The following is a 72,089-nucleotide window of genomic DNA, read 5'->3' as shown; positions in this document are numbered from 1 at the left end:
GGTGCTGAGATCTCTTCATTTTTCAGTCACCCTAAACTAGCCTCATATGTAAGTTCCTTTGGTTATTAAGCCTGTCAATTACCAATCTGGAGTAGGCTGGGCAAGTCTCTCCCTGCCCACCACCATGTATGGGGGCCAGTTTCCAATTACACCTGGGAAGTTCCAGAGGAGCTTGTAAACCAACAATGCTAAAATTACAAATTCTCATCCCTATTAATCTTGTCACCTGGCTTTGTTTTAGATCATATCCTTATCAATCCTTGGCATTTTACTAAGTGTTTGTTTTTAAGTGGTTTACTGTCTGTATGTATTATTCAAGTAGGCTGGAACCTTGTCATGTTTTTTTTTTAATTTAATGGAAATATATAAGTCCTCATTGCCCAAAATAGTGCCTGGCTGACATATAATTGGCATTTGCTGAGTATTTTCTAAATGAAAGAGAACTGTTAACACCTGCATTTCTGAGCAGAAGTCAGTGTCTAGAATGGATCCCTTGGGCAGTTCTGTAAGATGCAAATGCCTTTCCTCTGGAAAGCCTAATCTTGAATGACATTGTGAGGGAACAGGAAAGTCTATTTCAGGCCTAGTGGCTTCTCAGACAGGCTTCTGCACAGGCACAGCATTATCTGGTTCTGGTGCCTCAGGTTAGAATTACACAAGTGGGTCTGGTTTGAAGGTCCTTGCCTGGATCCATGGATAGGTCTGTCAGGAAAAGGAGGCAGCCATAGAGTCCTGAGAAAGCCTGGAGAGGGTGAAATGGTGAGGGCTGCAGGATTGTGAAAGGTAACAAGGACATCCACGGATGTAAATGTAGTACAGAAGGATCCTTAGTACTATACACAAATTATTATTCTTTCCTAATATAAGTCAATTTCATGGCAAAGAATGGAAGAAACTTCTCCCCTTAAGAAAATATCAGAGAATTACAATTATGTTACATTTTTAAAAAAGATACTCTGTTTTTCACATTTGTGTTGTGTGACAATACACAGCTTTGCTTCTACTCAGGAATAGATTAAGGGAGCACACACTCTTCATGGTATTTTACCACTACAAATGCCAGAAGCTGGAGAGGCATCTATCCTAGAAGCTTCCAGAGAAACAGAGCATGGGGACTAACTAGCCTCCTAACCTTTCCATATGCTCAGAGTCAATACTAACATGCCTCCCTTACCTGTTTTCTCAGGAACCACTAAAGCTCAGGTCTTGTGGGTGCTGGATCATTAGTTCCTGATCCTCAATCCTCTCCTTGCTCTGTACATCCCTCATCTAATTCTTTATCCTTTTTTCCTTCCCTCTCAAACCTTTCAAGGTCATGTTCCTGCAGTGTGAGGCTGAGGTCCAGTGAAAACGAGGGTCAAAACTACTATTAGCTATCAGCTCATACCTGTTAAAATGGCTATTACCAAAAACAACAACAACAACAACAACAACAACAACAACAACAAACAAGAAATAACAAGTGCTGGCAAGGATGTAGAGAAAAGAGAACCCTTGTGCACTGTTGGTGGAAATGTAATTTGGTGTACCAATGTAAAAAAAGAGTATAGAGTTTCTTCACAAAAGTTAAAAATAAAACCATATGAGAGAGACTTGGGGAAGATGGTGGTGGATTAAAGAGACCCTAGGTTTGCCTCCATCCATGGACACAAATAGGTAACTATCAAATCATTCTCAATATCGCAGAAATCAACCTGAAGACAGACAAACTCCACAATTAAAGGGAGAGAAGAAGCCACATCAAAGAATATAGGAATTGTGGAGACCTGGTTCAAGGGAGAAATGGATCTTGGGGCTGCAGAAGGGAGGGAGACATGGTCACAGAGTAAAGTGAGAGAGAGGGGCAGGGGGGAACACACAGGGGAAGGCACAAGGAGAGCATTTCCCCAAAGCCATTGACTTAGAAACCAAGAGGAGCTGAATTTCATGAGTTCTTATAACCAGTGGAGCTTAAAGCCTGGAGTTTTAAAGGTGAGAGGGCTTAGCTGGAATACAGCCTGAAGATAGACCTGCTCTGGAGAGAATGCAGGCAAATAACTCAGGAGCAAACAGTGTGGAAACAGCAATCAGAAAAACACTTGGGCACAGAATGGGGAGACTATTCGCTCTTCTTGGAGCATGTATCTAAGAGGTAGTGTCCATGGAGACACCTCTCGAGGAAAAAAAAAAAAAGCTGGCTGGCTCCATTTCCCTCCCCAACCCCTCAGCATAAACACAGAGCCACCTGTTGAAAGCAGCACAGCATGGACACTGCCAAATTTGCCTACAGCAAACTCCACCCCCACCCTCCACTCTGGTGTGACTGCCTTTCTCAGTCAATCATGCCTCAGTCCCAGCACACTGGGCCTCTCCGCCAGAATACCAGCACAAACCTCTGCCCACACCATGTCTCTTGGCCATAGTGCTCTGCTTGGCCTCAGTTCTAGTGGAAGTGGTATCAGGTCTCATTTAAAGAGCACCATTTAGTTTAACTCTTAGTTTAACACTTAGTTAAAACTCACCACATATGGCCAGGGACCAAACACAGCCCTCTGCAGGGAAAGAGAACTTCTGCAGATGACCGGCCTAAAGGATTGAATATCCAAAGCACAAGAGCAGAGCACACCCAAAACACACAAGAGACACTCCCTGAAATGCCAGGCCCAGGGTACTACATAACCTCCTCTTCATAAGGCCATTACTTTCAGAAGCAGGAAACATAGCTGGCTTTCCTACCACAGAGAAGAAGGCAGAGACTTGTACAAAATACCAACATGGAGGAATTTATAAAAGGATAAGACCATGGTCAGAGATCTAAGTGAAACAGATATAAGTAACATGCCTGATGGAGAATTAAACAATCATAAGGATACTCACTGGGATTGAGAAAAGAATAGAAAACATCAGGGAGGTCTTATCACAGAGATAAAAGGATTAAAAAAGAATGAATCCGAGATGAAGAGTGCAGGCTTGATGCAATGAACAACAAGCTAAAAGAAGCAGGGGAACAAATTAGTGACACAGAAGACACAAGAATGGAAATTAATGAAGTTGAACACAAGAGAGAAAGATTTATGCAACACAAGAATAGATTTAGGGAACTCAGTGACTCCATCGAATGTAATAACATTCATGTTATAGGAATGCCAGAAGAAGAGAGAGAAAGGGGGCAGAAAATTTATTTGAAGAAATAATAGCTGAAAACTTCCCTAATCTGAAGAAGGAAATAGATATCCAGATCCAAAAGACACAGGGAACCCCCATCAAAATCAACAAAAGCAGGCCAACAACAAGACAAATAGTAATTAAATTTGCAAAACATAATGATCTTAAGAAAACATCTTTAAAGTAGCAAAAGAAGTCCTTAACTTACAAAGAAAAACTGATAAGGCTAGCTGGAGACTTCTCAACAGAAACTTGGCAAGTCAAAAGGGAATGACATGATATGTTCAAAGTGCTGAATGGGAAAAATTTATAGCCAAGAATACTCTATCCAACAAGGGTATCATTCAGAATAGAGGGAGACATAAAGAGTTTTCCATGCAGACAAAAATTAAAGGCGTTTGTGACCACTAAAACAGCCCTGCAAGAACCAAATGGCCATCAACTGATAGATGGATGAAGAAGATGTGATATGTACACACACACACACACACACACACACACACACACACACACACACTGGAATATTACTCAGCCATCAAAAAGAATGAAACCTTGCCTTTTTCAATGACATGGATGGAGTTAGAGTGCATTATGCTAAGTTAAATAAGTCAGTCTGAGAAAGACAAATGCCATATGAATTCACCCATTTGTGGTTTTTAAGAAACAAAACAAATGGGAGGCTGGGGTAGCTCAGTCAGTTAAGTGTCTGACTCTTGATTTCAGCTCAGGTCATGAGCTCACAGTTTGTGAGTTTGAGCCCCCAGTCAGGCTCTGTACTCTGACTCTCTCTCTCTCTGCCCTACCCTCACTCACTCTCTATCTCTCTCTTAAAATAAATAAAAATAAACTTTAAAATATTTTAATGTTTTGTTTTATTTTTGAGAGAGAGAGAAAGAGTATGAGTGGGGGAGGGGCAGAGAGTGAGGGAGACACAGAACATGAAGCAGGCTCCAGGTTCCATGCTATCAGCACAGAGCCCATTGTGGGGCTTGAACCCACTAACTGTGAGATCATGGTCTAAGCCAAAGTTGCGCTTAACTGACTAAGGCACCCAGGCGCCCCAATAAAAATAAACTTCGTGGGAAAAAAAACGGATGAACATAGGGGAAGGGGAAAAAAAGAGGGATGCAAACCACAAGAGACTCAACTATAGAGAACAAACCGAGGGTTGATAGAGGGGAGGTGGGTGTGGGATTTGTCAAATAGGTAATGGGTATTAAAAAGGACACTTGTGATGAGCACTGGGTATTATATGTAAATGATGAATCACTAAATTCTACTCCTAAAACCAATATTACACTATATGTTAACTAACTGGAATTTAAATAAAAACTTGATACCAAAAGATAAGACAGCCCTGCAAGAAATATTAAAGGAGACTCTGAGTGGAAAAGGGAGATGAAAAGAGACAAATACAAGAGAGGGTAAGAGAAAATCTCCAGTAACAATGACAAGACAAGCAATAAAATGGCACTAAATATCTATCTATCAATAATTAACTTGACTGTAAATGGACTAAACACTCCAATCAAAAGATAAATGTCAGGGGTGCCTGGGTGGCTCTGTTGGTTTAGCGTCCGACTTTGGCTCAGGTCATGATCTCACAGTTTGTGAGTTCAAGCCCCACGTCGGGCTCTGTGCTGACAGCTCGGAGCCTGGAGCCTGCTTCAGGTTCTGTGTCTCCCTCTCTCTCTGCCCCATCCCCACTCATGCTCTGTCTCTCTCTGTCTTAAAAATAAATAAAATATTTTTTTAAAAAAGATAAATGTCAGAATGGATAAAAACAAAAACAACAAGACTCACCTACATGCTGCCTAAAATAGAATCATTTTAGACTGAAATACACCTGGAGATTGAATGTGATGAGATGGAGAAATATTTATCACACAAATAGATGTCAAAAGGGAGCCAGAGTAGTGATACTTATAGTGGACAAACTGGATTTTAAACAAAGTCTGTATCAAGAGACAAAAAGTTGGCACTATAGCATAATAAAGGGGACAATCCAACAAAAGATCTAACAATTGTAGATATTTATGAACCCAACACGGAAGTACATAAATATTAACAGATATATTCAGAACATTTCAACCTAAAACAGCAGAATACACATTCTTTTAAAGTGAACATTGGGCATTCTCCAGAATAGAACACATATTAGGTCATTAAACATGTCTCAACAAATATAAAAATATTGATATCATACCATGCATATTTTCTGACCACAACACTGTGAAACTAGAAGTCAACCACAAGAAAAAGAATGGAAAGACCACAAACATAGAGGTGAAACAACATGCTACTAAACAAAGAATGATTCCATGAAGAACTCTAAGAAGAAATTTTAAAAATACATGGAAACAAATGAGAATGAAAACACGATGATGCAAAATGTTGGAATGTAGCAAAAGCAGTCCTATGAGGGGAGTAGATAGCAATACAGGTCTACCTCAAGAAGCAAGAAAAATCTCAAATACACAACCTAACCATGTACCTAAAGGAGCTTGAAAAAGAACAATAAATAAAACCTAAAGCCAGAAGGAGGAAGGAAGTAATAAAGATTGGAGCAGAAATAAATGATATAAAAACTAAAGCCATGATAGAACAGATCAATGAAACCAGAAGTTGGTTCTTTGAAAAAAATAATAAAATTGATAAACATCTACTCAGACTTATCAAAGAGAAGAGAAAGATCCAGACAAAAAAAATCACAAATGAACAGAAGATAAGTACCAACAAACACCACAGAAATACTAATAATTATCAGAGATTATGAAAAACTATATGTCAACAAATCAGACAACCGGGAAGAAATAAATACATTCCTAGAAACATATAAACTACCAAAACTGAAACAGGAAGAAATAGAAAATTTGAATAGAAAAATAACCAGCAAACTAATTGAATCAGTAATCAAAAAGCTCTCCAAAAACGAAAGGCCAGGGCCAGAGGGCTTCAAGATGAATTCTACAAAATAATTAAGAAGATTTAATACCTATTCTCAAATTATTCCAAAAAAAACAGGAAAAGAAAGAAAACTTCCAAATTCATTCTCTGAGACTAGCATTAGCCTGATACCAAAACCAGATAAAGAATCCACTAAAAAAGGAAACTACAGGCCAATATTCCTGATAAACATGGAAACAAAAATTCTCAATACAATGCTAACAAACCAAATCCACCAATAGATTTTTAAAAAACATTTACGAGAGGTGCCTGGGTGGTTCAGTTGGTTAAGTGTCCTACTTCGGCTCAGGTCATGATCTCACCATTCATGAGTTCAAGCCCCACGTTGGGATCTGAGCTGATGGCTCAGAGCCTGGAGCCTGCTTCAGATTCTGTGTCTCCCTCTCTATCTGCCCCTCCCCTGCTTGCTTTCTGTCTCTCTCTCTCACTCTCTCTCAAAAATAATAAACATTAATTTTTTTTAATGATAATAAAAATAAAAGTCATTCACCATGATCAAGTGGGATTTATTCTTGGGCTGGAAGGGTGGTTCAATATTTGCAAATCAATTAATGAATGTGATACACCACATGAATAAAAGAAAGGATAAGAGCCATATAATCCTTTCAATAGATGCAAAAAAAAAGCATTTGACAAAGTACAACATCAAGTGATGATAAAACCCTCAACAAAGTAGAGGTAGAGGAGACATTCCTAAACACAGTAAAGGCTGTATACAAAAAAATCCACAGCTAGTATCCTCCTCAATGGGGAAAAAATGAAAGATTTTGCCCTACAGTAAGGAACAAGATGGGGATATCCACTCTCACCACTGTTATTTAGCATAGTACTGGAAGTCCTTGCCACGGCACTCAAACAACAAAAAGAAATAAAAGGCATGCAAATTGGCAAGAAAGAAGTTGGAACTTTCACTACTTGCAAATGACTTGGTATTCTACATAGAAAACCCAAAAGACCCCACCAAAAAATTGCTAGAACTCATACACAAATTCAGTAAAGTTTCAGGATACAAAATCATGTACAGAAATCTGTTGCATTTCTAGACACCAATAATGAAGCAGCAGAAAGAGAAAGCAAGGAATCGATTTACCATGTACAATTGCACCCCAAACAATAAGATACCTAGAAATAAACCTAACCAAAGAGGTGAAAGACCTATACTCTGAAAGCCATAAAGCACTGATGAAAGAAATTGAAGATGACACCAAGAAATGGAAAGACATTCCATGTTCAAAGATAAGAAGAATAAATATTGAGAGGAGCCAAGATGGTGGAACAGCATGGAAGTTTTTTGTGTGTCTCGTGTACTGAAATACAGCCAGACCAACACTAAACCATCCTACACACCTAGAAAACTGATTAGAGGATTAACACAACAATCTGCACAACCTGAACCACAGAATTCAGCAGGTACACGGCATGGAGAGGTGAACTTGGGGAGTGAAAAGCTGCTGAGGGAAGGGAACCGCTTTTGTGGGCGGAGAGAAGACAGAGACTGGGGAGGAGGGGAGAATACGGGAAAAACACTCCTCCCCAAAAGCAGCTGGAGAGAAAGTGAAAAATTGGAAACAGCTGCAGGGACTAAACTAAAAAGGGAGAAAGGAGAAAGGAGAGGGTTTAAATTCCATTAAGACTGTAAAAAAGGGGAGCACAAAGTCTGCAACTCCACAGCTTGATACCTGGCAGTGCTCTGGTGGGATGGGTGAATCCCCAGGAGCAGAGTGAGGTCCAGGAGGTTCTCGGGTCACACGGGGAAAAGCGGTTCCACTGGGTAGAGACTGTTGAGGCCACCTGGTCCCAGCAGACCCCAGAGAATGGCCACATTCACTGGTGCTGGAACAAGGTCTTTAAGGGTGAAGCCTGGTGCCAGATATGTGGTGATTTTCCACAATCCCTGAAATGCTGCTGCTACACTGTCTCATGAATTTTTTCTGGGGTGGGCTGGTACTTGGCTGCAGTCTCTGGTTACCAGCAGCAGGGTCCAGCAAGCATTCCTGGGTGCAGCCGACATTTGGCCATTGCTCATTTGGCCATTGCTCGGTGAGACCCTTCCACAGAGGGGCGGAACAGGTCAAAACCACAGTCCTTCAGAAGTAAGGGGCTGGGTAAAACAGCTGCATCTGAGACAACTCTGGAGAGAGGTACTGCCTGGGGCTTGGTCACGGAGAGTGAAAAGGCAAGGAGTAGATGAAAGCTGAAGACAGAGGATGGGTGGGCAATTGCTGATCAGTGAGAACACACTGGGTCGCTGGGTGGCACCATTTTCACCACTCCCACGTATGTGCATAGGCATCTACGAGCCCAACAACAATCCACCCCAGGAGGCTAGCAGCGCCATCTAGTGGAGAGTGGAGCTGTTACACTGAGTCCCACCTAACTGGGCCAACTTCGCTCTTCAAGAACACAAGTCTCACTGTCGGCTTAGTTTATGGACTATAAAGCGCTTCATATTCTGACTTCTAGGGGAAAACAAAGTAATTTCAGTCCAACTTCAATCTGATAGCAGGTTCATCTATTCAATTTTCTTTCTTTTTTTCCTTTTCTCTTTTACAATTATCTTTTTCTTGAATACAGAAAGAGAAAAAATTCATTTTTATTTTCAATTTTTATTAAAAATATTTTTCTTTAGGGGCGCCTGGGTGGCGCAGTCGGTTAAGCGTCCGACTTCAGCCAGGTCACGATCTCGCGGTCCGTGAGTTCGAGCCCCGCGTCGGGCTCTGGGCTGATGGCTCGGAGCCTGGGGCCTGTTTCCGATTCTGTGTCTCCCTCTCTCTCTGCCCCTCCCCCGTTCATGCTCTGTCTCTCTCTGTCCCAAAAATAAATAAACGTTGAAAAAAATTAAAAAAAATTTTTTTCTTTAATTTTTTTACTATGTGTTTTACTTTTGTGTAAATATTTTCAAATTCTATTTTACTTCCATCATTTTATTTTGGTCTACTTCAGTGTATTCACCTTTTCAAATTTTCAAGCAATTTCCTTTTTCTTTCTTTCTTTTTTTCCTCTTTCTCATTTCTTTTCTTTTTCTTGAATGCAGAAGAGAAAAACTTCATTTTTACTTTCAGTTTCTATTACAAATATTTTTATTTAAATTTTTTACTATATTTTTGCTTTCATGTAAATTTTTCAAATTCTATTTTACTTCCATCATTTTATTTTAGTCTACTACAATGTATTCACTTTTTCAAATTTTCAAACGATTTCCTTTTTTCTTTATTTTTTAAATCTTTTTTCTCATTTTCATTTCTTTTATTTTTTCTCGAATACATAAAAAGAAAAAATTCATATTTATTTTTAACTTTTATTAAAAATATTTTTGTTTAATATTTTCTACTATAATCTTTACTTTTGTGTATATTTTTTCAAGTACTATTTTACCGTAATCATCTCATTTTAGTCTACTTCAGTGTATTCATTTTTTTCAAATTCTCAAATGATTTCTCCCCCCCCCCCCCCCGCTTTTTTTCTCTAATCTGTCAAACCACTTTCAACATCCAGACCAAAACACACTTAGGATCTAGCAACATCTATTTGGGGTGTGTGTGTGTGTGTGTGTGTGTGTGTGTGTGTGTGTGTGTGTTTAATTTTTAATTATAATATTTTTTATTTTAATTTTTTAAATTTCAACTTTTCTACCTCATTAATTCCTTTTCTCCCTTCAAAATGACAAAAACGAAGGAATTCACCCCAAAGGAAAAAGCATGAGGAAACAACAGCCAGGGACTTAACCAACACAGATACAAGCAAGATGTCTGAACCAGAATTTAGAATCACAATAATAAGAATATTAGCTGGAGTCAAAAATAAATCAGAATCCCTTTCTGCAGTGAAAAAGAAGTAAAAAATAGCCAGAATGAAATTAAAAATTCTATACTGAGCTGCAATCACGGATGGATGCAGCGGCAGCAGGATAGATGAGGCAAAACAGAGAATCAGTGATATAGAGGACAAACTTGTCGAGAATAATGAAGCAGAAGAAAAGAGGGAGATTAAAGCAAAAGAGCATGATTTAAGAATTAGAGAAATCAGTGACTCATTAAAAAGGAACAACATCAGAATCATAGGGGTCCCAGAAGAGGAAGAGAGAGAAATAGGGGGAGAAGGGTTATGTGAGCAAATCATAGCAGAAAACTTTCCTAACCTGGGGAAAGATACAGACATCAAAATCCAGGAAGCACAGAGGACACCCATTAGATTCAACAAAAACTGACCATCAACAAGGCATATCATAGTCAAATTCACAAAATACTCAGGCAAGAAGAGAATCATGAAAGCAGCAAGGGAAAAAAGTCCCTAACATACAAGGGAAGACAGATCAGGTTTGCAGCAGACCTATCCACAAAAACTTGGCAGGCCAGAAAGGAGTGGCAGGATATATTCAATGTGCTGAATCAGAAAAATGTGCAGCCAAGAATTCTTTATCCAGCAAGACTGTCATTCAAAATAGAAGGAGAGATAAAAATTTCCCAGACAAACAAAAATTAAAGGAGTTTGTGACCACTTCACCAACCCTGCAAGAAATTTTAAGGGGGACTTTCTGAGGGGAGAAAAGATGAATATACATACATACATACATACATACATACATACATACATACATACCAAAAGCAACAAAGATTAGAAATGACCAGAGAACACTACCAGAAACTCCAACTCTACAAGCAACATAATAGCAATAAATTCATATGTTTCAGTACTCACTCTAAACGTCAATGGACTCAATGCTCCAGTCAAAAGACATAGGGTAACAGAATGGATAAGAAAACAAGATCCATCGATATACTGTTTACGAGACCCACTTTAGACCTACAGACACCTTCAGATTGAAAGTAAGGGGATGGAGAACTATCTATCATGATAATGGTCAACAAAAGAAAGCCAGAGTAGCCATGCTTATGTCAGACAATCTAGACTTTAAAATAAAGACTGTATCAAGAGATGCAGAAGGGCATTATATCATAATTAAGGGGTCTATCCACTAAGAAGACCTATCAATTGTAACCATTCATACGTCAAATGTGGGAGCAACCAAATATATAAATCAATTAATCACAAACATAAATAAACTCATTGATAGTAATACCATAATAGTAGGGGACTTAAACACCCAACTAACAGCAACAGACAGATCTTCTAAGCATAAACTCAACAAGGAAAGATGGCTTTGAATGCCACACTGGACCAGATGGACTTAACAGATATATTCAGAACATTTCATCCTAAAGCAGCAGAATATACATTCTTCTCCAGTGCACATGGAACGTTCTCCAGAATAGACCACATACTGGGACAAAAATCAGCCTTCAGCAAGTACAAAAAGACTGAGATCATACTGTGCATATTTTCAGACCACAATGCTATGAAACTCAAAATCAGCCACAAGAAAAAAATTTGGAAAGGTAACAAATACTTGGAGACTGAAGAACATCCAACTAAAGAATGACTGGGCTAACCAAGAAGTTAAAGAGGAAATTAAAAAGTATGGGAAGCCAATGAAAATGATAACACCACAACCCAAAACCTCTGGGAAGCAGCAAAGGCGGTATTAAGAGGAAAGTATATAGCAATCCAGGCCTTCCTAAAGAAGGAAGAAAGATCTCAGATACACAACCTAACCTTATGCCTCAAAGAGCTGGAAAAAGAACTGCAAATGAAACCCAAAACTAGCAGAAGACAGGAAATAATAAAGATTAGAGCAGAAATTAATGCTATTGAAGCCAAAAAACAGAACAGATCAATGAAACCAGAAGACAGTTCTTTGAATGAATTAACAAAATTGATCAACAGCTAGCCAGTTTGATCAAAAACAAAAAGGAAAGGACCCAAATAAATAAAATCAAGAATGAAAGAGGACAGATCACAACCAACACACCAGAAATAAACATAATAAGAGAATATTATGAGCAATTATATGCCAATAAAATGGGCAATATGGAAGATATGGACAAATTCCTAGAAACATATACACTACCAAAACTGACACAAGAAGAAGTAGAAAATTTGAACAGACCCATAACCAGTAAGGAAGTCAAATTAGTAATCAAAAATCTCCCAAAAAACAAGAATCCTGGGCCAGATGGCTTTGCAGGCGAATTCTACCAAACATTTTTTTAATGTTTTTATTTATTTTTGAGACAGAGAGAGACAGAGCATGACCAGGGGAGGGGCAAAGAGAGACACAGAATCTGAAGTAGGATTCAGGCTCTGAGCTGTCAACGCAGAGCCCAACACGGGGCTCGAACTCACAGACAGTGAGATGATGACCTGAGCTGAAGTCGACGCTTAACCGACTGAGTCACCCAGGCACCCCATACCAAACATTAAAGAAGAGTTAACACCTATTCTCTTGAAGCTGTTCCAAAAGAGAGAAATGGAAGGAAAACTTCCAAACTCATTCTATAAAGCCAGCACTACCTTGATTCCAAACCCAGACAGAGACTCCACTAAAAGAACTATAGACCAATTTTCCTGATGAACACAGATGCAAAAATCCCCTACAAGATATTAGCCAACTGGATCCAACAATACATTAAAAAAATTATTCACCATGACTAAGTGGGATTTATACCTGGGATGCAGGGCTGGTTCAATATCCACAAAACAATTGACATGATTCATCACATCAATAAAAGAAAGGACAAGAACCATATGATCCTCTCAAGAGATGCAGAGAAAGCACTTGACAAAATACAGCATCCTTTCTTGATAAAAACCCTCAAGAAAGTAGGAATACAAGTATCATACCTCAAGATCATAAAAGCCATACATGAACAAACCAATGCTAAAACCATCCTCAATGGAAGAAAACTGACAGCTTTCCCCCTAAGGTCAGGATCAAGAGGGGATGTCCACTCTCGCCACTGTTATTCAACACAGTATTGGAAGTCTTAGTCTCTGCAATCAGACAACACAAAGAAATAAAAGGCATCCAAATTGTCCAGAAGGAGTTCAAACTTTCACTCTTTGCAGATGACATGATATTCTATATGGAAAACCCAGATGATTCCACCAAAAACCTGCTAGAACTGATTCATGAATTTAGCAAAGTTGCAGAATATAAAATCAATGCACAGAAATCGGTTGCATTCCTATACATCAACAATAAAGCAACAGAAAGAGAAGTCAAGGAATCAATCCCATTTACAATTGAACCAAAAACCATAAAATACCTTTGGTTAGGAGAAATCTAATCAAAGAGGTGAAAAATCTATACACTGAAAACTATAGAAACCTTATGAAAGAAATTGAAGAAGACACACAAAAAAGGAAAAAGATTCCATGCTCCTGGATAGGAAGAACAAATATTGTTAAAATGTCAATACTACATATTCAATGCAATCTACATATTCAATGTAATCCCTATCAAAACAACACCAGCATTTTTCACAGAGCTAGAACAAACAATCCTAAAACTTGTATGGAACCAGAAAAGACCCTGGATAGCAAAAGCAATCTTGAAAAAGAAAACCAAAACAGGAGGCACCACAATCCTGGACTTCAAGCTGTATTACAAAGCTGTAATCATCAAGACAGTATGGTACTGGCACAAGAACACTCAGATCAACAGAACAGAATAGAGAACCCAGAAATGGACCCACAAATATATGGCCAACTACTCTTTGACAAAGCAGGAAAGAATATCCATTGGAATAAAGACAGTCTCTTCAGCAAGTGGTGCTGGGAAAACTGGACAGCGACATGCAGAAAAATGAACCTGGACCACTTTCTTACACCATACACAAAAGTAAACTCAAAATGGATGAAAGTCCTCAATGTAAGATACGAAGCCATCAAAATCCTCGAGGAGAAAGCAGGTAAAAACTCTTTGATCTTGGCCACAGCAACTTCTTACTCAAGACATCTCCAGAGGCAAGGGAAACAAAAGCAAAAATAAACTACTGGGACCTCATCAAAATAAAAAGATTCTGCACAGTGAAGGAAAGTTAGTATCCAAAATCTATAAAGAACTTACCAAACTCAACACCCAAAAAACAAATGATCCAGTGAAGTAATGGGCAAAAGACACGAATAGACACTTCTCCAAAGAAGACATCCAGATGCCCAACAAACACATGAAAAATAAGATACCACCTCACACCTGTCAGAATGGCTAACATTAACAACTCAGGCAACAACAGATGTTGGCGAGGATGCAGAGAAAGAGGATCTCTTTTGCATTGTTGGTGGGAATGCAAACTGGTGCAGCCATTCTGGAAAACAGTATGGAGGTTCCTCAAAAAACTAAAAATAGAACTACCCTACAACCCAGCAATTGCACTACTAAGCATTTATCCAAGGGATACAGATGTGCTGTTTCAAAGAGACACATGCACCCCCATGTTTATAGCGGCACTATCAACAATAGCCAAAATATGGAAAGAGCTCAAATGCATCGATGGATGAATGGATAAAGAAGATGTGATATATATATCACATGTATACACACACACACACACACACACACACACACACACACACACACAATGGAGTATTACTTGGCAATCAAAAAGAATGAAATCTTACCATTTGCGACTACGTGGATGGAACTGGAGGGTATTATGCTAAATGAAATTATCAGTCAGAGAAAGACCAGTATCATATGACTTAATTCATATGAGGACTTTAAGATACAAAACAGATGAACATAAGGGAAGGGAAGCAAAAATAATATAAAAACAGGGAGGGGGACAAAACATAAGAGACTCTTAAATATGGAGAACAAACCGAGGGTTACTGGAGGGGTTGTAGTAGGGGGGGATGGTCTAAATGGGTAAGGGACATTCAGGAATCTACTCCTGAAATTATTGTTGCACCATATGCTAACTAATTTGGATGTAATTAAACAATAAATAAAGTTTTTAAAAATAACCGTATAATCCAGCAATAGCAGTACTGGGAATTTATCCATAGGATACAGGAATACTGATTCATAGGAGCACATTGTACCCTAACATTTACAGCAACGCTATCAACAATAGGCAAAATATGGAAGAGCCCAAATGTCCATCAACTGATGAATGGATGAAGAAGATGTGGTATATGTATAAATATACAATGGAATTAAAAAAGAATGAAATCTTGCCACTTGCAACATTGTGGGTGAAACTGGATGGTATCATACTAAGCAAAGAAGTCAGTCAGAGAATGACAGATATTATATGATTTCACTTATATGTGGAATTTGAGAAACTTAAAGGAAGACCATAGGGGAAGGGAAGGAAAACTAAGTTATGAACAAAGAGGGAGGCAAACCATAAGAGACTCTTACATAGAGAGAACAAACTCAGGACAGATGATGGTGGGGGAATTGGAGGGCAAGGGAAATGGGAGATGGGCATTGAGGAGGGCACTCATTGGGATGAGTACTGGGTTTTATTAAAGGGATGAATCACAGAAATCTACTCCTGAAGCCAACACTACACTTTATTCACTATATGTAAGCTAACTTCACAATAAATTATTAAAATTTAAAAATAAATCAATCAATAAATCAAAGACTGACACAAGAGATCAAGAAAGGCATTATATCATAATTAAGACATCTATCAAGAAGATCTAAAATAGAAAAAAGGGGGAAAACAAGATCTAGCAACTGTAAACATTTATGTCCCAACATGGTAGAAACCCAAATATACAAATCAATTAATTACAAAAATAAAGAAATTCATTGATAATACCATCATAGTAGGGGATGTTAACATCCCACTTACAACAATGGACAGATCATCTAAGCAGAAAATCAACAAGGAAACAATGAATGACAAACTGGGCCAGATGGACTTAACAGATAAATTCAGAGTATTTCATCCTAAAGCAGCAGAATACACATTTTTGTCAAGAAGGAACATGTTACATTCTACAGATTAGATCATATATGGGTCACAAATCAACGCTCAACAAGTACAAAAAGATCAAGATCACACCGTGCATATTTTCAGACCACAACACTATGAATCTTGAAGTAACCACAAGAAAAAAGTTGGAAATACCATGAGTACTTGGAAATTAAAGAGCAACCTACTAAGTAATGAATGGGTTAACCAAAAAATTAAAGAGGAAAGTAAAAAGTACATGGAAGCCAATGAAAATGAATACACAACACTCCAAAACCTCTGGGATGTAGCAAAGACAGTCATAAGAGGGAAGTATATAGCAATCCAGGCCTTCCTAAAGAAGGAAGAAAGGCCTCAAATACACAACCTAACCATACACCAAAAGGGCTGGAAAAACAACAGCAACTAAAGCCCAAAAACAGCAGAAGAAGGGAAATAAGAAAAATTAGAGCAGAAATCAATGATATCAACATTTAAAAAAAAACAACAGAACAGATAGAATAGAATAGAAAATGGACCCACAACTAAATAGTCAATTAATGTTTGACAAAACAGCAAAGAATATGCAATGTATAAAAGACAGTCGCTTCAACAAGTGGTGTTGGGAAAGCTGGACAGCAACATGCAGAAAAATGAAATTGGACCACTTTCTTTCTTACACCATGCACAAAAATAAATTCTAAATTCTAAATTTGAGACAGGAAACCATCAAAATCCTAGAGGAGAACACAGGCAGTAACCTCTTTGACTGCAGCCAGAGCAACTTCTTAATACACATGTCGCCAAAGGCAAGGGAAATGAAAATAAATGTGAACTATTGGGACTTCATCAAGATAAAAGTCTTCTGCACAGTGAAGGAAACAATCACACACACACACACACACACACACACACACACACACAAAAGGCAGCCTACAGGATTGGAGAAGATATTTGCAAATGACATACCTGAAAAAAGGGTTAGTATCCAAAATCTATTAAGCACTTCTCAAACTCAACACTCAAGAAACAAATACTCCTGTTAAGAAATGGGCAGAAGAAATGAATAGACACTTTTCCAAGAAAGACATCCAGATGATGAACAAACACATGAAAAGATACTCAACATTATTCATCATCAGGGAAATACAAATCAAAACCACAATGAGATACTACCTCACAGCTGTAAGAATGGCTAAAAGTAACAACTCAGGAAAAAACAGATGTTGATGAGGATGTGGAGAAAGGGGAACCCTCTTGTACTGCTGGTGAGAATGCATACTGGTGCAGCCACTCTGGAGAACAGTATGGACGTTCCTTTAAAAACTAAAAATAGAACTACCCCATGATCAAGCCTCCCCTCTCCCACTTGTAAGCACGCACATGCATGTGTATTCTCTCTTTCCCAAAGTAAGTAAATAAACATTAAAAACAAAGACAGGGACACCTGGGTGGCTCAACCAGCTAAGTGTCTGCCTCTTGATTTTGGCTCAGGTCATGATCTCACAGTTTGTGAGTTTGAGCCCCACATCAGACTCTGTGCTGACAGTACAGGGCCTGCTTGGGACTCTCTCTCCCTCTCTCACTGCCTCTCACTCTCTCAAAAAAAATAAATGTTTAAATAAAATAGAATAAAATAAAGACAAAGACATAGGGTGACAGAGTGGATTTTTAAAAAAGACACATTTAGGGGCGCCTGGGTGGCGCAGTCGGTTAAGCGTCCGACTTCAGCCAGGTCACGATCTCGCGGTCCGTGAGTTTGAGCCCCACGTCGGGCTCTGGGCTGATGGCTCAGAGCCTGGAGCCTGTTTCCGATTCTGTGCCTCCCTCTCTCTCTGCCCCTCCCCCGTTCATGCTCTGTGTCTCTCTGTCCCCAAAATAAATAAACGTTGGAAAAAAAAAAGACACATTTATATGCTGCCTAAAACAAACTTGTTTCAGACCTAAAGACACATGCATATTGAAAGTGAGGAGATGGAGAAACATTATCATGCAATGGATATGAAAAGAAAGCTGTTCTAGCAATACTTACATCAGATAAAGTGGACTTTAAACAAAGACTGCAACAAGAGACAAAAAAGGACACTATATAATCATAACACAGACAAAACAACAAGAAGATAAAACAATTGAAAATATTTATGTACATAAATATGGGAACAGCCAAATACATAAAATAGTTAATAGCAAACATAAAGGAATTAATCAATACAATAATAGTAAGGAATTTTAATACCCCACGTACATCAATGGACAGATCATCCAAACAGAAAATCTAAAATGAAATAGCGGTTGTGAATGACAGATTCAACCATATTGATTTAACAGATATATTCAGAACATTTCACCTAAAACAGCAGAATACACATTCTTTTCAAGTACACAGGGAACATTCTCCAGAATAGATCACATATTAGGCCACAAAGCAAGTCTTAACAAATTCAAACAGATCACACTCACCATGTATCTTTTCTCATCACAACACTATGAAACAAGAAGTCAACCACAGGACAAAATCTGAGAAGACCACAAATACATGGAGATTAAAAACATGCTATTAGGAGGCACCTGGGTACCCAAGTAAGTTAAGTGTCTGATTATTGATTTAGCCTCAGCTCATGATTTCACGGTTAGTGAGATCAAGTCCCATTTTGGGCTCTGTGCTGACATCATGGAGCCTGCTTGGGATTCTCTCTCTCCCTCCCTCTTTGTCTTTCCCCACTCTCAAAATAAATAAATAACTTGAAAAAGAAAAACATGCTACTAAGCAATGAATGGGTAAACCAAGAAATCAAAAGGAAAGTAAAAAAAAAAAAACATAGAGACAGATTAAAATGAAAATACAATGGTGCAAAATCTTTGGGTGGCAGCAAAAGTGGTTCTTGAAGGAAAATTTATAGTAATACAGGCCTACCTCAGGAAACATGAAAAATTTCAAATGAACAACCTAACTTTACACCTGAGGGAGCTAGAAAAAGAACAAGGAAAACCTAAAAACAGTAGAAAGAAGGATTAGAGTAGAAATAGATATAAATTTATTTTCAAAGAAAAAAAGATCGATGAAACCAGGAGCTGGTTCTTTAAAAATAACCGAACTTATAAACCTGTTAGCTACACTGTGGTCCCAGCAGTGGGCTGGGGGCAGATATTGGGCCTGAATGTGGCCCCGCCCACCAACGTAAGTTACTCCAGACAGCACAGGGGAAGTGCCCTGCAGTTCGGCATCACCCCAGGGACTACCCAAAATGATGAAATGGAAGCACTCTCCTCAAAAGACATACCAGGAAGTAGCGACAGCTAATGAATTGATCAAAAAGGATTTAAGCAATATAATGGAACAAGAATTTAGAATAATAGTCATAAAATTAATCGCTGGGCTTGAAAAAGTATAGAGGACAGCAGAGAATCTATTGCTATAGAGATCAAGGGACTAAGAAATAGTCAGGAGGAGCTAAAAATGCTATAAATGAGATGCAAAATAAAATGGAGGTGGCCATAGCATGTATTGAAGAGGCAGAGGAGAGAATAGGTGAATTAGAAGATAAAATTATGGAAAAAGAGGAAGCTGAGAAAAAGAGAGATTAAAAAATCCAGAGAATTAGAGAACCAAGTGATGCAATCAAATGGAAAAATATCCGTATAATAGGAATTCCAGAAGAGGAAGAGTGGGAGAAAGGGGCTGAAGGTGTACCTGAACAAATCATAGTTGAGAACTTCCCTGATCTGGGGAAGGAAAAAGGCATTGAAATCCAAGAGGCACAGAGCACTCCCTTCAGATGTCACTTGAATAGATCTTCTGCATGACATACCATAGTGAAACTGGCAAAATACAAGGATAAAGAGAAAATTCTGAAAGCAGCTAGGGTTAAACACGCTCTAACTTACAAGGGGAAACCCATAACACTAGTGGCAGACCTATCTACTGAAACTTGCAGGCCAGAAAGGAATGTCAGGAAATCTTCAATGTGATGAACAGAAAAAATATGCAGCCAAAAATCCTTTATAGGGGAAGCCTGTCATTCAGAATACAAGGAGAGATAAACATTTTCCCAAACAAACACTGAAGGAATTCATCACCACTAAACCAGCCCTACAAGAGATCCTAAGGGGGACTCTGTGAGTGCAATGTTGCAAGGACCACAAAGTACCAGAGACACCACTACAAGCATGAAACCTACAGACATCACAATGACTCTAAACCCATATCTTTCTATAATAACACAGAATGTAAATGGACTAAATACTCCAATCAAAAGACATAGGGTATTAGAATGGATAAAAAAAAAAAAAAAAACAAGACCCATCTATTTGCTGTCTACAAGAGACACATTTTAGATTGAAAGTGAGGGGATGGAGAACTATCTATCATGCTACTGGAAGTCAAAAGAAAGCTGGAGTGGCCATACTTATATCAGACAAACTAGACTTTATTTATTTTTTTTTAATTTTTTTTCAACGTTTATTTATTTTTGGGACAGAGAGAGACAGAGCATGAACAGGGGAGGGGCAGAGAGAGGGAGACATAGAATCGGAAACAGGCTCCAGGCTCTGAGCCATCAGCCCAGAGCCTGATGCGGGGCTCGAACTCACGGACTGCGAGATCGTGACCTGGCTGAAGCCGGACGCTTAACCGACTGCGCCACCCAGGCGCCCCGTCAGACAAACTAGACTTTAAATTAAAGGCTATAACAAGAGATGAAGGAGGGAAATATATAATAATTACAGGGTCTATCCATAAGGAAGAGCTAACAATTATAAATGTCTAAATGCTGAATACGGGAGCCCACAAATATATAAAACAATTCCTCACAAACATAAGCAACCTTATTGATAAGAATGTGGTAATTGCAGTGACTTTAATACTCCACTTACAACAATGGATAGAGCATCTAGACACAGGATTAGTAAGGAAACGAGGGTCCTGAATGATACATTGGATCAGATGGACTTGACAGATATATTTAGAACTCTGCATCCCAAAGCAACACAATATACTTTCTTCTCGAGTGCACATGGAACATTCTCCAAGATAGATCACATACTGGGTCACAAAACAGCCCTTCATAAGTATAAGAATTGAGATCATACCATGCACACTTTCAGACCACAATGCTATGAAACTTGATATCAACCACAGGAAAAAGTCTGGAAAACCTCCAAAAGCATGGAGGTTAAAGAACACCCTACTAAAGAATGAGTGGATCAACAAGGCAATAGAGAAGAAATTTAAAATATATGGAAACAAATGAAAATGAAAATACAACAATCCAAACGCTTTGGGATGCAGCAGAGGCAGTCCTGAGAGGAAAATACATTGCAATCCAGGCCTATCTCAAGAAACAAGAAAAATCCCCAATACAAAATCTAACAGCACACCTAAAGGAACTAGAAGCAGAACAGCAAAGACACCCAAACCCAGCAGAAGAAGAGACATAATAAAATCAGAGCAGAAATAAACAATATAGAATCTAAAAAAACCCGTAGAACAGATCAATGAAACCACGAGTTGGTTTTTTGAAAAAATAAACAAAATTGATAAACCCCTAGCCAGGCTTCTCAAAAAGAAAAGAGAGAGGACCCAGGTAGATAAAATCACGAATTAAAATGTAATTATTACAACCAATCCCTCAGAATTACAAGCAATTATCAGGGAATACTATGAAAAATTGTATGCCAACAAAAAGACAACCTGGAAGAAATGGACGAATTCTAAACTCCCACACACTACCAAAACTCAAACGGGAAGAAATAGAAAATTTGAACAGACCCGTAACTAGTAAAGAAATTGAATCAGTTATCAAAAATCTCCCAACAAATATGAGCCCTGGACCATATGGCTTTTCTGGGGAATTCTACCAGACATTTAAAGCACAGATAATACCTATCCTTCTCAAGCTGTTCCAAAAAATAGAAAGGGAAGGAAAACTTCCAGGCTTATTCTATGAAGCCAGCATTACTTTCCTTCCCAAACCAGAGACCCAGAAAAAAAAGAGAACTACAGGCCAATATCCCTGATGAATATGGATGCAAAAATTCTCAACAAGATACCAGCAAATCGAACTCAACAGCATATGAAAAGAATTATTCACCATGATCAAGTGGGATTCACTCCTGGGCTGCAGGGCTGGTTCAATATTCGCAAATGAATCAATGTGACACATCACATTATTAAAAGAAAAGATAAGAACCATATGATCCTGTCTATCGATGCAGAAAAAGCATTTGACAAAATATAGCATCTTTCTTAATAAAAACCCTCGAGAAAGTTGGGATAGAAGGAACATACTTAACCATCATAAAAAGCCATTTATGAAAGCCCACAGCTAATATCATCCTCAATGGAGAAAAACTGAGAGCATTCCCCCTGGGATCAGAAACACGACAGGGATGTCCACTCTGACCACTCTTGTTTAACATAATATTGGAAGTCCTAGCATCAGCAATCAGACAACAAAAGGAAATCAAAGACATCAAAATTGGCAAAGATGTGGTCAAACTTTCACTATTCACAGATGACATGATACTCTACATGGAAAACCCAAAGACTCCACCAAAAGTCTGCTAGAACTGATACATGAATTCACCAAAATTGCAGGGCACAAAATCAATGTACAGAAATCGGTTGCATTTTTATATACCAATAATGAAGCAACAGAAATAGAAATAAAGAAACTGATCCCATTCACAATTGCACCAAGTGTCATAAAATACCTAGGAATAAATCTAACCAAAGATGTAAAAGATCTGTATGCTGAAAACTATAGAAAGTTTATAAAGGAAATTGAAGAAGATAAAAAAAAAATGGAAAAACATTCTGTGCTCTTGGATTGAAAGAATAAATATTGTTAAAATGTCAATACTACCCAAAGCTATCCACACATTCAATGCAATCCCAATCAAAATTGCATCAGCATTCTTCTCGAAACTAGAATAAGCAATCGTAAAATTTGTATGGAACCACAAAAGACCCCAAAAGCCAAAGTAATATTGGAGAAGACCAAAGCGGAGGCATCACAATCCCAGACTTTAGCTTCTACTACAAAGCTGTAATCATCAAGACAGTATGGTATTGGCACAAAGACACATAGACCAATGGAATAGAATAGAGACTCCAGAAGTGGACCCACAAATGTATGGCCAATTAATCTTTGACAAGGCAAGAAAGGGTATCTATTGGGAAAAAATCAGTCTCTTTAGCAAATGGTGCTGGGAGAACTGGACAGCAACGTGCAGAAGAATGAAACTAGACCACTTTCTTACACCATACACAAAAATAAACTCAAAATGGATTAAGGACCTGAATGTGAGATAGGAAACCATCAAAACCCTAGAGGAGAAAGCAGGAAAAAACCTCTTTGACCTCAGCCACAGCAATTTCTTACTTGACACATCTCCAAAGGCAAGGTAATTAAAAGCAAAAATGAACTATTGGGACCTCATCAAGATAAAAAGCTTCTGCACTGCAAAGGAAACAATCAACAAAACTAAACGGCAACCAATGGAACGGGGAAAGATATTTGCAATGACATATCGGACAAAGGGCTAGCATCCAAAATCTATAAAGAACTTGCCAAATTCCACACCCAAAAAACAAATAATCCAGTGAAGAAATGGGCAGAAAACATGAATAGACACACTTCTCTAAAGAAGACATCCAGATGGCCAACAGACACGTGAAAAGATGCTCAATGTCACACCTCATCAGGGAAATACAAATCAAAACCACACTCAATACCACCTCACACCAGTCAGGGTGACTAAAATGAACAAATCAGGAGACTATAGATGCTGGCAAGGATGTGGAAAAATGGGGACCCTCTCGCACTGTTGGTGGGAATGCAAACTGGTGCAGCCATTCTGGAAAACAGTGTGGAGGTTCCTCAAAAAATTAAAAATGGACCTACCCTATGACCCAGCAATAGCACTGCTAGGAATTTACCCAAGGGATACAGGAGTACTGATGCATAGGGTCACTTGTACCCCAATGTTTATAGCAGCACTTTCAACAATAGCCAAATTATGGAAAGAGCCTAAATGTCCATCACCTGATGAATAGATAAAGAAGATGTGGTTTATATATTCAATGGAATACTACGTGGCAATGAGAAAGAATGAAATCTGGCCATTTGTGGCAACGTGAATGGAACTGGAGAGTGTTATGCTAAGTGAATTAAGTCATACAAAGAAAGACAGATACCATATGTTTTCACTCTTATGTGGATCCTGAGAAACTCAACAGAAGACCAGGGGGGCGGGGAAGGGGGGGAAAAAAGTTACAGAGAGGGAAAGAGGCAAACCATAAGAGACTCTTAAATACGGAGAACAAACTGAGGGTTGATGACGGGTGGAGGGGAGGGGAAAGTGGGTGATGGGCATTGAGGAGGGCACCTGTTGGGATAAGCACTGGGTGTTGTATGGAAACCAATCTTACAATTAATTATATTTAATATAAAATAAATGAATAAAAATAAAAATAAAGAGGAAAAAAATAGAACTACCCTATGATTTAGCAATTGCAGTATTGACCCAAATAATACAAAAACACTAATTCAAATGGAGACCTGCACCCCTATGTTTACAGCAGCATTATCTACAGTAACCAAGTTATGGAAACAGCCAAAGTATATATATACTTGTATATATGTACAATGGACTATTACTGAGATATAACAACGAAATCTTGTCATTTACAACAACATGGATAGAGCTAGTGAGAAAAATATGTCAATTCGAAGAAAGACAAATGCCATATGGTTTCACTCATACTTGATATTTAAGAAACAAACAACACAGGGAGAAAAAAAATGACTAACCAAGAAACAGACTCTTAATTATACAGAACTGATAGTTACCAGAAAGGAGGTGGGTGTGGGATGAGTAAAATAGGAGAAGGGGACAAAAATACAGTTATCCTGATGAGCACTGAGTAATATATAGAACTACTGAATCACTATATTGTACACCTGAAACTAATATAGCATGGTATATTAACTAGACTGGAATTAGAATTTAATTTTAAAAATCCTCCATGCAAGTGCAAAGGACGTTTCTGTATTTTACAATCCATTTAACTGTGCAGTCGAGAAGCCTGCCACCTAACCTTCATTCAGAAGTGGTTAATCTGCCTTTTTTAGCATGCTAAAAAGCAAATATAAAAAGAGGAAAATTATGGGATTCCATAAATACCTTCCAAGCAATGAACATGCTCCGTTTAAATCATAACCTTGTGAATGTTAGTATTTGACAGTACCTACATACTTGAAAAGTTTTCAAAGATGAAATATGTTAAATATTATAGAATGGCATTAAGAGATCAACCATGGCAATCAATTTTGATGATGGAGAACATTTTGAATCCCAATTAAGCAAGTTATCCCTGTTAAAAGAATTTCATTCTTCTCATCAGTAGACCTATATTACAAAACAGAAAATTGAATTCAATCATTAATTATATTTTGAGTCTCAGTACAAAAGGAGGGTGGGAGGGGTATGCCGGGACTGAGGAGTAGGAGGGCTTCCCTCGTCGCCTTGGGACGCAGCAGCTACAGCGCCGGGGAACCGGGCAGTACAATGTTTCCGATTGGCAGGGACTATGGGAGGGTCCTCGGCCTTCCCTTTTCTTCCCCCCACCTTCACTCCCACCCCTACCCCAACTTCCACCCCCGGTAAGCGAAATTTTGCGAGGCCTGGGGCGGAGGTCCGAGCCTCCTGGGTGAGCGCTGCCCGAGAGAAAGCCGACCGGGGCAGCGGGTGGGAGTTCCGAGTCCAGCATGTGGGAAGCGCTCTGCCTGGGGCGCCGCTGGCGCATGCGTATCGGGGAGCTTCAGCCAGCGCGACGCGGTCGCCATCGCGGGAAGGCTTCCGTTAGAGCGGGCCTGGAGCCGGCGGCTGGTCCAGCTCCAGGGACCCAGCCGCTGGGCGTCATTGGCTCAGGCTGTAAGGCCCTCATCACCCTGTCCCGCCTAGGTCAGGCCCGGCGGCGGTGGCGTCAGGGGGCGGAGCCGCCCCGAGCGCCCTTTGTCTGTGGAGGCTGGTGAGTGCGGCGTGCCGCGGGCCCGGAGGCGGGCGAGGGGGAAGGGCGGGCGGCGGCCCAAGGGTGCCCGGGTAGCGGTCGCAGTCCGCGTTCAACTCGGAGTACCTCTGCAGCGCCGTCCTCCTTCTCGGAGACCCGCGCCCCTTCTTTGATAGAAAGGTCGCCCCATCCCAAGAGTACAAACATATTTTCCTCTGGTATCTTCTGCAGTTGTTATTTGGTGTGGGCATGGGTGGGTGTCATTTTTTGGAAAGTTTTTCCCCATCTCAAGATTATTAAAACCTTAACCTTTACTTTTTTCTAATGTTTTTAAAGGATTTTTAAAATGTCTTTTTTACATTTGTACTTATATTATGTTGGATATTAATTTGTTGTCAGGTGTTGGATAGAAATGAGCCTTTTTCCCAGTTGTCCTGCCATTATCTATTGAATCATTTTCCCACTGAATTGAAATGACACTTCTATTACATTCTGCAGGCGTGTATATACTCGGAAATGTTTCCAGACAGTTTCTTGTACTGCTCTGACAGTTTTTGCACTGTGTTTTAATGTTAAGTATGTTTTAATATGTGGCAGAGCAAACGCCCCTTAATTATGTCCTCTGACAGTAATGATCTATTTCTTTTGACGTATTTGGAATTGCGAAAAATGTAAAGGTTCAAAAATTATAATTCTCTAAGAGAAAGAATTGATCGTGGCACTTAGCGGTGCTCAATAGATAGTTATTAAACGAGGGAATGTTTGTTGAAAGTCACTGTGTTGTTGAAAATGTTTATGTTTCCTTGTTGCCATCAGGATAATCTAGTTTCTTAGAAGTGCCTTCAAAGCCCTTTATGATCTTAATATTGCATAATATTTTGCCATCTACTCTTGCACATGGTGCTATAGCCATACCAAACTGTTTAAACATGACACAAAACCCTCTGGGAAAAATTCATTCATTTGATTATGTCAAAAATTTAAATTTCTGTATTCAGAAAGAACAAAGGGCTAAAAACAAGAGACATGAAAAAATGTGCAACATGTGTAGGAGACAAAGGATTAATGTCCATAATATGTAAAGAACCTCTGTAAATAGCAAAAAAAAAAAAAAAAAAAGAAAAGAGAAAAAAAGAAAAGAAAGAAAGAAAGAGAAAGAAAGAAAGAAAGAAAGAAAGAAAGAAAGAAAGAAACAACAGAAGGAAAAAGGGAAAATGGTCAAAGGATATGCACAGGCAATTTATAGAATACAGGTAACCAAAAAACAAAACAAAACAAAATTTCTAATGCTTAACCTCATAAGTAACCCTAGAATGCAAGTGAAGACAAAGATATTTTTCACAAAATAGAATGGAAAAATATAAAAATATTGATGATAAAAGGTGTGAGGGAAATGCCCAGAAGAAGGACCCAGTTGTAAAATTGAGGAAGACACTTTGAATGGCAGTGTGACAGTACCTACCAAAATGTTAAATGAGCTCACCTGGCTCAGAAATTTCATTCTGGAATCATTCCTGCAGAAATAGTTGCACAGGTACACAGTGTGTAAAAAAGTGTGTAAAAAGAAGTTTTATTTCCATATTATTTGTAATTGTGAGAAATAAGTACACTTAAATGTTCACTAGGGATATGCTTAAATATATTATGATAGATCCATACAATGGAATACTGTGCTGCCATAAAATAGAATAAGGTAGTTTATTTTGAAGTTAACAAACAAGGAACAATTTAGTGAATAAAGACATTTAGTGAATAAAGGATGCTAGAGAACAATGGCACGTAGTGTAGTGTGCATCATATTAAGTATGGATGTGGTTATATATGTTCATAAATGCACAGAAAAGGATGTACACCAAATGACTGACAATGATTTATTTCAGAGAGGGAAATCGAATAGAGAAGAGGGATTGAAAGTCACATCTTACTCAGTATATTCCCATGTTTTGAATACTTATGGTTTCATGTAGAATGTGTAAAAAAAAATTGAAACATATATTACATGTGTAAGGAAAAAACACTTGATCTTAGCCAAAAGACCAAGAAGCTATTTCTTGTGTAAGGAAAAAACAAAACAAAAGCCTCACATGAACTTAAGATCTACACAGGGGGGAAAGTGTTTTATGATGCAGAAAATTTTTAAATTAACTTTTTTTTAAAGCAGCAAAGAATAAAAGACAAATGATAACAAGAAGACTACATTTGTTATTTATGTTATACCAAGGGAGTTGCTGTTTACTGTCTGTGTTCAGGGATCCCCAAGACTACCCTTAGGTTCAATGATTTGCTAAAATGACTCACAGAACTCAACAAAACTGTTATACTTACAGTAGCATAAGTATTACAGTGAAAAGATACACATTAAAATCAGCAACAAAAAATGCAAGTAGAGTCCAGAAGAGACCAGGTACAAGCTTCCAGTTGTCTTCTATCAATAAGAGTCATGCAGCTAGCATTTACATCCTCCCAGAAGTGACATGTAATAACATGTATGCAGTATTGCCAACCAGGAAATCTCCTCCAAACCTTGGCATCCAGAGTATTTATCGGAAGTTGTTCATGTAGGCATAACTGACCACCTGTGCTGCTGACCTTCAGTCTCCAGTCTCTCCAGAAGGCAAGCTGATACCACATGGCCCAAGGATCCCACCATAAATCCTCTTTTGGCATGAACTTTCTGACCTGTCCCAAGGCTTCAGGTAAACAGAGACACTCTTAAAAGGCAGGGTGTTGCAAGGCTATAGATTATCTTTCAGGAACCAGGCCACGATCAAACCTTTCCTTAAAATGTACAGTCTGGGCCACCCAGACCTGCTTAGTTCATCCTTTCCTTTACTCTGTACTTTGTAATAAAGAATTCTTACAAATTAGTGGAAAAGGCAAAATGGTATAAAAGTGGACAAATTACACAAAAGTGTAATTTATGAAAGAAGAAACATGAAAACTAAAAATGTAAAGTCTGCTTCCCATGTTATCTAAGAATTACATTCTAAAGCAGTAATTATATACTATGTATTATATTTAAAAAGAATAATGCTGATCATTCTTGGCTAATGGTCACTCTCATATATTGTTGATTAATATGAAAAATGGTACAACCTTCCTCAATAGTGTTTTGTCTTCCTTTTGATCCAGCAGTTCCACTTCTAGGAATCTATCCTAAAGAAATAATCACACAAAATTATGCCAAGACTGTATAATGTTTGCTGTCGTCTATAACAGGAAAAGAGAAATAAAGCTCCCTAAATGCCTATTAATAATTAACTTATTAAACAAGTTTTGGGTATTGCAAGCAATTGAATATACCATGACACTATTTTTTTTTTAATTTTTTTCCTTTTTTATTTTATTTATTTTGTATTTTATTTTATTATTTATTTAATTCCAGTAACCTTAACATACAGTGTTATATTAGCTTCAGGTGTACAATAAGTGATTCGACAATTCTATATACTATTCAGTGCTCATCATAATAAATCTACTCTTTAATCTCCACCACCCATTTCACCATCCCTCCCCACTCACCTCATCTCTGGTAACCATCAGTTTGTTCTTTATAGTTAAGAATCTATTTCTTGGTTTGTCTTTCTTTTTTTTTTTTTTCTTTTGCTTGTTTGTTTTGTTTCTTAAATACCACCTGTGAGTGAAGTCATATGGAATGTATCTTTTTCTGATTTATTTTGCTTAGCATAATACTGTCTAGCTCCATCCATGCTGTCACAAATGGCAAAATTTCATTCTTTTTTGATGGCTGATTAATATTCCATTGCATATATATGCCACATCTTTATCGATCTATCTGTAGACACAGGCTGCTGTAAACAGTGTGGCAGTAAACATAGGGGTGCATGTATCCCCTTGAATTAGTGTTTTTTTGTATTTGGGGGTAAATACCCAGTAGTGCCATTGCTGGATCATAGGGCAGTTCTAATTTTAACTTTTTCAGAAACCTCCATAATGTCTTCCACAGTGGCTGCACCAGTTTGCATTCCCAACAGTGCAAGAAGGTTCCCCTTTATCTGCATCCTAGCCAACACTTATTGTTTCATGTGCTTTTTATTTTAGCCATTCTGTCAGGTGTGAAGTGACACCTCATTCTAGTTTTGATTTGCATTTCCTTGATGATGAGTGATGTTGAATATCTTTTCATGCATCTGTTGGCCATCTGGATGTATTCTTGGGAGAAATTTCTGTTCATTTCTTCTGCCCATCCTTAATTGGATTATTTGGGAGGTTGTGTTTTTTGTTTTTTGTTTTTTGTGTTTTTTGGTTTTTTTTTGTATTGAGTTGTTTGTATAAGTTCTTTATATATTTTGGATACTAACGCTTCATCAGATAGATCATTTGTAAACATTTTCTCCCATTCAGTAGGTTACCTTTTAGTTTTGTTCATGTTTCCTTAGATGTGCAGAAGCTTTTTATTTTGATGTAGTCCCAATAGCTTATTTTTGCTTTTATTTCCCTTACCTTGGAAGACTTATCTAGAAAAATTTTGCTACAGCTGATGTCTGAGTGCCTGTGCCCTCTTCTGCAATTTTTATAGTTTCAGGTTTTACATTTAGGTTTTTAATCCATTTTGAATTTATATTTGCATATGGTATAAGAAGGTGGTCCAGTTTCATTCTTTTGCACATAGCTGTCCAATTTTCCCAGCACCATTTGTTGAAGAGACTGTATGACCCTAGTTTTTTTAATATTTAGATTTTTGTCTTCTGTCCTGAAGTGATGTACACAATACTGTCAATTAAAACCCAGATTTCAGAAAAGAAAATCAGACATATAATAATGAGATATGCCATATTATAATATGTGTGAGAATTAGTATAGAAAAAGCTGGGAAGTATGTATCCCCAAAAAACTGGTTATCTCTGGGTAATGATATTATAAGTGATTTTCTTTCTGCTTTTCTATGTTTACAAAAATTTTTGTTTTAATATTTGTCAGAAAATAAAATTAAGGTGTTTCCAAGGTAGAGAAAAGGTGTGGAGAGAGAAATCACTCTGACTCCAGCATGAAGAAAATACTGGACTAAAGTTAAGGACCAGTTTGATGGATGCAGAAGTAGTCAAAGTGAGAGATGATAGTGGCCTGAATCAAGGTAGTGGAAGTGAAGATGGGACATTCACTACATATTTAAGGGGATAAATTTACCAGGATTTGACTTTAATTGAAGAGAGAGACTAAGGGAAAGAAAGAAAGAGAGGTCAGGAATGGCATTCAGGTTCCAGGCTTGGTGGTGCTATTCATTGAGATAGGGAATTTAACAGGAGAATAAGAACAGTGTGTAACAAACTGATGAATGGATAAAGAAGTTGTGGTTTATATACACAATGAAATACTACTTGGCAATGAGAAAGAATGAAATATGGCCTTTTGTAGCAACATGGATGGAACTGGAGAGTGTTATGCTAAGTGAAATAAGTCATACAGAGAAAGATAACATATGTGTTCACTCTGATGTGGATCCTGAGAAATTTAACAGGAGACCGTGGGGGAGGGTAAGGAAAAAAAAAGTTAGAGAGGGAGGGAACCAAACCATAAGAGACACTTAAAATCTGAGAATAAACTGAGGGTTGATAGGGGGTGGGAGGGAGAGGAGGTTGGGTGATGGGCATTGAGGAGGGCACCTGTTGGGATGAGCACTGGGTGTTGTATGGAAACCAATTTGACAATAAATTTCATTTTTAAATAAATAAATACTAAAAACAAAACAAAACAAAAAAAGAACAGTATGTAACATATAAATATGTCTACTATGTGGCATTTTGTTTTAAATATTTTCAAAATATTCACTTACTTAATCCTCAACAAACCCATGAGGTAGGTACTATTATAACTAGTTTTACAAATGAGGAAATTGAAACATTGAAAGGTTGAGTAACTTATACAACCAAACTCACACAGCTAGTAAGTAGTGGAGCTAGGAATCAAACCCAATCAGTTTGGCGATAGAGTTGGTGTTCATGCATACTTCATTGCAAATATATGGCAAGAGGCTTAAGAGAGAATGAGTTTGGGACATGTTAGGTTTGAGAGATCTGAGGGACACATGCCTGGGGATGTCCAGTAAGGTGGTTGGGTAAATATGTGATTATGTAGCTCAAAAAAGATGATCAGTGAAATCATGGCAGTGGGTAAAGCTGAAGGAATCCACCTGAGAACAAATAGAAGAGAATAAACACAAGTACTAACAAATGGACCTAACTGTATTACAAGTGAATGACATAACCACACTGAAGGAAGTGGCAAAGAAAAAAATTAAATTATTTTAGAAAACACTATCTTGACTAGATACTGTATAACAAAAGACAAAGAGAACTCTACACAGATGCTGTAATTTCCAGTTAATAACTGTGTTTGTCACAGGGGTATGAGTCAATTCTGAAACTACTTTATGTATATACCAAAACTGAACAAATAAGTAAATATATTGTGGATACTAAGAGCCAACAATCTTCCTCCTTTCCTCACTGGTAACTTCTTTGTTGAAGAAAGAAGTGAGGAAAAGAGGAAGATTAAAAATGAGCCCTGAGGTATTGGATTGGAATCAGAGGTGTCATAATGAACTTGTAGCGTTTAATACATAGATGAACACAGTGTGTGTGTGTGTGTGTGTGTGTGTGTGTGTGTGTGTCCGTGTGTCCGTGTGTCCTATCTCTCCTAGAGGGCCTAGAAGCAATGATACCCCAGTAGCAGCGAGCACAGCTGATCTTTGTGCTGATCCAGCACCCAGATCTTTGTTTCTAAACACTTCTCCAATAAAAGGAACTAGGGCTCCTTGGAGAAGTTGATTTCTAGGGCTGGGCAGGGATAATACAAGAACTTGAAACATCTTACAGTGCCAAGAAGTGCTGAGAATAGGATAGAGGCTGGTCAGATTAACATAGGAGCCTCCAACTGACCAAAGCCAAAACTATTTGTGCAATAAAATAATGATAATATTGGTGCTTACAAAATATTCATGAGTTCATAGTGACATAAATAAATTAGTAAATAAATGATAAGAGATATGGAGCAGCTTTTCCTTGCAGAAAAATTTCAGTTAATAAATTAGTGGGAGGTATACCTGGGTGGCTCAGTTGCTTAAGCGTCAGACTTTGGCTCAGGTCATGATCTGACAGTTCATGGGTTTAAGCCCTGTGTCAGGCGCTGGCTGACAGCGCAGAGTCTGCTTGAGATCCTGTCTCCCTGCCCCTCCCCAGCTCCCTCTCCCTCACTCAGAAGTAAACATTAAAAATGTATACATAAATAAGTTAATGGGAAAGAGAGAAATAGAGAAATCACCATTAGACCAACACTATATTACTAATTGTTGCAGACAAGATAAACTGATGGATGCTAAAGTTAGTGGGTTTGAGAAGAATCAGGATATTTATATCTTCAAGTATCTCCCCAAGATATTTATCAGCTACAGAGGGAAAGATGGTTGCTCTACAGTAGAGAAGCCAGGTGAACACCACCTTAACCAAGTGATAAAGGTTAACATTATCATTAATGAAGTGTACCAACATCATAAACCCATTAATGCGATGTAAAAGATAAAAGATCACTTCTGTGTTATTCTTGCCAAAAATACTTAGCTTCATTCCAACCATGAGAAAACATCAGACAAACCCGAATTGAGGGACACTGCAAAATAACTCATCAGTACTCTTCAAAAGTATTAAGCTCAAGAAAGACAGAAAGGCTGAGGAACTTACAGATTGGAGAAGACAAAGGGAAAAAACAACTAAATTTCATGTGGGATCCTGGATCAAAGAAAAAATACTACTAGAGAAACTAGTAAATTTTGAGTAGTTTGAATTAATAGTATTGTACCAATTTAAATTCCTTGTTTTGATCATCGTACTATAGGCATATAAAATATTAACATTTGGACAAGTAGGGTGAATTGTATGTGGGAATTGTGTATTCTTGTAACTTTACTGTAAGTCTAAAATTGGTTCAAAATAAGTTAAAAAATAGAAGAGGAAACAGAAGAACCCTTTCATTTACTCATTTAGCAGATACTGAGTGCCTACTATGAGCCACATACTGAAAGTATTAAAAGTGGAATAGTAAATAAGACAGAAAAGATTCCTGTCTTCATGGAGGTTAACATCACACAATGGTGAGGTATAAATAAAAATGATGACTACAAATAATTAACAATGATAAAAAGTGCTACCAAAAAAAAGGAAGGTGTAAATGAGGGACCTCACATGTCTGTGATATCAAAAATCTTCCTTGATTTAAACTGAGACCTGAAGGAAGAGTAAGTATCATCTGGAGTGGAGGAGGGGAGATACCACACAGGACACATTTAAGGACTTAAAAGCAGAGCTGTGTAGATGAAATCTCAGAAGCAAGCAGGGGAGTGGCTTGAAAGATCAGGAAGCAGGTCACAGGATTTTTTATGGCTTTGTATTCCAGCCTAAGAGCTGTAGGGAGCCACTGAAGAATTTCAAATAAGGGACTGATATGATCAGATTTGTATACCTTTAAAGATTCCTTTACTTCACCTGTGGAGGGAACAAAGATAGATATTGAAAACTCCTAAGGAACAACAATATGTAAATGGTAGGCAGAGGAAAAGGGACTAGAGCATAGCCTGCTGAGAAAGACTGTGGACATAAAGCAAAACACAGCTGTTAGCAATGTCAGATATCCATCAGAGCTCAGGAAGTAATAAAGCCCATTGCATGAACAAAAGTGTTGTTGACATTCCTAACCAGAGCAATTTTAGCGGTGTGCTGATGGCAAAACAGAAGAAAGATCATAGATAATTGAAAAATAAATGGATAATGAAGAAGTAGAGACAAGTACTAACAATCCTTTGAAGAGTTGTAGCCTTGAAAAAAGAATGGATATTAGTTACAAAAGGGCATATAGCCAGTGAAAGTTTTTAATGCTGGGAGAGATCTTAAATGGTTTTAAATTATGACAGGAGGAGTCAATAAAATGAAAGATCAAGTTGCAGATCAAGGACTGAGAAGATATATGCTAGATTCAGGCCTGTAGGGAGGCTGGAGAGAATGGTTTGATCCTAGAGAAGAAATATTTTTTAAGGCAAATCCCTGGGCCAAGAATACTCCCCCAGAGATGCCATTTCATTAGGTCTGGGATTGAACCAGTGAATCTGCTTTTCAGCAAGTGCTGTGTGATTCAAGTGATCTGCAGACCACACTTTGATAAACATTGCTCTTTTTTTCTATTTTTCCCCTATACTAAGCCACTCCTGTCTTTTTTTTTTTTTTTTAATGTTTACTTCTTGAGAGAGAGACAGAGCATGAGCGGGGGAGGGGCACAGAGAGAGAGAGAGGGAGACACAGAATCTGAAGCAGGCTCCAGGCTCTGAGCTGTCAGCACCCAGCCCGACGTGGGGCTTGAACTCACAAGCGAGATTATGACCTGAGCCGATGTTGGACACCCAACCGACTGAGCCACCCAGGCACCCCAAGCCACCCCTGTCTTCACTTTCTTCCCCATCCAGTCTATAACATAAGGTTTCCTGGTTCATAGTCTAGCATTTTGTAAGGGAAGAAACTTCAGAACTACTATGGCACCGGAAGTGGGTGACAGAAGTAGAATGATGGCGAAAATCACTGTCATTGAAGAAGTTAACAAAATTAGAGGCTCTGATAATGGTTCTGAATTCCTGCTTGCTTAAAAATCACTTGTGAGGCACTTAAAAAATGTATAGATGCGGGACTTCATCTCAACAGTTTTTGGGTGGAACCTGGACATGTATATATACGTTAATATATACATGGTCAAGGAAGTTCGCTCAGATTTTTGGAAAAGCTTGGAGGAAAAAGGGTGTTAAGCCGGAAGTCATTCTTCATCTGAATTGATTATAATTTTAGTATTCCTTAGGCAGTCATGGGAATTCCTTACTTTCCAAGCCATCATGGTTACATATTTGAAAAAGCCTGTGGTGATACCACAGGCTTCTCTGGAAAGGACTACATGTGTATTGTATGAAAAATTACACACAGTTTGGGGATGGAGAGTGGTTGGTTTGGGGGGTTTTGTGTGTGTGTGTTTCCAATACAGGAATTAAAAGGGAAATTTTCAGAAGGGGATCAGATTAAAAAATGAAAAGGGAGAGAACAGGTACTAAGAAGAACTTCAGAGTATACTAGAAGGAACCTAGGGCTGTGAACCAGGAGACGTAGGTTCTAGAACCAGCTCTTTCACTTAGTTCTATGATCTTCAGCTTCAGAATCCTCCTTTAAACCAAAAAGCTGAGAACTAAATCAGTGCTTCCAACGTGTGTTCTCTGGAAACTTAGTCTCATCAGATGCCATAAGAAAATTCTCAAATAACTAAGTTTGCAAGCAATATATATTTGACATGCTCTTTATCCCTTTGGGTTCACACGTATGAAGGAGAAACCCTGTTCTGCCTAACTTGGTAAATGCTGTTTTTTATTATTGTGATTATTTATTATTTTGTAAGTGGTTTTGAGGTGATTGGGTTGAAACCATCAGAGCATTCTCATAGATTCTGTCTGGCTCTTCAGAGAATAGGACCCTTTTAGAGCTTTTGCTTGGTGAAATAGGACCTGTTGTTGTTGTTTTTTTAATGTTTATTTATTTTTGAGAGAGAGAGAACAGGGGAGGGGGAGAGAGAGGGAGACACAGAATCTGAAGCAGGCTCCTGGTTCTGAGCTGTCAGCACAGAGCCCGATGCTGGGCTTGAACCCACAAACCATGACATCATGACCTGAACTGAATTTGGACGCTTAACCGACTGAGCCACCCAGACGCCCCAGGCCCTGATTCTTAAAATGCTTTTAAATTACTCCTGAAAGGTGTACCTCTTAGTCAACTGGTTGTAAAATGTTGAATTCATGCCCTATCTTGGGCAGTGATTGGCTTCCTCATCTAACAAGGCCATTCCACTGGAACTGTGATTTTCTCTTCTTAAAAAAACTTACTTCTCAGGAATGACTTCATTCTTTAATACCATCACTAGCTTTTGAGAGAAATTTTTCAGGCCAAACGTTGTGAACAGAAAAAAGAATGTTTTCTTTCATGCTTATCAGCAGATCAAGATATTTTGCTCTGTTGTTGATGTTGGTGAAAGTCTTCTGAAAATCTTTCACTAGGCACGGACCACATGTTTTCTATTCTGAGAAGAGGATGGGTAAGAACTAAAGCTAAAGTTTGTTTTTGGTTGATGGATCTGTATATATCTGCTTTTTGTAATGTGTGAATCTGAGAAATTCTAGAAATGCTTTTTGATTGTTTTTAAAAATTCCACACCATACTGTGAGGTATGAACAGATAGTTTGTATGTTTCTTTACAGACTCTCTAGGTCACTAAGTGACTGAGACTGCTGGACTTCTTTTGTAAGACTGGTGCATCTCATTACATGTGCTACACCTGATATAGTATCTCACAAGATTCCTATCAGAAGGGAGATTTGAGTATCATAGTGAAATCTGTTCATGAAGGACTGATGCCTTTAGGGGGAAAAAGTAATAGCCGCTTTGAGGAACCCCCACATGTCAACCTTGCATGAACAAGGCAAGATTCTGAGAGTGGCTGCCCTGAGAAGTCATTCTTGTGGATAGCCCATTGGCTCCTGAGGTTCTCATCAGAGATGAAGCACCTTTAATACCTGGGAGTGAGTGATTGTTTTCCATAAGGCATTGGAAAATCAGCTTTCAGGGACTGACAAGGACACTGAAGCTGTTAGTACTGGTGTATCTCCTGACTGTCCTTCTAGAAGAAAGCAAAGCTTTGATGGCATTATAACTTAAGAACTGCAAAGAGGTGTAGTAATCCTGGTGGAGGACTGAATCCACGTACTCAAACAGGAAGGTGAACATTTTGAAAAATGAGAAGAGTGAAATCTCCTTTGTGTATTAGAAAAATCATCTTTAAAGATTTTCTTTTTAAGTAATCTCTTCACCCAACATGGGGCTCTAACTCACAACCCCAAGATCAAGATGGCCCAGGAAGATCAGCTTAAAGAGAGTAAAGGAGAGAAGATCTCTGGAGTTTGAGTTTGGGGATAAATGTATCCCCTTAAAAATAAGATCAGGCTCTCAACATATGTTTTCTCTATCAGCTCATATCAGTGGTTTTCATCTCCTTACTTAGAAGTCACCTGGAGACTTTAGAATTTAAAATGCTGTTGCCCAGGGTCATCGTAGACCAATTTGTATAATACTGGATTTATCCAAATCTTAGCATTTGCATTTTCAGAACACCCCCCAAGTGTGTAGCCAGGGCTGAAAATCACTGAACTTCCTTGAGCTTCCCATATGCCACAATAAGAGAAAGTCCTACACTGAATTCCTCAGTATGTTGGAAGAAAAAGAATGTTATGGTTAAGTTATCCAGCCTTTGAGCTTATGTCTTAGAGGGCTTTTCTCTAAACTGCCATCCTAACACAAAGCAAAAACTCTAAGAGTTAGTTTCAGTGTTATCACGTATTGACCAGATGCTTCTTTGCTCTTTTTCTTAGTTATGCCCTCTCAGAATGTTATACTTTCCCAAAGAGGGAACATGGAAGAGAAGGAAATGAATGATGAATCACAGATAGTCAGGTCTCAGGTAAGTTCACTTTTATTCTCCTCGGAAATGCTGTTATAGTTCTAAGAATGTGGGCACTTTTATTTTTCAGTTCTCTGTTGTGAATCCAGAGCCCTTTAGACTTTTATGGCAAATGATAATCTCTGTAAGATGTTTCCCATTTGCCTTATATATCCTTTATAACTCTTCTCTCCTTCCAGCATTTTTACAAGATCATGGGCTCATGTCTGTTCTAGATGTTTTAAAGGAAACAAAAGAAGCCATTGACTACCTTTTAATCACCCTTTACTTAAACAGCTCACCAGACTTTAAACAACACTTGTCATTCATTCTCTCTGTAAACAATGAATGATGCCCAAGTATGACTTCTTGGAGCTAATGACATTATTAAATATACCTGAGTACATCTGCCACAAGACAGTGTTTATCAAGAATCTCTTGTATCTCTTACAAAATCTGTTTAAGCCTGTTGTTACTATTCCATAATTTAAGTATTATGTAAACTGATAAGGTGTAACTATGACAAGGAGTTGTTTCTATGAAAACTAGTTGAATGCTTTGGAAAGACCTTATAAATGCCACTTTTTTTAAATTGCTATCAAATTATGTGTGAGAAAACTGTAAAACACTGAAGTAAAATTATAAAAATCTCAGAGGATTCTACACTTGTATAATTTCCCAAGTGTCACTTGCTTGTTCCACTTTAATGAAACAAAAACTGATGTATTATGGGTATGGGCACTCAATCATTAAAATCACTCTCATAGAAGAGGCTTAGATTTGCATCCAAAGATGAGCAAATGAATATACATTTATAATTTCAAATGAAAATGTTTAAGATATCTTTTATGGATCTCAACTTTAACAGCTTTTTAGCTTAACACACCAGCTACCAGTATCAATTAATTCAGATAGGAGTGATGAAATTTGAAGTGGGGTTCATGAACAAATGGCTAAGAAAGAATTCTCAAGACTTTTTTTTTTTTTTTTTTTGGTGCAAAAAGGTGATTTTATTTAAGCACGAGGACAGGACCCGTGGGCAGAAAGAGCTGCACTGGGATTGGGAGGAGCAACTGATTATATACTTTTAAGTTTGTGGAGGGAGCAGGGTTAGATGAAGAAAAAATTAGTTTCTAAGGAATTTCTGTATGGTGAAAGCAGGGTCTTACTGGACCCTGAAGACTTAGCTATTGTCAAGATAAGGTTGCTTTTAGATTGTAATGAAATGTAAACATTAATGCATTAAGGCAGCCACAAACTCCTTGAGGAATGTTACACACTACAGGTCTCTGGTATCTATCAGTGGTCTGCAAGCTGTAAGGGGATTTAATTTAAACTACATTTTTCTTGTCTTTGTTTCCCTCAACAGGAGGACTTCTCTTGTCCCAAATTATATGAAATAATCATTATCTGTAGGTAGCCAATAAATTCATTGGAGGAGATTTTTACAGGTCTACACCATACAGCACTTAAAAAAGTGTAATGTTGGGTGCTCCTATGAGTGTAGAATGCAACAAAATACACCAGGTACTCAGAGAAGGGAGAAATCTGTTTGAGACCAGAATGATGAGGGTAGACTTCATGAAGAAGATAGAGTTTGAATTTGTGCTGATATTGGGTAGAATTTGGGGACTGAAGTAGACAGGAGCACTGCAGACAGAAAATAAAACTTGTGCAAGAGCAGGGACAATAAGAAGACTGGCAGCTGGAGCTGAGTGTTTATTTGGTACATTAGTGCTTTGGGAATCTTTGAGTTTCAGGGAATAGATTTATTAGGTTTATTCTTAATTATAAGGCTCCCCACAGACAGGAATAGAAAGACATCAAGAACTAAGGTGACATATCTGCTTCTTGGCATTCTAGCCAAAGAAGTTTGTTTTAATTTTCCAGAACCACTTATTATGTTAAGAAAGAAGATGATTCAGAAGCACCTGGGTGGCTCAGTCACTTAAGTGACAGACTCCTGATTTCAGCTCAGGTCATGATCTCATGATTCATGAGATTGAGCCCTGTGTTGGGCTCTGCGCTGTCAGGACAGCCTGCTTGGGATTCTGTCTCTGCCCCTCCCCTGCTAGCACTCGCTTTCTGTCTCTCTGTCTCTGTCTCTGTCTCTCTCTCTCTTTCAAAATAAACTTAAAAAAGAAAAAAGAAAGATGGTTAATTCATCAAGTATTTTTTGAGCAGCTACTATGTACCAGAAATTGTGCTTGGCATCAGATATACATCAGTAAGCAAAATAGACGTTCCTAAATCCAAGTTGCTTAGAGTCTAACAGAAACGTCCACTCACTTGCAAATTGAGGTGTTTATTATACAAAATAAGAATAAGAGGCTGTGAATGTGCATTAGGGAATCAAGAAAAAACTCTCTGGGGAAGTGAAATTTAAGGTGAAATGTAAAGGTTATATAAGTGTTAAAAGAAGTAAGTGAAAAAGAGCATTTAACATCATGTGTAAAAGCTATGGGTATATTTGAGAAGTTAAAAGAAGGCCACTATTGTTGGAGTGGAGGGAGGGAGAGAATGACTTGAGATAAGCTTGGAGAAGTATACATGGCCTAAGTATGCAGGACTTTCTTATGCAAGAAAAGTTTGGGTTTTATTCTAAATGAGGTAGAAAGCCTTGGGGGAATTTAAGCAGGATAGTAACATAATAATTAACTGAATTCCACTTTAAAGATCACCCAGATGTGTGCTATATAACAAATGAATTTTTGACAGGCAAGAAAGGAAGGGGGAGAGAACCACTTAGGAAGCTACTACCACATTGTAGATGATAGAAAATAATGACTTACAACTAGGTGGAGAAGGGGCGCTTGAGTGGCTCAGTCAGTTTGTTACAGAATCAGGCTGGAACGCTGGCAGAAAAACCAAGCGACACTTGGAGACCTTGGTGGATTGGAGATTTATTTAACACCGGCGGGCTCAGAGGAGACCGTTTCTCCGAAGATCTGAGCCCCGAATGCGAGCAGGAAGGGTAATTTATAGTTATCAGCCTCCATATTTGTGTGTGTGTTGGGGGAGGGAGGGTTGGTTTTCATGCTGCAGCAAACAAAGGAAGAACCCAGAGGAGGGGTCTCTAAGCTAGAGACCAGAGTTTGTTTTAGTCCAATCAGCCATCTTTGGTGTACTTTATCCACTTCTCCAACATTCCCCCTTTTGATGCCTTTTAAAAAAACTTTTAGTAGGCATCACCTTTCAGTTTTACAGGTTGGTACTCTCAGAAGGCTAAGATATGAGCAGTAGTTTGGCAAGCAACAGTGTTTTCAATAAAATGTATCATGGCATTCAGTATACAGGGGCCAATGGATATAAGTAAAATTATGGAGAGGAGAGGCCCCATCAGGGCAGAAAGCCAGGATGCCCAATCTGTGAGATCCCATCCTTTCCATTGATTGATATTTTCCTGTTGTCTATGTTGAATTCTTTCCTTGAGCTCCTTAACCTTAGTTGTAACTATTCCTGACTGATTTATGAAATAGCAACATTCCTCCCCCAGAAAGATGCAATTCCCTCCTTTTTCTGAAGTGGGGAGGTTGAGGGCTTTCCTATTTTGGAGGGTCACTGCTGCCAGAGAGTTTATTTGGCTTTGTAAGGTTACCAGAGAATCTGTCACCTGTTCCATGTCTTCATTCAGCTCTTGAGATAGTCTATGGTACAGTCCTACGGATGAACCTGTGCCCCCTATTCCAGTCCCTATTCCTGTCTCAATTCCTGCTCCTATCAGAATGAGTAGCAGGATTACCTCTTTAGCCCAGGACTTGGGGCTAAAGGCTGTTAGGAACTGATCTTCAGTGTATATGGATATCTCTGGGGTTAGGAAGACGGAATAACATATCTTAGTCCAGTTGGCCTCTAAGCAATTGGTAGGCTGAATTAGAACATAGATAGAACAACCCAGGGGTTGAACATAGGGTTGTATTCCTCTTTAAGGTTATATTTCTTCTGTATAGAGAGTTACCATTCATACCTTCAGGGACTGTACAGATTAGATTGTCAGCATTTGTGAGACAGATCCCAGGGGCCAGGGGTCCAATTAAGACAGAAGGGTTGGTTTTGAGATTTTCAGAAGCTTCACAAGTCAAATGGATAGGAGTGGCTAAGTAAGCCCTTCTGCTGAGGGGCAAATACATCAGCAGGTTTGGGTGTGATTATCTATTTTATGGAGGACTTGTAGAATAGTGTTAGTCCAACACTGGAGTGGGGAATTGGTAAACATCTGATTGAAGGCTGAAAGGTTCAAACCCTGGTGGGCTGCTGGGGGAATGTTCACCTTTATGGCTTATATTACCCTATCCTGGGTATCCTTTATAAGCTTTTGAAGGGCTGTGTCTTGCATACCTCCCCCGTCCGAGATCCCTCATTGAGGAAGGTAAGGTAAGGTAGCAAGCTTCCCTCTCTGGAGGCCCTTGTTGTGACATGGGTTCCTGACATTTTGGGTTATCTCTGCGGTCCAATACTTAGTCCTTGGGGCACCGGGTGACTGACAGAGAGTGTTTCTCCCTTGTAGCAATCTTTGTGGAGGGAGGTGAAGGCACTGAACGCCCTTGACCCCTTTATTGTCACATAACAATCCTGGGAGCAAAGTGGGTAAGCAACAGTTGAGAGGGTGAGAGAGGTTATCATAATATGCAGGCAATACTTAATAATCCTCCCATCCAGAGGAGGTATGTGAGACCCAGCATGCATCTTTTGTCTCATGTCCAGCTTGTTGGTGCAGTCTCTATCAGCCCAACAGTAAGAAGTAAGATTAGGTGGCGCCTGGGTGGCTCAGTCGGTTGACCGTCCAACTTCAGCTCAGGCCACGATCTCGAAGTTCGTGAGTTCGAGCCCCGCATCGGGCTCTGTGCTGGCAGCTCAGAGCCTGGAGCCAGCTTCGGATTCTGTGTCTCCTTCTCTCTCTGCCTCTCCCCCACTTGTGCTCTGTCTCAAAAATAAATAAATGTAAAAAAAATAATTTTTAAAAGATGTAAGATTAGTGCTATGACACCAGTAAGGGGCAAGGGCTGGCAGAGTTGCATCCAAACCCCTGGGCTAGGTTCACGTGTTGATTCCTCAAGCTTCTGCTGTGCGCAGGACAGCCAGGGTGTGGCTGGAGCAGGGCTGGAGGTCTCAGGGGCCAGTGTCCCTTTTGAGGGTCAGTTTAAGCGGGTTGACTGGATCTGGATCACTTCGCCAAGTTGTGGGTTCTTCTGAGCTGGCTTTCTTAACTCTGTATTGATGGACCCATGGGGTAATACCTGAAACTTTAAGGGCTGTAGGAGTTGTTAGAATAACAGTATGAGGCCCAGTCCACCGTGGTTTAAGACGTTCCCTCTTCCAATCTTTGACCCACACAGAGTCTCCTGGCAGAAAGGGGTGAACGAGAGTCCCTAAGGAAATTGGGGCCCTCTCTATGGTGTATCTCTGTAACTTGTTTAGGACTACCCCCAAGGTCTGGAGCTGTTCTCTTATTCCCTTGTCTCCAATCTGGTGTAGGTCTCCTGAGAGTTTTCCTAAACATGGGGAGTCACCAATATAATAACTCAAAAGGGGAGAATCCTAGTGCCCCAGGCATGCATCGGGCATGCAAGAGGGCCAGCGGTAGTAAATCTGGCCATTGGCAATTAGTCTCTTGGTGGAACTTAGCCAGGGTTTCCTTGAGGGTTCAATTCATCTGCTCTACTTTACCTGAGCTCTGGGGTTGGTAAGCAGTGTGCAGTTTCCAGGTAATGTTAAGGGACTTTGTCAGGGTTTGTATAATGTCTGCCACAAATGCAGGTCCGTTATCACTGTGTATGGTTAAGGGTAGACCAAACCGAGGCACAATCTCCCATAGAAGAGCTTTGGCCACCTCGTGACTTCATTCTATTCTGATCAGGAGTGCTTCGACCCATCCCGAATATGTGCAGATGATTACAAGAAGGTACCTGAATCCTTTATTTGGTTGTATGTCAGTAAAGTCCACCTCTAAATCTTCAAAAGGGGTGGCCTCCCTCCTTTGTGTGCCAGGCGGGGGCCATGGGGCAGACCAAGCATTGTTTTTGGCACACGTTACACATCGTTCACTGACAGCTCGGCATAATGCCAGCAGCTAGCTGATATAGTAGTTCTTTTTGAGGAGGGCCTCTGGTGCAGTTTTCCCTAGGTGCGTGAGTTGGTGATATTCCTTCACTAGGTGTTTTCCCATAGACAACGGGACAAAGATGTGCCCATTTGGCATGACCCACCATCCCTCTTTGCTTAATGTGCCCCCTTCTGTCGAGGCCCAACTTCTTTCCTCATTTGTGTACAGGGGCGGGGAGGCTTCCCTCTGGGGTGCAAGAGTCATAGTGTAGGGAGGAGCTTCACCTAGATCACCACAGGCGGCTGCTCTGGCTGTTTTGTCGGCCAGGCAATTTCCTTGAGATATGGGGTCATCTCCTTTCTGGTGTCCCTTACAGTGTAGGATAGCTACCTTGTCTGGGAGCCAAACAGCCTCAAGAAGCTTTAGTATTTCTTCCTTGTTTTTGATAGTTTTCCATGCAGCTTTCCCTGCAGTAAGGAGGTCTTTTTTCTTTATAGATGGCCCCGTGTACATGCACAGTAGCGAAGGCATACTGTGTAGATGTTAACTCATTTACCTTTGCTAAGGATGAGGGCTGGGGTTTAAGGCTTACAGTTCAGCTCATTGTGCCGACCATCTTTCCGGCAAAGCCTCGGCATCCAGAACTTCACTGGTTGTGGTTACTTCATATCCTGCTCTTTGGCTGTCCTCTTGTAAATAGCTGCTCCCATTGCTGAACAGGGTGATCTCTGGGTTTGTTATAGCCTGGTCTTGGAGGTCCAGGCGGCTGGCGTAGACTTCATCCACTACTTCAGAACAGTCATGGTCATGTTCTCCCTCTTCCGTGGGAAAGAAGGTGGCCATGTTTAGTGTTCTTACTGTTTTGAGAGTGACCCTTGGGTTTTCATAGAGAAGGCCTTGGTATTATGTCAGCTGAGAATCGGAGAGGAAATGATATCCTTGGGTACTCATGAGGGACATGACCAAGTGTGGGACCTTAACATTAAGTGTTTGTCCCAGTGTGAGTTTGTCTGCCTCCTTGATGAGCAGGACTGTGGCTGCCAGCGCTCTGAGGCACAGTGGCCATCCTGCAGCCACAGGATCAAGTTTTGTTTGACAGTTAGGCCACTGGCCATTGCCAAGGCCCCATGCTCTGAGTGAGCACTCCAAGGGCTATTTTGTCCTTTTCATGTACGAAGAGGTTAAAGGGCTTTTCTGTGTCGGGCAAGCCCAGGGCTGGGGCTCATCCCAGAGCCAACTTTATTTCTGTGAAAGCGGCCCTTGCCTCATCAGTTCATGTGAGGGGCTCCCAGTCTGGCCCTCCCAACAGGTCATAGAGGGGCCTCGCGACAGGGAGGGATCCAAATGCGACAGAACCCTGCAGCCCCTAAAAATTCACACAAGCCTCATTTTGTTTGGGGCTGTGGCAGTGTGGTGATAACCTTCTTCCTTTCCAGTCCTAGTTTTCTTTTTCCTTTTGTGAGGAGGAAGCCTAAGTATTGGACCTGCTGCTGGCAAATCTGTGCCTTTTTATAAGAGGCCCGGTACCCCAAGTAGGATAGGAGCTGCAGGAGGGCCTTGGTACCTTTCATACAGCCTTCTTGGGTGTCGCTGGCAAGGAGGAGGTCACCTACATATTGGAGGAGGACACACCCTCTGGTTTCCCTTGGAAAGCTGGTGAGGTCTGCAGCTAATGCTTCCCCCAAAAAAGTGGGTGAGTTCTTGAAGCCTTGGGGAAGTCATATCCAGGTCAGCTGCATCTGGCACCCTGTAACGGGCTCAGTCCATTCAAAGGCAAACAGTGGTTGACTTTGAGGAGCCAGGCAGAGGCAGAAGAAAGCATCCTTTAGGTTGAGGCATGTAAACCATCTGGCTGACCCTGGAATTTGGCTGAGGAGAGTACATGGGTTCAGAACCACTGGGTGTAAGGAAACAGTCACTTTGTTAATGGCCCTCAAATCCTGTACTGGTCTGTATCCTCCTCCTGGCTTCTTGACTGGCAAGAGCGGGGTATTCCAAGCTGATTGGCACTCAATTGGAATACCTTCCTCTCTGAGCTTGGTCAGGTGCTCTTGTGTACCCATTCTAGCCTCGAGTGGAAGGGGTTCTGCCTTTGTCTCTGAGGTTGGGCTCCAGGGATCAGGTCAACAATGATGGGGGCCCGACTCCAAGCTAGTCCAAGTGCATTATCTTCAGCCCATACAGAGGGGAATGTAAGCCTGAATTCTGAGGGGTTACAGGGTAGGGCTTGGGCACAGAATAGTCTCCATTCTTCTTCCCTTGGCAGGGTAATCACCAAGACCAGGGTTTCCTTCTGCCTTGGGTTTAATTGGAGGCTAGTGTGTCCAGTGGGTTCAAAAGTTATCTGGCCCCAAGTTTGGAGAGCAGATCTTGGCCCAGGAGAGGAATCAGGCAGTCAGGTAAGTAGAGGAACTCATGCCAGACCTTGTGACCCCCAAGTTCACATTGTTGAGCTTGACAGAAGAGCTCTTGTATCGCCCATGTCCCAGTAGCTCCAAGTATGGTTGCTGTCTTTTGGCTGAAAGGGGCTACCGGGGAAGTAACAACCAAGTGTTTAGTCCCAGTGTCAACCATGAAAGTTATTGTTCAGCTGCCTACTTTCATTTCAACAGTGGGCTCACGGGGCCAAAAGAGAAACAGACCTGTCCCCCTCAGTCTGATTCTATCCTGGCCAGACCAATGAGGTCCTCGCCTCGAGGTTCCTCCCAATATCAGCTGGGTTTTGAGGGCCCCTTCCAATTCGGACATTCATTCTACCAGTGTCCCTTCTCTTTGCAGTATGCACGTTGGTCCTTTGCTAAGGGGGCTCTGGGCTTCCCCCTTTTTGGTGGTTGGGGTCTTCCCATCTTTGCAGTGTCTATTTCTTTCAGTGCTGCTGCAAGAAAGGTGGCCTTCTTTTTAGTCTTCTCTCCACTTCTCTTTTGGCTGCAACTTCTCTGTTCCTGAAAACTTTATTGGTGACCTCTATCAGCTGAGTGATATTCACCCCAGCAAAGCCCTCCAACTTCTGGAGTATTCTTCTGATATCTGGGGAAGCCTGTGCCACAAAAGAGGTATTTACCATTTGATGACTTTCTGGTGCCTGGGAGTCAAACGGAGTGTATACACGGTATGCCTCACATAGTCTTTCATAGTAGTGTCTGGGAGACTCCCCAGGCTGCTGTGTGACTGACAATGTTTTAGTCATGTTCATGGGATTTTTGGCTCCAGTTCAGATTCCCCGAAGGAGGGCTTCCTGGTATTGTCAGATGTGGGCTTGTCCTCCTTCTGTGGTGAAATCCCATGTTGGGCATTGAATCAGGGGCAGCAGCTTGAGCCCAGACAGCAGGGTCATTGATCCCCAGAGGTGCGTGATCTTCTAGGTACTGTCATGTTTCTCTCATTCTTCTTCTTTCTTCTGTATTAAACAGAGTACAGAGTAACTGTTGACAATCTTCCCAAGTCAGTTGGTGGGTCTGGAAGAGGGACTCCATCAAGTCAACCATTGCTTGTGGCTTTTCAGAGTATGATGGAGTGTTATGTTTCCAATTGAGGAGGTTGGTTGTAGAGAAAGATTGAAAATAATACATCATGGAACAGCTGGGCTGGACTATTCTGTCCTCATTCTGTCTTTCAGGCTCTTTCGTCTCCCTTACAGGCATTTGGAGAGTGTTAGGTCTGGGTCTGGGGCGCAGTCTGGCTGCTGGCCCTTGTAGGGAGGGTTCTCTGGGTCTGGGAGGGGAGGAGGGATGGGTGGCAGCAGCAGCGGAAGAGGAGAGACAGACGGGGGGCGGGGAGTTTCAAGCTCAGGGGAAGGGGGGAGGGAGCCCAGTGAGTCATAAGGTGGTGGAAAGATGGGATCTTCCTCTGGGTCTCCTGCAAACACTAAAGGAGTGGTGGATTGCTTCTTTGGCTCCCTGGGTGAGTCTTTGGATAAAACAGCTCAAACCTTTGCCTGGCTCTGCTTGCTATGGATGAATTGCACCCAAGGCAGAGGATTTCAGGCAATTTCAAGCCAGGAGTTGATGTATGGAAACTGATCAGGGTGACCTGGGTTCCCAGTGACTATCAGCCAAACCTGCTGCACTATTTGAGCATCTAATATCCCTTCCAGGGGCCATCCTACATTGAATATGGGCCATTCTAGTTCACAAAAGGCCCTTAACTTCCAAGGTGTCATTTTGACCCCATAATCACCTGAAAATCCCTTTTTAAAATTTTTGAGCATGACCTCTAAAATCATAGGCTTACTCTATTTTGACCCCATTATTAATTCCTTTCTCGTGTTCGGTGTTGCAGAGACAGACAAAGGGAGGGTATCCCCTCAGATGAGAGGACCAATCAGATACTCCACTGGTCGCGTTCCCAAGGGAAACTTTAGGTGAGGCTTGGCTGTAGTGGACTCAGCTTTGTGACTTGCAATTGGAGTCTATTCTGATGCCGCCCTGGACTGTATGCTTTCACCACGATACAGGAGAGCCCACTCAGACTCCGTAGACTTTTGGGGACCTTAAGGGTGCCTGTCCATGGAGCTACAAACTCAAACTTGACTGGCAAGCCTGGCCGAGCCGCACATTCTCACACACACAGCACATTCTCACACACACACACACACACACACACACACACACACACACACACACACCAGAGGCTATTACATTCCCTCCTGCAAAATTTTCTACCCGTGAGAGTGCTAAAGTCTCTGGGGAGTGATCAGGTCCCCCATCCACCCTTTTGGATGGGCCTGACTACTTTGGGGCCCCAGCCTTACTGGTTCCGACGTCGGGTCCAGGTCCTCACCTACCAGCCTCTTTGAGTCCGGTGGGAATGACGGAACGGGGCCAGCCTGAGGCGACCAAATAGGAGACTGCCAAAATTCAGGCAGGGCGCGCCTTCTTTGTGATTCCTCGCTCTGTCACCGCCTTACCGTTCTTCCAAACCGGTGGCAACAATGGGACAGCACGGTTGGGTTTCCTGGTCAGGCAACCAAATATGTTACAGAACCAAGCTGGAACACTGGCAGAAAAAACAAGTGGCACTTGGAGATCTTGGTGGTTCAGAGATTTATTTAACACCAGCGGGCTCAGAGGAGACTTTCTCCAAAGATCTGAGCCTGAATGCAAGTGGGAAGGGTAATTTATAGTTGTCAGCTTCCATATCTGTGGAGGTTTTCATGCTCACAGCAAACAGGGCAAGAAGAACCCAGAAGAGGGGTCTCTAAGCTAGAGACCAGAGCTTGTTTTAGTCCCGTCGGCCATCTTTAGTGCAGCACTTTATTCATTTCTCCAACAATAAGACTTCTGATTTTAATAAAAACAGAGCAAGGACCCTTACTTGGGGCTCTTGTCTCCTCAGAACATTAGCCTCTCTCGCGTTTTAATTCTGCGACCTGCTCTCTTACTGAACAAGAGAGAACTCTAGACCCAGGATCTATGACACTCAAGCACCATGATTGTCACATAAGGAAGCACTGAATATTTTTTGAAAAATAGAAATTTGTGGGGCACCTGGGTGGCTTAGTCAGTTAAGTGTCCAACTCTTGGTTTCAGCTCAGGTCATGATCTCACAGTTCATGAGTTAGAACCCTGTGTCAGACTCTGCTCTGACAATGTGGAGCCTGCTTGGGATTCTCTCTCTCTCTCTCTCTCTCTCTGTCAAAATAATTAAGTAAACTTTAAAAAAGAAAGAAAGAAAAATAGAAATTTTCATATGATGAAGATTGTTATCTCAAACCAGTGATGAAAAGATAGTTTATTCAATAATTGATGTTGGCATTTCTGGAGAGCCATCTGGAAAAAGGTAAAGTTGAATCCATACCTCATACTTTACATCAAAATAGTCTGCAAACAAAACAGGTGAACATGGGAGGGGCAGGTGGGAAGAGAGAGACAAACCATAAAACAGACTCTTAACTATAGAGAACAAACTGAGAGTTGCTGAAGGGGAGGCAGGTGGGAGGATGACGGGTGATGGGTGATGAAGGGTGATGGGTGTTAAAGAGGGCACTTGTGATGAGCACTGGGTATTCTATGTAAGTGATGAATCACTAAATCCTACATGTGAAACTAATATTACAGTGTACGTTAACTATTTGGAATTTAAAACTTGGAAGAACAAAAAGAATAGTCTTCAAATGGGTCAAAGATTTATTTTTTTTTATTTTTTTTTAATTTTTTTTAATTTTTTTTTCAACGTTTTTATTTATTTTTGGGACAGAGAGAGACAGAGCATGAACGGGGGAGGGGCAGAGAGAGAGGGAGACACAGAATCGGAAACAGGCTCCAGGCTCTGAGCCATCAGCCCAGAGCCTGACGCGGGGCTCGAACTCACGGACCGCGAGATCGTGACCTGGCTGAAGTCGGACGCTTAACCGACTGCGCCACCCAGGCGCCCCAAATGGGTCAAAGATTTAAATATGAAAAATTAAGCCTAAAAGTATTACAAGAAAAAAAATGGAAGTTGTAACACCAGACACCATAAAATAGCTAGAAGAAAAAAAAGATGGTAAGCTCCTTGACATTGGTCTTAGTGATATTTTTTGGGATCTGACTCCAGAAACAATGGCTACAAAAGCAAAAATAAACAAATGGGACTACATCAAACTAAAAGGATTCTGCACAGTGAAAGAAACCATCAACAAAATTAAAAAGGTACATATTAAGGTACTTGGGTGGCTTGGCCAGTTGAGCATCTGACCTTAGCTCAGGTCTTGATCTCACGGGTGAGTTCAAGTCCCCATCTGGCTCCCTGCTGTCAGAGCAGAGACCGTTTCAGATCCTCTGTCCCCCTGTCTCTCTGAACCTCCCCACTTGCTTTCTCTTCTCAAAAATAAATAAATATTTTTAAAAAATAAAATAAAACAAAATAAGAAGGAACCTACTGAATGGGAGAAGATATTTGCAAATAACATATCAGATAATGGGTTAATATCCAGAACATATAAAGAACTCATACAGCTCAGTAACAGAAAAACAAGCAACCTGATTTTAAAAATGGACAGACGATCTGAATAGACATTTTTCCAAAGAAGACATACAGAAAGCCAATAGGCACATGAAAAGATGCTCGACATCACTAATTATCAGGGAAATGCAAACCAAAATCACAATGAGATATCACCTCACACCTGTCAGATTGACTATTATCAGAAAGACAAAAACTAACAAGTGTTGGCAAGGCTGTGGAGAAAAGGGAACCCTTGTGCACTGTTGGTGGGAATTGAAATTAGTGCAGCTACTGTGGAAAACAGTATGGAAGTTCCTCAAAAATTAAAAATAAGAGCACCTGGATGGCTCAGGCAGTTAAGTGTCCAATTCTTGATTTCAGCTCAGGTCATGATCTTGCAGTTCATGAGATCAAGCCCCACATCGAGCTATATGCTAACAGCACAGAGGCTGCTTGGGATTCTCTCTCCCTCTCTCTCTGCCCCTCCCTGGTTCATGCATGTGATCTCTCCCTCCCTCTGTCCTTTCCTCCATCCCTCTCTCTCTCTCTCTCTCTCAAAATAAATAAATAAACTCTTAAAAAAATTAAAAATAGAGCTACCATACAACCCAGCAGTTCCACCTCTGGGTATCTATATGAAGAAAACAAAAACACAAAGTCAAAAAGATATATGCACCCCTATGTTCTTTGCAGCATTGTTTGTAATAACCAAGATATGGAATCAACCTAAATGTCCCATCAATGGATAAAGAAGATGTAGGGGGCTCCTGGGTGGCTCAGTCAGTTGAGCGTTAGACTCTGGCTCAGGTCATGATCTCACAGTTCATGGGTTGGGCCCCTGCATCAGGCTCTGTGCTGACAGCTCAGAGCCTGGAGCCTGCTTCAGATTCTGTGTCTCCCTCTCTCTCTGCCTCTCCCCTGCTTGCACTCTGTGTCTCCCTGTCTCTCAAAAATTAATAAACATTTTTAAAAAGATGTAGTGTGTGTGTACATGTATGTGTGTGTGTGTGTGTGTGCACAAGGGAATACTAGTCAGCCATAAAAAAATGCAGTCTTGCCATTTGTGACAACATAGATGGACTTCAGGAGTATTATGCTAAATGAAATGAGTCCAAGAAAGATAAATATTACATGACTTCACTTATATCTGGAATCTAAAAAACAAAACAAATGAACAAGCAAAAAAAACCCCCCAAAACTCATAGATACAGAGAACAGATTGGTGGTTGCCAGAGGGGAGGGGAGTTGGGAGGTGGGCAAAAAGAGTGAAGGAGACAAAGAAATATAAGCTTTGAGTTACAAAATAAGTCATGGGGATGTAATGTACAGTGGGGGGATTTTAGTCAATAATATTATATTACAAATTTGAAAGTTGCTAAGAAAGCAAAACTCATCACAAGAAAAAAAAAGTGTGGTAACTTTGTATGGTGACAGATGATAAATAGACTTAATGTGGTGATCATTTTGCAATGTATACAAATGTCAAATCATTATGTTGTATACCTGAAACTGACATAATGTATCTCAATTATACATCAATTTAAAAAATGGGAGAATTCCTTCACTGAGGAAAGGTTTTATAATTACTGGGAATCCAGAAACCATAAAAGAAAAGATTGATGGACTCAACTCCTTAAAAATACCCAAAAAGTCTGCATGATAAGAAAACTATAAGCAAAGTAAAAAGACATTGTCAAATGATGAAAAACATTTTGCCACTCAAATTAACAGTGGGCTAATTTTTGAAATATATAAAACACTTCTCTAAATCAATAAGAGATTATGAATCCAATAAAAAATGTACAAATAACATAAAAAGACAATTCACAGGAAAGAAAATTCAGGTAGATCCTAAAGAAAATGTCAAATATACTCGTAACAAGAGAAAGTTTAAATTAAAACTAGAGAAGCTTAAAAAAAATAATAAAACTAGAGAAGCTTGATATTTTATCACCAAGCTTCATATGTGCCATGAGTTTGATATTTCCACAAGCTGGTCACATAATCTCTTGGCAAAGCTTTGGGGAAACAGGCACTCTCTTACATTGCTGGTATAAGTGTGTGGCAACTTGCCTTTTCAGAAAAGTGGCCAAAACATCTCCCATCAGAAACACTTCCTTTACAGTGTGACTTTGATACTCATTGCATCAAGAGACATTGAGGTGTGTATTCCCTCCAATGACTCTGGGCAGGTCTGTGACCAGTGGAAGTAAAGCTTTGTGACTTCAAAGGCAAGTCAAAAAGCAATAAGTCTTCCACCTCATTCTCTTGGGATGCTTGCTCTAAATCCAGCTACCTTGCCATTAAGAGCACCAGACAGTCCTTGGAGAAGCCCACCTGAAGAGGAAACAACATCCTCAAAGAAGAAATAATGGGCAATGTTGTCACCTTCATAATAAGGAAAATAGGAAATATACTTAATGAACCCAATGATCTATCTAAGGAGATTTTCACGTAGAAAATTGAAATCCCTGATTGCTTTAGCTTCTGGCTACCTAAAGTAAAATGTAAAAGGAAAAATATAGGCTAAAAAAAGGTCTGTTAAATATAAAGAAACCGAGAGTTACTGGATTTGAAAATGAAACTTTCCCATTCACACCTCTCAACATGTGCACAGTTCAGCTACATTTTAGAACTACAATGAATGGCTATTTACTTGAATGGGGATACCTCCAGTGATTATTTCTGTGCCTTTCCTACCACTGTAAATTGGGGGTGGGGGGAGGAGTTCAGGATGGGACCAAATAACTACTTCTTTAGTTCACAGGTCATTAGTATAGACAGAAATCATTCAAGGAACCAAACATGAGGAACTACACTCTAAGATCCTTATCTGTATGTGGACCTAATTTAGATGACAAGATCCTGGACTTCAAACTGATGCCATAATGGAATGAAACTTGGGGGCTTAGGGGAAGAAGACGGGTATATTTTGCATGTGGGAGGAATGTGAATTTTTATATTCTAGAAGATATACTGTGGCAGAGAGTATTTCCACAAATGGCATAATATCTCCCATCCCACAGACTCCTCTTATAATGTGACTTGAAAACTCTTTCCATCTGAGCTTGGGTGGCTTAGTTAAGCATCCAATTCCTGATTTCAGCTCAGGTCATGATCTCACAGCTGTGAGATTGAGCCCCACATAGGGCTCTGTACGGAGTGTGGAGCCTGCTTAAGATTCTTTCTCTCCCCTCCCTCTGCCTCTCTCTCTCTCTCCAAAAAAATTTTTAAAAAAATAAAAAAGAAAGAAAGAAAGAGGAAGAAAGAAAGAAAGAAAGAAAGAAAGAAAGAAAAGGAAGAAAAGAATGAAAGGAAAGAAAGAAAGAAAGAAAGAAAGAAAGAGAAAGAAAGAGAACAAAAGAAAGAAAGAAAGAGAAAGAAAGAAATGAAGAAAGAAAGAAAAACTTTCCATTAAGAGGTAAGGGTCTGTATCTTCCCCTTGGATCTGGGCAGTTTCATAGGCTTGTGACTATAGTGGAAGTGAACAATGTGACTGCTGAAGCTTGGTCATAAAAGGTGGTCCTTTTGGGAATTTTACACTCAGGATCCAACTACTTTCCCATGAAGAAGTCAGAAGCACCCTGTTGAGAGACCCATGCAGAGAGAAACTGAAACCCCTGTCTGAGCACCGACAGCCAACTTGTCAGCCATATGAGCAAGCCATCTTACAAGTGATTCCTACAGCCCCAAAGTTGAGCCATCCCAGCTGAAACCAAATGGGACAAAGATAAGCTAATCTCATTGAGTCTTGCCCATGTTTCAGATTTTGTAAACAAAATAAATGATTGTTCTTTTGAGCTACTAAACTTTGGAGTAGTTTGTTATGCAACAATAGATTGTTATAGCATGTAAATTGATAGAACCCTTATAAAAGATCAGTTTGACAATATATATCAGAATTACAGATTCATGTATTCTTTTACTAGATATCCTATTTTGAGAAATTGATTCTTCAGACAGACTTGTTCACAGTTGCAAAATAATATACATACAAGATAATTCATTGCAGCATTATTTATAATGGCAAGAGTAGAAAATAACTAAAGTGTTTTTAATACACTAGTTAAATAAATTGTGCAACATTCACACAAGAGAGATCCATGTAGCCATGAAAAAGAATGAGATAGATAACCATAAACTGATGTGGAGGAATTTCCAGGATAAACTGTTCAGTGAAAAAATCAAAATACAAGAGTATCTATAGTGCACTATTTTTTGTGTAAGAAAGAAGAGGAAATAAAAACATACATATATGTATATTTGCTCATTTGAGAAAAAAGGAACACCAGGTTGAAATTTAGTCTGAGATTGGTTGCCAATAGGGCTTGAATGAGAATGGGTGAAAAAGAAAGAGGGAATGGCAGGGAGAGGGAGAGAGTTTGCAGGGAGGGCCTACAATCGAATACAAGCAGAAACAAATGAACTAAACTTATTTCAAATTACTGACATAACCGCACTTAAGGAATCAGGCAGGAAAAGGAGTTAACCTTTAAACCTAAATTGTTGGACTCTACTCAGAGACTAAAAGCAAAAGCAACTGCAAATACAGAGCTCTAAGCTGTAGGTTTCTTTTGTGCAGAGGCATGAGTTAGCATGAAAAGAGATGATAAATAAACTCTGCCATGTTGGATTGGAATTAGAGGTATCAGTGTAATCTCATAATATATACAGCTAAGTATAGAAATGGTTATGGAGTTGTATTTGTGTTAATGTATACATACATCATTATATACATACCTCTATTTCCCAGGTACAACCACTTAGAAGTCCTAAAACCAGTAACATTCCAGTAGCATTGAACACACCTAGGGTCCACATCTTGGTTTTTAAATGCCATTCTCCATTAAGAGAAAGTAGACATAACACTCCGTATTTGACCAATAGAACAGAACATGATACACGGCAGCCCTACAGATCCTTTGGTTAGAAGCAGAGCCGCTCAGTGTTTGACCACTAGAAGGAACCATGGATCCTTGAAGAAATTGTTAATTCCATCCTTGGGACAGAAAAGCACAAAATGTACCTTGAAAGAACATTTTTCTGTCCCCAAAAAGTAAAGTGCTCAGAGAATGATAGGGAAATGTTGAAGGACACAGAGCCAGTTTGAAGGGCTCCTCCCAACTAAATTTAAGACAATCTGAGCATTAAAATAAATAGTGATAGTAAATGATTATAACTTACTGAATAAAATAAATAAATAAACCCACCTGATACAAATTAATGAATGAGAAGAGAAACCTCTTCATCACAGTAGAAAGCCAACTTATACAAAGAATGATGGGATTAGAAAAGTAAGCAACCATCATAAATGTAATTCATTCAGGCAAGAAGTGTCAGTGCCAAAACTAGTGGATGAAAGTTTAAGGAACAAGATATTTACATAGTCTCAAATTATCTCCCCCACAAGATACTTAAAAATTTCAGGATGAAATAGTAATTTTCTAGTAGAAATTGCTGGTAGATAACCACCTTAACCAAATTATCAAAATTGCTGGTAATGGAACGAGTCAATAATGTGTACTTTCTGATAGGATTCACCGAGAATCCGGTATCCCTTCCGTACTACCTCTGCCAAAAGTGTGTGGTGTCAATCTACTTGTGAGGAGACATTAGACAAGACCAGAGTTTTACTCTCAAAATAACTAGCTTATACTTTTCCAAATATCTATGTTATGAAATTTAAAGAAAGGCTCAGTAACTGCTGCAGAGTAAAAGAGACAAAAGATAGAAGACAAATGTAGTACATGGTCTTGAAATTTCTTTTGTTATAAAGGACATTATTAGGACATTTCATAAAATCTGAATTAGTATATAGTTTAGACACAGTATTGTGTCAGTGCTAATTTCCTGATTTTGATCATTGTGCTATTGTTACATAAGAGAATCCCTTGTTTAGAGAGAAAACACTGAATTTTTTAGAGGTAAAGGGGCATCATGTCTGCAACTTACTCTTAAACGGTCCAGAAAAATTATAGAAAGAAAAAGGTAGAGGAGAGGGAGGAATTTTTTTTATTATTGCAGCTTTTCTTTAAGTCTGAAATTATGTCAAAATTTCTTAAGTTTAAAAACTATAATGAGGGGCCCCTGGGTGGTTCAGTCAGTTAAGCATCCAACTCTTGATCTCAGTTCAGGTCATGATCTCACAGTTTGTGAGTTTGAGCTGCAAGTAGGGCTCTGCGCTGAAAGCACGGAGCCTGCTTGGGATTCTGTCTCTCCCTCTCTCTTTGCTCCTGCCCTGCTTATGCACCTGGTCTCGCTCTCACTCTCTCTCTCTCAAATTAAATAAACTTTAAATAAAATGAAAAAAAAAACAATCTATACAATATGTTACATTTGAGGTAAAAAAAAAGTGGGAGAAAATAAAAATCCATATTCATATTTGCATAAAGAATTTTGGGGAAATACACTAAAAAATTATAAATAGTGATTATCTATTGGGAGCAAGAGCTAGATAGAGAGGAAAGAAGCCTGGGAGAGAGATTTTTTTTTACTACCTTTTTATATGTTTTTCTTTATGAACTATATTAATATTAATACGTTATCTACCTAAAAATAGAATTCAAATAAGGATATTTTTTAAAAAGAATAAAATAGAAGAAACAGGTAACCAAGTGCAAAATCATTAGAAGGTATAGAAGGAAATAAAAAGTACTAAATAAAGCACCCAAAAAAGAACTACAAATGCAGGTATTAAAAAATGTAGACTATAATAAATTAATAGTTTTCCTCACCCTGGTACTGCATGCAAGAAGCATGGGGAAAGTAGAATGGAAATTAGAAATAAAAGTCACAAGAGGGAAGATGTTTGTAGAAGCAGAAAACACATCTTTGTGGTATGATGGAAAGAACACACTCTTAGAATAAGATTGAAGATAAAATCCAGTTCCTGCTATTTACTAGCTGTATGTCCTTGGATAAATTATTTAATTTCTTCCAGCTTTGGTGACTCATCTCTAAATTGTCTATGTCACTTAATTCAAATATATTTTAGAAGGATATGTTATCAAAGCATGAAAATTAATATAAGTAAAATGCCAGAACTGTATTTAAATATCGACTATTACCTTATGGGGGAAAGGACTTATTTGTAACACTACACTCATTCTGATGGGTTGAGGAGTTATTATACCCATGAAATGGGTGGTATTTGGTGGGGGTGGGAGACGGTTAGGTAGTAAGGGAAGAGGGGGAGGTATATATATTGTTTGTATGTGCCTGTGTTTGTATGGTGTGTCCCTTAAAGCAAAAGGATTGTTAAAAAGCACTGACAGTGGAGGAAATTTAGAAGTCACCCTTTTTTATTTGAATTTCCTACCTGTAACAAGGTAGTTTCTTTTTCTGATCCCCACATGCACCATGTGTCTTCTATTCTCAACCTGTTTGCCCTTGCTGCTTTTTTTTTTTTCCAACCCACTGGAATACTTTCTCTTAATTCTGTCTGAAATTTAAAAATCTGTTAAGGATCTGTTGAGAATACACAAAATCCACCAACTTGACACCTCCTTACACCTCAGTATTTCTACTGATCCTGGATTCTTTCATTTCTGAAATCTTACAGCATGAATTTCCTATAGTTTTTCAATTATTTAGGTGAGGAGAGTCTTTCCCTTGCAACAAACTGTAAAAAACTTAAAAGCAAGCATTATTTCATGCATGTCTTTATGTCTGTCTTAAAAGATGATAGGTTGTAATTGTTGTTTTAACATTTTTGACCTAAATTACTCAAGAGAGAGCCTTGAAGACTGGCAGCTCAACAGTTCAGACATCCTAACCTTTGCCACTGCCACTGTTGCACCTTTGCCCTTTCCCCAAAGGGCCCCTGTAAAAAGCAGTGTCTGGCTAAGCAGGGTGTTCTTGATATTTCAGGAATCACTGACGTTCCAGGATGTGGCTGTGGACTTCACACGAGAGGAGTGGGACCAGCTCTACCCTGCTCAGAAGAATCTTTACCGAGATGTGATGCTGGAGAACTACAGGAATCTGGTCGCACTGGGTAAGGATGTTGCCCCTGTAAAACTAGAAACCATTCTAAAGGGGTTTGTTTCCTTAAGTAGTGAAAATTTCCAAAGCTTTTGTGAATATAGTTCAGGCCAGGACAGAATGCTAATCAATGCTTGGAGACAGAGGACCTTTGTTTCCTGCTGTTTCTCCTCAGGTAAAAGGTCTTGACTTTGTTGAGTTTGAGATGAGTAAGCTTTATTTTGCTGCCTCTGAAGTTTCCCCTTTCCAAATCCAGAGGCTCTAAAGACTAAAAAAGTTGGAAATGAGTTCTGAGAGACAGTTTTGTTCCCAGTATAAACTTCTATGGCATACATTTTTCCTGTGAATAGGGCATCAACTTTATAAGCCAGAGGTGATCTCTCAGTTGGAGCAGGAGGAGCAATGGATGATGGAAAGAGGCAGCTCAGGGGACATTCGTGCAGGTGAGGAGCAAGCATTTGGGTATTTGCTGCTCAGTAAAGAGAAGCAGTCACTTTTGAAATATTCAACTGAGTGTGCTCCAAATCTCTGCCTCTGGGATTTAAAGAATACTGAGGAGTTTTTAAATTCAGTTTATGTTTGACTTTTTTCCAAAGTGGAAATGGCTCTTTTTTTCCCATTAAACAGATAATATATACTTACTATTTAAAAATTTACACAACACAAAAGTTACTTTCAAGGTATTAATTTTAACATTCATAAATACCTTGGTGTTGTAAATCTCCACATAACATTTTCTGGTCTTTATTCATACATCCTCTCTCAGTATTCTTTAAATCTTTCTTTTCCATGTCAAAGATCCTCTGCCATTTTTACCTACTTTTCATTCTTTTTCCTTTTATTATCAAACTCTTTAAATTTGCCTAAAACCCATAACCTGAATTTTAATTCTTTAGATTATCTGTGTGATATGACCCCTGTCCTACCTGTACTACTAAAATTGTTTACTTGGAGATTACCGCTAACTTTCTGTCAGTCAAATCCAGTGGCAAAAAAAAAAAAAAAAAAAACAACGGTTATTGTCTCCTATGACTTTGTTGCATTCACTTTGCTTTCTTGAAATTTTCTTCCACCCTGGCTTGTGATACACACAATTCTTGTCTCTTGTAGTCTCAGTCTTGTATCTCTACCTGCTTCTTTCACTACCTTCTGTCCCTTTTCATTCTTCTAAAGGTATGTATTCCTACAGACGTGGTGCTCAAGTCTGCAGTACATCACTTTAAAATAGCCCTTCTGTGTCCTTTTCCCATGTCTATATTTCTAGCCTCAGTATTTCACTCACATTCTCTTCCCAGATTTCAGATTATATTTTTGTTTATGAATGTCATGCCATTATTTTAATTATTTCAAAACCTGGATTTGTTGACTTTATACTCTCTCTTTAAAGTATCTCTTTATTTTTATTCAATATATGAAGTTTATTGTCAAACTGGTTTCCATACAACACCCAGTGCTCATCCCAAAAGGTGCCCTCCTCAATACCCAGCACCAACCCTCCCCTCCCTCCCACCCCCCATCAACCCTCAGTTTGTTCTGTTTTTAAGAGTCTCTCATGCTTTGGCTCTCTCCCACTCTAACCTCCTTTTTTTTTTCTTACCTCCCCCATGGGTTTCTGTTAAGTTTCTCAGGATCCACATAAGAGTGAAAACATATGGTATCTGTCTTTCTCTGTATGGCTTATTTCACTTAGCAGAACACTCTCCAGTTGCATCCATGTTGCTACAAAGGGCCATATTTCATTCTTTCTCATTGCCACATAGCAGTCCCTTGTGTATATAAACCACAATTTCTTTATCCATTCATCAGTTGATGGACTCTTTAAATGAGAGGCTTCTTAACCAAAAAACCCCAAAAGCTTAGCTCTCTATTGTTGGCATACCACCTACAGTGTTCTGCCCAGTTATATTAGCAAGTAGTTGTATGTTAAACGTATGCCAGACACTGAGTTAGGTATTTTTCACTCTGGTTTATTAAGTCAAGTTAACCTACCCCGTCTGTGTCTAGTGTCCACCCTGATTCTTTGCTCTGGCACCTGGTTTTCCCATTTAGAGTTGGTTTTCTGTCATTCAGTCTTCAGCTTATTTTTCAGTGTGGCTTTGACTTGGCTGTCCTTCTTGCTTTTAGTTCTCCAGGTCATGTTAGGTAGGAATCCTTGTTCCTGTTTTAGTCTCATTGAACCTGAATTTTGGTCTGACCAGTGCTGCCATTCCATAAGTAGAGGCTAATAATTAAAACATTTTTTCAGGAACCCTAACACTTTCCCTGACAACAGTAGGTGATGTTATTTCTATGAATTTCCACACTTTGAAACCTGGGAAGTAGGAAACTAAAGGAAGAAAATGAAAACTCCCTTCCCAGGTGAATTGCCAGCATAGGAACTTACAGCAGAAGGCAAAGCTATTCTTTCCCTCAGGTACATATTTTTCCCCCACAGACATATCCATTTGTAAGATCCACACTCTTTCCCATTATGTGCCTATCTACAGACCCCCAGCTAGAGAAAATAATTGCTAACTTAGGAAAATTTCCAGAAATTATTATGTGGATGCCTAAGGCTCTTGGTTTACAGATCAGCTTGAACAAGTGATTTCCTCATATCCTCCTTGTCAGGAATCAGCAGCCTGGCAGTCTCCTCCAAGAAGACAGATTGCATTTTTGCATTATCCTGTAAGACACTGAGACACAGTGACTGGTTCCTCTGATGAGGATGTGGCAAAACATTTCCATTGATGAACTGATCTAATTCTGGCTTGCCCTCTGGGTTACTGCTTGCCTTTTTGGCATCTACTGATGCCTATTTATCTAGAAATCTCTTCCAGATGAAGATGAGACCTGGAAAATGTCCAGTGGACTTAGAAACAAAGAAGTTAATAATTATATTAATAAGAGTGATTATATAAGAATCATCAGTTAGTACATTTTGAGTGAACAGGAAGTAAACAGGTAGAGCTGGGTATGCAGTACTCTTATAAGAAGCTAGAATAATACTCCCTCTCTCTCTGCCCCTCCCCCGTTCATGCTCTGTCTCTCTCTGTCCCAAAAATAAATAAACGTTGAAAAAAAAAAATTAAAAAAAAAAAAAAATGGGGCGCCTGGGTGGCGCAGTCGGTTAAGCGTCCGACTTCAGCCAGGTCACGATCTCGCGGTCTGTGAGTTCGAGCCCCGCGTCAGGCTCTGGGCTGATGGCTCGGAGCCTGGAGCCTGTTTCCGATTCTGTGTCTCCCTCTCTCTCTGCCCCTCCCCCGTTCATGCTCTGTCTCTCTCTGTCCCAAAAATAAATAAACGTTGAAAAAAAAAATTTAAAAAAAAAAAAGAAGCTAGAATAATAAAGGGAGACAATAGAAAGCATATGCTAGAATAGAAGCTAGTGTCCAAAGAAGATTGTTCCAAGCAGGAATGGTTTTAGCTTGTTTGTAATGCTGAAGGGGAGGAGTTAATAGAGGGGGTAATTAGAAAATAGATACAAATTATGAAGCAAGGTTCTAGAAGAGATGGGAGTGGGATAGGAAAGAAGGAGGTGAGGGTGATTTTTTATGTAAATAATTTTGTTGAAGAAAGATTTGGGAGAGTTCACAATGGTTATTTCTATTTTCTCGGCAAAGTAGGAGGCAAGGTTGTCTTTTGAATATAAAGGAATCGGGGAAGGATAAGTACAGAACTTGAGGAGCACTTGCTTTAGCTTACTAAGGTCAACAGAAACTGACCAAAAATGAATCAAGAGATTACCAAGCAGCTTTGAGGGTCCAGATGAGATTTTGCCCTATGCATTTGTGGTTTCCAGTAACTATGCATATATTTGCCATTTCTCCCATTCTACTTGGCACTAGAAAGGCTTTTTTTTTTTTTAACGTTTTATTTATTTTTGAGACAGGGAGAGACAGAGCATGAACAGGGGAGGGTCAGAGAGAGGGAGACACAGAATCTGAAACAGTCTCCAGGCTCTGAGCTGTCAGCACAGAGCCCGATGCGGGGCTCGAACTCAGGGACCGAGAGATCATGACCAGAGCCAAAGTTGGCCGCTTAACCAACTGAGCCACCCAGGCGCCCCTGGAAAGGCTTTGTAGAGCTCAGGCTGAGAGCCTGTCAGACTGGTGGAACCGAAGGAGGAAACCTGAGAGAGAGTTTGTTAATTCAGGTGAGTTGACATAGAGTCCAAAAAGTGACAAAAAGTAAAGTAAGGCCTGAAGAGGACTGGAAACTAGAAAACAACATACAAGTCAAAGCAGCAGAGGTCTTGATGAGATTAGAAAGCAGGTGGAGAGTGAATAAGGCCATAGTCTACTCACTGAGCCAGAGAGTGTGACACTGAGTTCGAGATTCCTTGTATGGATCAAAGTTCAGATATAACTGTATAGCCAGGTAAATAATTGTTGAAATGAGATGAAGGTAAAAGCACAAACAACTACCAGTTATAAAATAAGATGGAAGAGAAGAGCCCAATTAATAGTAACTAAAAAGATAAAACACATAGAAATAAACTTTTAACAAGAAATGTGCAACACCTGCATGAGGAGAACTTTAAAACACTGACAGACACAAAAATAAACTTGAATAAATAGACATACCAAGATGTCAGTGTTCCTAATACACATGTAATGTCATCCCATAAAAAGTGCCTTCCAGATTTTGGGGGAATCTTAGATAAGCTCATTCTAAAGTTCATATTGAAAAACCAAAACACAAAAATAATCTGGAAAACTCTGAAAGGAAAACAATGAGGGGTTATCTCAACTAGATAATATATAGCAAAAGTTTATTAAGCAAAACAAGGCAACCAACTGAACAGAATAGAAAATCCAGAAATAGACCTAGATGTATGCAGGGGTTTAGTATCTGTTAAAGGCATTATTTCAAATTAGTAGGGAAAAGGTACACATCTTAGTAAAATGATATTGAGATAACTGGTATTTAAGAGGTAGACCTTTTTTTTTTTTTTTTTTTTTTTGAGTATAATTGACACACAATGTTACATTAGTTTCAGGAGCACAGCTTAGTGAATCATCTTTATGCTGTGCTTACCACAATTGTAACTATAAAAGGTAGACCTTTTAATGAATATTGAGTAGTCATCTGGAAAAAGATAAAGTTGGATCCATAGCTTACCCCTTAAACTAAGATACTCCAAAAGAATCAGAGACGTTAAATGTAAAACATGAAACCATAAGAGCATGGAAGAAAACATAGGAGAAATCTTTTATAACCTTGAAATGGGGAAGTCATTTCTGACTATGATTCAAAATCTAGAAGCCATAAAAGAAAAGATTTATACTTTCAACAGACACAAATCCCCAAATTCTGCATGGTATAGAATAATAAGCAAAGTGAAAAGGTAAATGGCAATGGTTGGGGTGGGGGGGAATATTTGCAATTTATATCAAAAGGGCTAAGCTCCCATTAACAAAAGGCTCCTGGGGTGCCTGAGTGACTCGGCTGGGTGTCTAACTCTTAGTTTCGGATCAGGTCATGATCTCATGGTTCACGGGTTCCAGCCCTGCATCAGGCTCTGCACTATCAGTGCAGAGCCTGCTTAGGATTATCTCTCTCCCCTCCCTCAATCACGCTCTCTCTCTCACTCTCTCAAAATAATCTAATCTAGCCTAATTTTAAAAAGGCTCCTCTAAATCAATAAGAGGCCAACAGCCCAATAGAAATATACACATGTGAACAGTTCTTAGGTAAAGGAGTACAAATATGTTTAATGTAAGAAAAAATGTTCAGTCTCACTCATGATAAGAGAAGCACAAATTGAAACTACACCAGATGACTTTTTCTCACCTGTCAGGTTAGCAAAAGCCCAAAAATTTGTCTGCATACACTGTTGATAAGCCTGTAGGAAAGAAAGCACTCTCATACATTGCTAGTATAAGATGAACCACCAGTCAACACAGGATGTCATAGATTAATCAAGGGGGTCTCCCTTTCCAGACAACCCTGTTTGGTATTGTAGACTCTTTGGATGAACGAACATTGTCTAGAATCATATGTTTGTGTAAACAGTTTTATGGGAACACAGCCACACTCCCTCTATCACTCATATATTGTCTGTGGCTGCTTGCACACTATAACAGCAGAGTTGAGTAAACAGTAAAGCCCATATGACCCACAAAACCTTAAATATTCACGAGATGACCCTTTATAGAAAAAGTTTACAACCTCTCCTAAACCAATCATTTTTAATTATTTATAACCACCACTATCATCAAGAAATCCATTTTTATTGCAACTCATAAGATCAGTATAATCTATAAAATTGAGACAAAAATTTTACCAAACACTGTTTATCTTTATTGCTATGTCAGATGAACTCTGATAATTTCTCATCTTTTTTAGGCTATTTTGTTTCAGTTTTTTTTTTTCTTTTTAAAATTAAGACTTTATTTTTTATTTTTATTTTTTTGAAGTATTTTTTATATTAAATATAATTTACTATCAAATTGGTTTCCATACAACACCCAGTGCACATCTCAACAGGTGCCCTCCTCAATACCCATCACCCACTTTCCCATCTCCCCCACCTGCCATCAACCCTCAGTTTGTTCTCAGTATTTAAGAGTCTCTTATGGTTTTCCCCCCTCCCTCTCTATAACTGTTGTTTCAGTTTTTAATTTATTGTTCTACCCAATAAATTAATATCATTAACTCACTATAGATCAGGGCATGTTTTTTAATTAACAAAAGGGAACTGGAAATACTACAGTACCTTGCACATAGAAAGGGCAAACTTTTCAAAATTTGTTTTTCTCCCTCCCTTTCTCCCTAATTCTTTCCCTTTCTCTCCCTCCCTCTCTCTGTTCCTCTTTCCCTTCTTGTTTCCTTCCTTCCTAATTCTAAATAATTCAGTTCAAAAGGCATTGGATGAGGCTAAACATCAGGATAAGTTGTTTACTTGATGAGATATACAGCAGTCCAGAAGGCCCTTCAAGATGTTGTTCAAGTTGCCCAGTGACATCACAACATGCTTAAACTGACCATGGTCACATCTAGAGGGTATCCCTTCCTGGATACAAAGGAGATCAGAGGTCTAGGTATCCTAGAAATCTAATTTTATCAGCAGGTCATAACCCCAAGAGTTGATCCAGGAAATATGGAGTCAATGAAGACAAACAGTAACCACTTGAGACTACAGCAAATCCCCTGTTTTTCTTCATGTAGAGCCCTTAGGTTCCTGCAAGAATAATGAAGGCCTGATGAACCCCTGCAATAAGCTAGAGAGGCTTAGTCTGTAGCCATGACCAAGATATTACACTTGCTTAGTTTAGGACTTGGGCATAAAATAGATTGCATGTCATTCTCACAGTGTAGGCAGGCAAAGCTCTTCTGCTTCCATGTCTGAAAACACTTTCTTCCCAGGTAACACTTTTTCTGTAATCTCAGACAGCAGAGGATCAGGCAGTGTAAGAGGGGAGTAGGCAAAAGTACAAAGTAGGACTTGGGAGCTTCAGTTAATGATTGGGTTCCTAGTCAGGTAAGGCCAAACCAGGAAGAAAGTACACAGTGAATAATGAATGAACAGCATCTCTGCATGCTGTCTTATACATGGCTTGATAAAAGTGTTCATCCTTATCAGAGCCCACCCTCCTTTTAAGGAAAGTTGCAGTCATGTCCGCTAACATGGGGCCTTAGGTTAGGTGAGGAGCTAGAGCAAATGGACTAGAGTTTGTTCTTCACAAATGCTTTGAAACTCAAAGTGATCATTGTCTCATTTTGTAGTCTAGATTCTGTTCCCTGGCATCCCACTGGGATGTAGATAGGCAGCCTTGTGATTGCAGATCTGATGTGCCTTGAAGATATTCAGAGTGGGGGAGCAGTGTTTATATAGCCCATGCATAGTCACTCCTTCTGTTATCAGTAGATGAAAAGTCTGTCCACCAGCAGCAGTTTTCCCTTTTCCCTCACAGAGGCATAGAAAGAAGGCAGTCAACAAAAATGTCCATGAATATGTTGATCAAGCCACCATGTTTCCAGGAATAAACAAAAGTTTCAGAAGCTAGGCCATAGGGAATGAAGGCCCTGAACTCTACTCCTAGGCAGAAAATGTGTCTTCAAAGTTCTAGCCAGTTATTCCAAACATTTTAGAGCCAAAGTCCCTAGGCAAGACAAAAGCATTTGGGCTGAAAATAAAATCCGATTGGTAATCTGGTTGAAATGGTCAGTGGGTTTAAAATCACTATTTTTTTCTTTTCTTCTTCTTTTTCTTTTCTTCTAAATCACTATTTTTTTCCACATACAATTTTAGACCAGAGTAGGTTCTGTTTATGTATCTTTTTGTATATCTTTAAGCAAACTGATCGGTTTTTTACAATTTTCTTTTTTTCTTTATAAAATATATGTTTCATGTTCAGCCAACTATTCTTGCCATGCTGTTTGTGATAACAGTAAGTCCAAGGAAACCTAAATGTGATTGATTAAAAATACTTTGACATATCCAGAAAATTGGATATTTTAAAACCTTTAAAAATAATATGGAAATGTATTTGTTGACATGTAAATGTGTTCATGATATGCAGTAATGTAAAAAAACAAAATACAAAACAGTATTATGATGTAATTCCAGTTTATTTTCCCAAGACAGTTGTTGACATTATTATTAATGGAGCCTCCTTTTACTCTCAAGTGTTCTAATTAGGATGATAATTGTATGTGCCAGCTTCAAGAGCAACACTCCTTCAGCTTTTATATATACATTCCCTATGGTTGGAAGACCAAGACTAGTGAGTGACTCACATTTGAGAAACCTAAAGCAGTCTAAGGCCCAAGAACAGCTAACTAATGAAATGGCTTTTGTAGGTGAGCTAGAAAAACTGTTGAGTTAGGATCTGTCTGTACTATCCAAGTTTGTTAGAACAAGGTATCGTGAGTGTTATGAGTCAGGCAACATGATCTTGGATCTTGTCCAGTAGGATTCACGCTGTAGGGCTGGTCTGAAGGGACTATCCAAACTAGAGCTTTATCTGTCTAGATCATGGAAATGAGAGGAGAGGTCCAGCTAAAACCTCCCAAGAATCATAAAAGTTCCCAAAGTGAGTCCTATTTAGCTTTCTGCAAGCTGAGAGTGTGAAGCCACTCAATTATATAAAAATTGGTCTTTCTCTTAATCCCTCCCTCCACATGACTCCTACCCTCCAACTCTTGTTAGAAGGGAACTAAACAACACTTAGTAAGTGAAGGAAGAAGTGGCCAGGGAAATAGTTAAGTGGGGAAAGAAATGAGAGAGTAGTCAGGGAAAAATCTAACAGGAAGAAAGTAGGGCAGGGGAAGAGGCAGGCAGTGGGAGGAAAGGAAGAATATGACTCTATAACAGCCCAGGGGAAGAGAAAGGGATTAATTTTGGAACTTTGATTATTAAACACATGATTAAATTTTTAATTGAATTGAATAGAGACTGTGTTTGAATGTAACAGGAGTATCTGTTATCTAAGAATGAGGGGAGAAGCCATGGAACCTCCCCAAATCTTCACCTGGAAGCAGAATAAGAATACCCCCACTAAATTAAGTTCAAAGAAGTGGTAGGAGGCTGAAATGAAATTTTGTTTGTATCACAATTCATATGACTTACATTTATATTTGTATGAACATAGGGAAAAAATCTGGCAAGACAGCCTCCAACAGCTCCAAACAGCTGCCTCTACAGATTGGAATTCTTACTTTATGCATTTCTACATTATTTGAATATGTTACTAAAAGCAAGTATTCATTTTATCATTTTAAACAAAAAATTAAAATAGGAAGAAATACATACTTTTTCAATAAACAAGTAGCTGACACTACATAAGGATAATCCACAGATGAGATTTATAAGGTCTGGATCTGTCTTCTTCCAGTAGTCTTTCTTCTGATACCTCCTACCTTTGAGCACAGATCTTTCTCTGATATTTCTTACTCTCCTTTCCATTTCCTTTCAACCGTGGATACTCCTGGATGATCTTTTCTTATGATTACCACACATGTTTTAAAATTTCCCCCTGCTCACTGCTTTTTGTGATCCTTTTATAGTCTTCCCCCTTGTTACATGGCCATATTTTAAAACTTACGCCACATATGCTTTGTTCACATTACTTTAAGTCTCACTTGGTAATTCATTGTGCAACGATTTCTTTTTCAAAACAGAGAAGATGGCAAAGTATTTGTATGTTCTGAATTTCTTTTAGGTGGAGAGAATAGACCTGATATCAGAAAATCAATTCCAAACCAGAATATTTCTGATGAAAATAAAAACCATGACATGATAATGGAGAGACTAACAGGAGACAGTTTCTGGTACTCCATCTTAGGAGGACTCTGGGATTTTGATTACCAATTAGAGTTTAACCAAGAAAATCAGCAGAGACATTTAGCACAAGTATCTTTCACCCACAAAAAGATCACACAGGTGAGAAGCCTTGACTGTAATAGATTTGGAGAAAACTATAATGTAAACTCAAACCTTATTATGCATCAGAGAATTCCTTCAATTAAAATACCCCTTAATTCTGACACACAAGGAAATAGCATCAAACATAATTCAGACTTGATTTACTATCAGGGAGACTATGTAAGAAAGAATCCTTATGAATATAATGAATGTGGAAAAATCTTCAATCAACATATTCTTCTTACTAATCATATTCATACTGAAGAGAAACCCAGTGAATGTGGGAAAGCCTTCAGCCACAACTCATCTCTTACTCAACCTCAGATAGTCCTTACAGGAGAGAAGCCCTATAAGTGTGATGAATGTGGGAAAAGATTCAGCCAGAGGATTCATCTTATTCAACATCAGCGAATTCACACAGGAGAAAAACCTTTTATATGCAATGAATGTGGGAAAGCCTTCCGTCAACATTCATCCTTTACTCAACATCTGAGAATTCATACTGGAGAGAAGCCCTACAAATGTAATCAATGTGGTAAAGCCTTTAGCCGTATCACATCCCTTACTGAACATCATAGACTTCATACCGGAGAGAAACCTTATGAATGTAGTTTTTGTGGGAAAGCCTTCAGCCAGAGGACACATCTTAATCAGCATGAGAGAACTCATACAGGAGAGAAACCCTATAAATGTAATGAATGTGAGAAAGCCTTCAGCCAGAGTGCACATCTTAATCAACATAGGAAGATCCATACTCGGGAGAAATTGTGTGAATATAATAAATGTGAGAAAACCTTAAGTTCCAGTCCTTCTCTTACCCAGCAGCATATAACTCACAGGGGGGAAATCATATGAATATATAAATATAGGAAAACTTTTGGTCAGATCTTTTCATCCCCTTGAATATAAAATTATTCATAGAGAAGAGAAAATTTATAAATAAACTTTTAATGCATAGAAACCAAATAAATTTAGATCTTAAATTAGCATATTCCCAGGAGAGATTATAAATAGTGAAAATAATTTATTTTATAAATAAGGTAATATTGAGTCATGTTCCAAATATGATATAAAACTTTTTTTAATGATCAGAAATCTTATAGGCAATAATCTGAAATTATTCTCCTGTAACTTTTATGATATAAAGTTTTTAAAGTATGTAAACATTGATTACTTAAAGCAGTGATGTAGTATAACCAGTCACATAAACTTTAAATAAACATAAAAGCAATATTTCTCAAACCAGCCATTTGTTTCCTTTACAGTTTTTACCATATTCAGTGTTTACTTAATATTTTTCCTTAAAGGGATTCAGAATTTTTAGCATTGCCTAGGAAATATTATTTGCAGAAATTATGAGTTTTATATGCCAATTATATTTGTTCTAAAATAAATAAACATTTATTTATCAAAATACATATATAACTTTGAAATTAAAAATATCCGCTTGATGTACTACCTAAATCTTCTGTACCTTTATTTGAAAAACAATGTGACAGGATATTGGCAGTGTTTGTTTTCATTTCAGCAACTTTTGCGTTTTCGTCAAACAACTTATAGGATCATTTTAAGAAGCATGTTGGAGGAGACTAAGGGTCATAGTGATGAACTTTGAAAATGATTCAGAGAAGTCTACTTTTCTATCCTGTTGTTCTAGTTTTAAAATTCCCTCTATCAAACATAGACTTTTTTAATTAAAATGGATTTTTTTGTGTGTTTGAATACAGAGTTTTTTGTTGTTGTTTTGTTTTGTTTTTATATAATGACCAGGGGCTAAGAATCCCTATACTTCCCTACACAACTGTGAAAGACAAGAAGTAGAAGACTATACCAGATGTTGAGCTGTGGTGCCATGATGAAGCTGAGAACCAGGGAAGAGCCTTACTGGCTTATATAAATAACTAAGGAGGTACTAATAAATTGGCCTAAAAATTCATTTTATTTATATAAATTTATTTATGTAACACCTTTTTCCAAAAAGAATTTAAAGTAGTTAAATTTTTTTTATGAATACAGTCCTGTGTAACAGATAATCACATTTTGATGTTAAAAAGCATTATAAATGTAAACTGTCATAAGCCACAAATAAATACATTTTGGGGGCTACTTCAGTTTCTTGGTTTTCTGTTTTTCTCTTTCCTCAGGCATGGCTTGAAGAAGCCATGAGGCTAAGGCAGAAATGTATTTCCCCTTTGCTTCCTCACCTTTTTTCTTCTAACGTAGCTCCCATCTCAAGACTTCTCTTCTTTTTCCCTCTGAAGGACTAGATTTTATAAAGTTCTTGAGTCAAAGCTGAAATGATTTAAAGACATTTAAAAATTAAAACACTAA

General features: G+C 39.1%; 1 protein-coding gene across 7 annotated transcripts; it reads left to right on the top strand.

The window, feature by feature from the left end:
• Nucleotides 1-25,720: 25,720 nt before the first annotated feature.
• ZNF713 (zinc finger protein 713) lies at nt 25,721-71,869 on the top strand. Of its 7 annotated transcripts, XM_086692098.1 has the most exons (6): nt 25,725-25,953; nt 37,223-37,543; nt 38,390-38,478; nt 59,294-59,420; nt 59,758-59,850; nt 69,556-71,869. In XM_086692098.1, exons 3-6 carry the CDS (start codon nt 38,392-38,394, stop codon nt 70,611-70,613), a joined length of 1,365 nt encoding a protein of 454 aa, XP_086548224.1. In that variant the 5' UTR covers nt 25,725-25,953; nt 37,223-37,543; nt 38,390-38,391; the 3' UTR covers nt 70,614-71,869. The 7 variants fall into 7 exon arrangements, with proteins under 7 accessions (XP_086548228.1, XP_086548224.1, XP_025779144.1 ...); XM_025923359.2 differs by lacking the exon at nt 37,223-37,543 and having other exon boundaries at nt 25,726-25,953; XM_086692097.1 differs by lacking the exons at nt 25,725-25,953; nt 37,223-37,543 and adding an exon at nt 27,120-28,628.
• The last annotated feature ends 220 nt before the right edge of the window (nt 71,870-72,089 follow it).

This window comes from Puma concolor, chromosome E3 (assembly GCF_028749965.1).
Source record: "Puma concolor isolate L17-30 chromosome E3, mPumCon1.1.hap2, whole genome shotgun sequence".
In the NCBI taxonomy this organism is placed as follows: domain Eukaryota; kingdom Metazoa; phylum Chordata; class Mammalia; order Carnivora; family Felidae; genus Puma; species Puma concolor.
This window is presented reverse-complemented; position numbering and strand designations above follow the sequence as displayed.

What these genes read in the sequence shown, in the direction of transcription:
- ZNF713 (XM_086692097.1), top strand. Translation starts at nt 28,562, where the DNA reads ATGGCCCAAGGATCCCACCATAAATCCTCTTTTGGCATGAACTTTCTG. An exon ending in GACCTGTCCCAAGGCTTCAG is followed by an intron (nt 28,629 to 38,389) that starts GTAAACAGAGAC and finishes TCTTTTTCTTAG; the next exon opens with TTATGCCCTCTCAGAATGTT. An exon ending in CAGGAATCTGGTCGCACTGG is followed by an intron (nt 59,421 to 59,757) that starts GTAAGGATGTTG and finishes TCCTGTGAATAG; the next exon opens with GGCATCAACTTTATAAGCCA.